The 68,182-nt window shown below is 31.9% G+C and overlaps 7 protein-coding genes across 12 annotated transcripts; 6 read left to right on the top strand and 1 right to left on the bottom strand.

The window, feature by feature from the left end:
* The first annotated feature begins 2,220 nt into the window (after nucleotides 1–2,220).
* Nucleotides 2,221–11,605, top strand: LOC123269717. The gene is made up of 3 exons (XM_044735552.1): nucleotides 2,221–3,615; nucleotides 3,685–3,762; nucleotides 11,046–11,605. Exons 1-3 carry the CDS (start codon nucleotides 3,366–3,368, stop codon nucleotides 11,603–11,605), a joined length of 888 nt encoding a protein of 295 aa, XP_044591487.1. The 5' UTR covers nucleotides 2,221–3,365.
* A 6,542-nt stretch (nucleotides 11,606–18,147) lies between these two features.
* On the top strand, nucleotides 18,148–22,898 carry LOC123269321 (DNA-binding protein HEXBP-like). The gene is made up of 2 exons (XM_044734930.1): nucleotides 18,148–19,017; nucleotides 22,736–22,898. Exons 1-2 carry the CDS (start codon nucleotides 18,633–18,635, stop codon nucleotides 22,753–22,755), a joined length of 405 nt encoding a protein of 134 aa, XP_044590865.1. The 5' UTR covers nucleotides 18,148–18,632; the 3' UTR covers nucleotides 22,756–22,898.
* Nucleotides 22,899–26,441: 3,543 nt separating this feature from the next.
* On the top strand, nucleotides 26,442–28,439 carry LOC123269716. The gene has a single exon (XM_044735551.1). The coding sequence runs from the start codon at nucleotides 26,442–26,444 to the stop codon at nucleotides 28,437–28,439; it is 1,998 nt and encodes a 665-aa protein (XP_044591486.1).
* An 87-nt stretch (nucleotides 28,440–28,526) lies between these two features.
* Nucleotides 28,527–29,051, top strand: LOC123269715 (ATP-dependent DNA helicase PIF6-like). Its single transcript, XM_044735550.1, has one exon. It carries the CDS (start codon nucleotides 28,527–28,529, stop codon nucleotides 29,049–29,051), a length of 525 nt encoding a protein of 174 aa, XP_044591485.1.
* A 21,833-nt stretch (nucleotides 29,052–50,884) lies between these two features.
* LOC123268452 ((Lyso)-N-acylphosphatidylethanolamine lipase) lies at nucleotides 50,885–55,682 on the top strand. 2 transcript variants are annotated; one of them, XM_044733505.1, is made up of 7 exons: nucleotides 50,885–51,191; nucleotides 52,467–52,543; nucleotides 52,937–53,143; nucleotides 53,631–53,960; nucleotides 54,048–54,165; nucleotides 54,247–54,433; nucleotides 55,178–55,682. In XM_044733505.1, the coding sequence occupies exons 1-7, from the start codon at nucleotides 51,154–51,156 to the stop codon at nucleotides 55,451–55,453; spliced, it is 1,233 nt and encodes a 410-aa protein (XP_044589440.1). In that variant the 5' UTR covers nucleotides 50,885–51,153; the 3' UTR covers nucleotides 55,454–55,682. The 2 variants fall into 2 exon arrangements, with proteins under 2 accessions (XP_044589440.1, XP_044589441.1); XM_044733506.1 differs by lacking the exon at nucleotides 50,885–51,191 and adding an exon at nucleotides 51,349–51,501.
* On the bottom strand, nucleotides 55,119–59,866 carry LOC123268453. Of its 3 annotated transcripts, none has more exons than XM_044733508.1 (5): nucleotides 59,791–59,866; nucleotides 58,409–58,608; nucleotides 57,659–58,304; nucleotides 56,095–56,416; nucleotides 55,119–55,449 (listed from the first exon to the last, which is right to left on the bottom strand). In XM_044733508.1, the coding sequence occupies exons 2-4, from the start codon at nucleotides 58,555–58,557 to the stop codon at nucleotides 56,099–56,101; spliced, it is 1,113 nt and encodes a 370-aa protein (XP_044589443.1). In that variant the 5' UTR covers nucleotides 58,558–58,608; nucleotides 59,791–59,866; the 3' UTR covers nucleotides 55,119–55,449; nucleotides 56,095–56,098. The 3 variants fall into 3 exon arrangements, with proteins under 3 accessions (XP_044589443.1, XP_044589442.1, XP_044589444.1); XM_044733507.1 differs by lacking the exon at nucleotides 59,791–59,866 and adding an exon at nucleotides 59,203–59,460; XM_044733509.1 differs by lacking the exon at nucleotides 59,791–59,866 and adding an exon at nucleotides 59,210–59,460 and having other exon boundaries at nucleotides 58,409–58,611.
* Nucleotides 59,582–65,533, top strand: LOC123268454 (putative nuclease HARBI1). Of its 3 annotated transcripts, XM_044733510.1 has the most exons (6): nucleotides 59,600–60,442; nucleotides 60,812–61,204; nucleotides 63,245–63,295; nucleotides 63,952–64,250; nucleotides 64,682–64,863; nucleotides 64,941–65,533. In XM_044733510.1, the coding sequence occupies exons 4-6, from the start codon at nucleotides 63,959–63,961 to the stop codon at nucleotides 65,253–65,255; spliced, it is 789 nt and encodes a 262-aa protein (XP_044589445.1). In that variant the 5' UTR covers nucleotides 59,600–60,442; nucleotides 60,812–61,204; nucleotides 63,245–63,295; nucleotides 63,952–63,958; the 3' UTR covers nucleotides 65,256–65,533. The 3 variants fall into 3 exon arrangements, with proteins under 3 accessions (XP_044589448.1, XP_044589445.1, XP_044589447.1); XM_044733512.1 differs by lacking the exons at nucleotides 59,600–60,442; nucleotides 60,812–61,204 and adding an exon at nucleotides 61,756–63,160; XM_044733513.1 differs by lacking the exons at nucleotides 63,245–63,295; nucleotides 63,952–64,250; nucleotides 64,682–64,863; nucleotides 64,941–65,533 and adding an exon at nucleotides 62,214–63,232 and having other exon boundaries at nucleotides 59,582–60,442; nucleotides 60,812–60,821.
* The last annotated feature ends 2,649 nt before the right edge of the window (nucleotides 65,534–68,182 follow it).

The raw sequence follows: 68,182 nt of genomic DNA, 5'->3' as shown, positions 1-68,182 counted from the left end.
ATACTCGGTGTCCCAGAAACCGGGGAGCATGAGAAGGAAAGATCGGGTCGTGAGAAGTTGAGAAAGGCTGAAAAATTAATACTGAGAAACAATTATTAACAATTAACAATTCAATTATTTATTTAATATAAACAATTTAATTTTAACAAAATTCCTTAATAATATTACCCTTAAAATTAACTTATCAATTACTTAATTGTGAGGACCTCTCACCTACGCAGGCACTTGCCAAAACTTACAACTAAATATCCTTAAATTCTTTCAACTATAGATCATTACGCATCTAGATTCCTAAATTCTAAATTTAATCATGGACCATTACGCATCTAGATTCCTAATTTCTAAATTTAATCATAGACCATTACGCATCTAGATTCTTAATTTCTTAAACCCTCGTCCAACTGACGGAATAACAAACAACATATTTTACCCAATAAAAACTTCTTAATTATTCAATTATCTGAACTAATTTCACATAAACAACCTCGTCTACCTGACGGAATACCATATAATCTTACTAAATTCCATATAAAATCATCCACCGGACGTTAACTTCATTTCTCAAATTTTCTTAAATAAAATTTTAACCAATTTTCCTTAAATAAATTTAATCTCAGATTAACTAAATTTACCAAATTCACCAAATTTTCTTATCGAATTTATCTAATAAATTATCCTTAAATTCAATCAATTATTTAATAATTGATTTAGCACTTTCTAACTAAACAATTCAATTACATTTATCCACCGGCCTAAATTTAATTTTCCAAAACTTTACAATACTATCATAATCTACTAAATTTTACATAACACTTGTTTACTGCAAATAAATTTTACTACATTACATAATCACTAAATTTTCTGTACTAGTTCACTTACTAAATTTTCTACTAATATTTTCAATTAATAAATTCTACTGAACTCATTACAGGATTTACTAATTTTAATCTTCCTAAACAAAATTCTAAACATCAACTATTCGAATCCTAAGCGTCTCAATACAACTCTTAACTACATACATTCTAGAATGACCTTCACTGACTTAATTACGCATTTTCATTTCTTATTCAAATTTACTTTTCTTTATATCTCGAAAATTATTAACTAAATTAATTTATTATAGCCAGCAGGCCTATAATAAATTACTGATTAAATTATCTACAGTAAATTCACAAATAAACTATTAATCTCATTCTTTTAAAATAAAATATCCAATAACAAAACTAGCTAAATGACCTTGGCGCATGAATTTCTAAAGTACAAAACTTGCTAATATAAAAATGACCGCTCGAGAAATTAATTTTAATTATTTCAGCCTCTTAATTAAATTAATAATCAATTTTGGCCTAAATTAATCGAAAATACCTGGAGACTCAATTATTGTTTTATCCAACGACGACTGATACTCCGGTCCAACTTAGCTGGCTCCGCCGCTTGGCATCTTGTCGTCTCAAACCACTATGTTAGCTTCCGGTCAGGGCTTGTCCAATTCCAAATACCGTAATAAACTCCTCAGTAGTTGTTTTCTATCGTCGGCGTTCAAAACTGCACTCTCTTGACTTATCTAATCTCAACAAGGTCACTGATTCACAAAAGGCAAAAGGCCACTGGCTTCCAGAAGGGAAAAAGCCTCGATGTTTTTCGTGCTCGCTCTTTTATAACCCTCAGCTCAGGCTCTCGAACTTTCCTATTGTTATGCCCCGCTTCATTTTCCGGGAACAGTAGTGGGGACTCTTGATTAGCACGCCCGGTGACAAGTCGAAACTCTTGTCAAAAATCGAAAAGTAAGGGAAAACCCTTACCTACCGTGCGTCAATTATCGGGGTCGATAATGACCCCGGGAAGTTCGATTTTCCCTGTTACAGCTTTTTCGTAAAGGGTAATGAGAAACAAAGACTAAAAGAAAAGAAATATGTCAATAGGTTCATTCGCACGCTTTTTCATATTAAAAAATAGCAGATTATTGATGGAACGATTTTATTAAATTTTTTTAAGTCTATAGCTTCGCTGAAAGTTGACCTTTGAAAATTTTTTGGTATTTTTTTTTTTTTTTTGGAAAATACATTTGAAAACAAAAATTTTCTATATGATACGTTTCCGGAAGATCAATTTTTAAAAAATTCATTCATTGTTGGGTTGGGTAAAAATTTTTAAAAATCCTAAAAACAGTTTTTGGTAGTGTAGGAAAGGACAAAAATTTTTCAGCCGAATAAATCAAAAAGGATCGAGTTCAAAAGTGATCAATTTGACAAATAAAATACCCTGTATTTTCTGTAATTCTCCTAATTTTTTAAAAGAAGTAATTTGTTAAAGACGTCATAATAGATAATGAAAGAACAACAGTTTTGTTTGGAAGTGGTCGTAGATAAAAATTTAAAACTATACAAAAATTTAAGATGTTAATATCTCCTGAAATATTGATGTTAGCAATTTAGTGCTCGGGATCTTTTTTATAGAAAATCAAATTTACTACAAGTTAGTTATTCAAATGTTTTTCGTAGCTCTTCTCAGTGACGAGAAAAGGACAGAAAAACGTAAATTTTATGAAAAAATTGGATTTGGTGGTCCATACTCCCTCGCCAGTGTGAGTTACGATTACGCCACGATGGGTAGTTTTGTGGAACATTCAATTCTAAGTAAAATAACCCATCTTTGATTGAAATAATGCTATGAAATGCTGCTGAGCTGTGAAAATTTAAGGAAACAGCTCGAGTTTTACGTGTATATTTAATGGGATATCTTTTCACACCTTGATCGAGCTTTGAGAAGTTACATTATCCCTAATGTTACTGAACTTATAATAAGTGATGCTCTAATATATGAAATATGTATAGACGTGTTTTCTATTATTTCATCTGCACGTAACATTCCTGATAGTGGTATAATGAGTGTACATAGGATTCGTGTTACTAGACGTTTACGAAAATGATAATCCTATTTAAATACTCACTAGAAATTTAAACAGTGCGCTAGGCGCGCGCCTTAATTTTAACCAATGATAAATCGTGGCCCGGTTTTTGCGAATTTCGACTTATAACTAACTTCAATACTTTTATATATTTTTATTGAGAGGATTATTTTTGGGAATAATTTTTCGGAGTATCCATTATTTTAGTAAATATCAAACAAGTGAATGCACAAAAGATTTGATTACGGGTCTCTGAATTATTACTAAAGCATTACTTGCACGCGCGCGCTTGCGCGCGAATATCATTTCTAGTTAGGTATATATAGCATTAAATTGATGTCTTAAACACAACTGAAGACTCACTTACTCAACATCTTTTTTTATAGGGAGAAAAATTGCAGATCAAGTGAAATTGAAAGTTGAAAATTTTTATAATGATGATGAGTACAGTGCTCCGATGCCAGGTATGAAAGATTTTGTTTCAATTCGAAATGATGATGGTAATCAAGTACCCGTCCAAAAAAGACTTGTCCTGTCTAACTTAAAAGAATTATACCAATGTTTTCGGGAAATAAACGCTGCAGAGAAAATTAGATTTTCGAGATTTGCTTCTCTGCGACCTAAACATTGTGTGTTAGCAGGGGCAAGTGGAACACATACCATCTGTGTCTGTACGATCCATCAAAACGTTAAGTTAATGATGCTTGGTAATTATCAAATTCATTAACAGTTATAAATGTGTGAATTTTTATTTAACTAAATCACAAATGTTTCAGGTGCGAATATTCATTCTCTAACAAGAAATACAGATATATCCATTACACACTATAGTGATTGTTTGAGTTTGATTGTATGTAAATCTCCATCGTTTCTATGTTATTTGGGTAGCCCTGATTAAAATTATTGATTGAATAAAATTGAATTGGATATGATTTCAATTATTTTCAACAAGTTGTATTTCACGATTGATTCAGCTCAGGCAAAAATGAATTTTTCCGAATAGATAAATAGTTTAAAGATTTTAAACCTTTTTAAGTATAAAAAAAAATTAAGAAAAATTCAAATATTTAATTGTGTTCAATGGATTTGAATAGATAAATAGTTCATGAATTTGGATATAATGCGGAATTAAAAAAAAATAGAGAAAAATAAATGATTTTAAATTGTTCTCAATTGCTATCAATGAATAAATAAGCCTTTATATCCGGTTGTACTGTAAATATAAAATTATTGAAATTTATTTGTATTTCTGAATACTTTTGAATTGTTTTCTATGAATAAATGCAACTTAATATCCGATCATACTGTGAATAAAAATTTATTAAAATGTACTCGTAATTTTGAATACTTATCAATTATTTTCTATGAATAAATAAGACTTCATATTTGGTTACTTTTTGAATAAAAAATTATTGAATTTCATTCGCAATTTCCAATGCCTTCGAATAATTTTTAACAGATAATTAATATTTGATATCCAGTCGTACAGAAAATGAAAAATTATTGACATTCATTCATGATTTTGAAAACTTTCCAATTTTTTTTTATAAATAAATACAACGTGATATCCCTGATTAAAATTATTGATTGAAAACAATTGAAAAAATTTTGAATTGATTTTAATTTTTTACATAAAATTGAAAAATATTGACTGAAATTGAGACATTCGAGAATTGAATTTTTTTCAATAATTAGAAGCCAAATAAGAAACTATTCAAAAATTCAGACTTCTTTTAATTTCAATTGCTTTGAATTCCGAGCATCGAATTGAAAATATTCAAAACAATTCAAACCAAAAAAATTGAATCTTTCTCAACATTTACTAGTAAAATTGAAAATTATTGAAAAATGATTAAAATTTTATGGTTCCAATTACTTTGAATACTGAGTGAATATGAATTTTCAGTTCCACGATTTTATGAATAATTCAAACAAATTAAAAAAAACTCGAAGAATTGAATTGTTTTCTATTTCTTCCAACAAGTTAATATATTTTTAATTTGTGATTTTATGAATTATTCAATCGAATTTAAAGAAATTCGATTGATTGTATTGTTTTCTATTTTTCCCAACAAATAAACGGATTATTGAATTTACGATTTTATGACTAATTCAAACAAATTTAAACAAACTCGAAAAGTTGAATTGTTTTCTATTTCTTCCTACAAATTAATATATTATTTAATTTGTGATTTTGTGAATTATTCAATCGATTTTAAAGAAATTCGATTGATTGTATTGTTTTCTAATTTTCCCAACAAATAAATGGATTATTCAATTTAAGATTTTATGAATAATCTAAACGAGTTCAAAACTTCAAATTATTTTCTATTTCTTCCAATAAATAAATAAATTTTTCAATTTACTATTGTACGAATAATTCAAACAAATTTGGACAGATTCAAAACTTCGAATTATTTTTTATTTCTTCCGACAAAGAAATAAATTTTTTAATTTACGATATTATGAAAATTTCAAGCGAATCTAAACAAATTTAAGATATTGAATTGTTTTCTATTTTCCACAATTAATAAACAAGTCATAAATTGAGGGTTCTTTGAATAATTTCAATACATTGGAAGTTCATTTTCAATTTGCTATTAAGGAATGTTTCACTGTATATAAATGTAAAATAATCAAGTAAAGTTAAGTGATAATTACTGTAAGATTTTTTATTTTAGTCTTGTATTATTTATGTAATTAAACACATAAAGAATAAATAAGAAATATAAACTAATTGACAGTAGTGCAATTCCCCGTAGTTCCTGACGACTAGCATTATTTAGATACTATAAGACTAGAAAAAATTCTTCTTCTTAAACTAATTTCAATATGATAAATTGATGGTAAGATAGAGAAAATAAAATTTCGACATTAAGTTTTATTTATTGATAGAAAAAATTGAAATTATTAAAAATTATAAATGAATATTAATAATTTTTTATTCAAAGAGTAATCGGATATCAAGTGTTAATTATTTGTAAAAGAAATTGAAAAACATTCGAAATTGCGAATGAAATTCAATAATTTTTCATTTAAAAAGCAATCAGATATTAAATTCGATTTAGTTATAGAAAACAATTGAAAAGTATTCAAAATCACAAATAAATGTGAGTAATTTTTTATTCACTGTACGACCGGATATCGAATATTAATTATCTATTAAAAATTATTCGAAGGCATAGGAAATCGCAAATGAAATTCAAAAATTTTTTTTCAAGAAGTAATCAGATTTTAAGATTTATTTATTTATAAATAATGATTGGTAAGTTTTCAAAATTACAAGTAAATTTCAATAAATTTTTATTCATAGCATGATCGGATGTAAAGTTGCATTTATTAATAGAAAACAATTCAAAAGTATTCAAAAATACAAATAAATTTCAATTATTTTATATTTACAGTACGAATGCATATCACGTTGTATTTATTTATAAAAAAAAATTGGAAAGTTTTCAAAATCACGAATGAATGTGAATAATTTTTTATTCACTGTACGACCGAATATCAAATATTAATTATCTGTTAAAAATTATTCGAAGCCATTGGAAATTGCGAAGGAAATTCAATAATTTTTTATTTAAAAAGTAACCAAATATGAAGTCTTATTTATTCATAGAAAATAATTGATAAGTATTCAAAATTACGAGTACATTTTAATAAATTTTTATTCACAGTATGATCGGATATTAAGTTGCATTTATTCATAGAAAACAATTCAAAAGTATTCAGAAATACAAATAAATTTCAATAATTTTATATTTACAGTACAACCGGATATAAAGGCTTATTTATTCATTGATAACAATTGAGAACAATTTAAAATCATTTATTTTTCTCTATTTTTTTTTAATTCCGCATTATATCCAAATTCATGAACTATTTATCTATTCAAATCCATTGAACACAATTAAATATTTGAATTTTTCTTAATTTTTTTTTATACTTAAAAAGGTTTAAAATCTTTAAACTATTTATCTATTCGGAAAAATTCATTTTTGCCTGAGCTGAATCAATCGTGAAATACAACTTGTTGAAAATAATTGAAATCATATCCAATTCAATTTTATTCAATCAATAATTTTAATCAGGGATGCATTCGTACTGTAAATATAAAATTATTGAAATTTATTTGTATTTTTGAATACTTTTGAATTGTTTTCTGTGAATAAATGCAAACATACATCCGATCACACTGTGAATAAAAATTTATTGAAATGTACTCGTAATTTTGAATACTTTTCAATTATTTTCTATGAATAAATAAGACTTTATATCTGGTTACTTTTAAATAAAAATTATTGAATTTCCTTCGCAATTTCCAATGGCTTCGAATAATTTTTAACAGATAATTAATATTTGATATTCGGTCGTACAGTGAATAAAAAATTATTCACATTCATTCGTGATTTTGAAAACTTTCCAATTTTTTTTTATAAATAAATACAACGTGATATGCATTCGTACTGTAAATATAAAATAATTGAAATTTATTTGTATTTTTGAATACTTTTGAATTGTTTTCTATTAATAAATGCAACTTTACATCCGATCATGCTATGAATAAAAATTTATTGAAATTTATTTGTAATTTTGAAAACTTACCAATCATTATTTATAAATAAATAAAACTTAAAATCTGATTACTTCTTGAAAAAAAATTTTTGAATTTCATTTGCGATTTCCTATGCCTTCGAATAATTTTTAATAGATAATTAATATTCGATATCCGGTCGTACAGTGAATAAAAAATTACTCACATTTATTTGTGATTTTGAATACTTTTCAATTGTTTTCTATAACTAAATCGAATTTAATATCTGATTGCTTTTTAAATGAAAAATTATTGAATTTCATTCGCAATTTCGAATGTTTTTCAATTTCTTTTTACAAATAATTAACACTTGATATCCGATTACTCTTTGAATAAAAAATTATTAATATTCATTTATAATTTTTAATAATTTCCAATTTTTTTCTATCAATAAATAAAACTTAATGTCGAAATTTTATTTTCTCTATCTTACCATCAATTTATCATATTGAAATTAGTTTAAGAAGAAGAATTTTTTCTAGTCTTATAGTATCTAAATAATGCTAGTCGTCAGGAACTACGGGGAATTGCACTACTGTCAATTAGTTTATATTTATTATTTATTCTTTATGTGTTTAATTACATAAATAATACAAGACTAAAATAAAAAATCTTACAGTAATTATCACTTAACTTTACTTGATTATTTTACATTTATATACAGTGAAACATTCCTTAATAGCAAATTGAAAATGAACTTTTTTTTTTTACTGTACTTCAAAATCATTTGGCTGTATGGTTAAATAGTTTAAATTGTTTTCTTTGTGAGTTAGGGCCTTAATAGACATAGATATCATCTTTTTTTGTATGACGGTTACAGGTAATTTCACTTTTTCAGGTTTACGGTTCCAAATTCTCCATAGATGGTCACATCCTTCCACTTTTTCGGTTTCTAAAATAAGAATTTCCATCCATGCTAAATTATTCTCCGATAAAAATCGAATAATTTGAGCCATTCTTCCGTCTGTCAACCGAATAAATGAATTATTCGTTTTCTTGGCTTAAGTATACAGCTGACCATGATACATTCTCTCTTTGTATAGGCATCGATTATAATAAGAAACAGAGCTTTTCGGAGCTTCTCCAATTACGTCATCTAACAATATCGCGCCATTTACTGACCGTACTGACCTTGATATCTTCTCTCGTTTGGTATCCATAATATTAGTACAAAATTGCCGACATGTTTCGTTACATTCATCGTGTAGTATTATTTGAAAGTTATTGTTACGTAATGTCCTATTTGCCATTTGATTTATTGGACCATTTGGACCAGTAACTTTTTGTTTCAAATTGTAAATATTGTTTTCAAATGCATACGTCGATGTTGCCCATGATGGACCATTTTTCCGTACACTCTGTACCATATGCAATAAAGAATGAACATTAAATGTCATAAATTTAGCCCCATAAAAGTTTTGGCAATCATATACAAATTGGAGTAGATTCATTTCACATCTTAGCAAATCATCTTCAGTTATGCTCACTGAGAGAAGTGTAAAGATACTTGAGACGAATTATTTGTATGAGTCGAGTAAATCTTGCCGTAATATTCCGCTTAATTCGGGAAACTTAGAAGGCCATATTAGTGCTTTGATTGCCAAATTGAAGGGGAATCACGGAAAAAAAGAAAAAGTATCTGAAAAAGACTCGAAAAGCGAAGTTATCTCGGAAGTTGATGATAATGGGTTGGAAAACGGAAGAAATGGGAAAGAAATTAATTTCCAAGGAGATCGAGAAAAAACTGAGGAACCATCGGCTGAAATAATTATTGACAATTATGAAGACAAAGGCAGTTCTGACAATGAAAAAGAAGATGATAAAACCGAAGATGAAGAAGAGCATGATCAAATAAAAGATAATGTTACTAAGAATCAAAATAAATGTCGACTTTTGCGATACCCAGCTGGGAGCGAGAGTGATGAATTATCAGAATGATTTTTTTATTATTGAATTATTTATGTTTAGCTACAACTAATTTATTTTATTCTTTGAATTTATTTCATTTTTTAAAATTAAAAACTATTGAATGTTTGTGCTTGATTATAACCTTAATATTAATTTATGTATCACAGAAAGTTATTAATATAACTTGAAATTTACAATCTATTCCAATGTATTGAAATTATTCAAAGAACCCTCAATTTATGACTTATTTACTAATTGTGGAAAATAGAAAACAATTCAATATCTTAAATTTGTTTAGATTCGCTTGAAATTTTCATAATATCGTAAATTAAAAAATTTATTTCTTTGTCGGAAGAAATAAAAAATAATTCGAAGTTTTGAATCTGTCCAAATTTGTTTGAATTATTCGTACAATAGTAAATTGAAAAATTTATTTATTTATTGGAAGAAATAGAAAATAATTTGAAGTTTTGAATTCGTTTAGATTATTCATAAAATCTTAAATTGAATAATCCATTTATTTGTTGGGAAAATTAGAAAACAATACAACCAATCGAATTTCTTTAAAATCGATTGAATAATTCACAAAATCACAAATTAAATAATATATTAATTTGTTGGAAGAAATAGAAAACAATTCAACTTTTCGAGTTTGTTTAAATTTGTTTGAATTAGTCATAAAATCGTAAATTCAATAATCCGTTTATTTGTTGGGAAAAATAGAAAACAATACAATCAATCGAATTTCTTTAAATTCGATTGAATAATTCATAAAATCACAAATTAAAAATATATTAACTTGTTGGAAGAAATAGAAAACAATTCAATTCTTCGAGTTTTTTTTAATTTGTTTGAATTATTCATAAAATCGTGGAACTGAAAATTCATATTCACTCAGTATTCAAAGTAATTGGAACCATAAAATTTTAATCATTTTTCAATAATTTTCAATTTTACTAGTAAATGTTGAGAAAGATTCAATTTTTTTTGGTTTGAATTGTTTTGAATATTTTTCAATTCGATGCTCGGAATTCAAAGCAATTGAAATTAAAGAAGTCTGAATTTTTTTGAATAGTTTCTTATTTGGCTTCTAATTATTGAAAAAAATTCAATTCTCGAATGTCTCAATTTCAGTCAATATTTTTCAATTTTATGTAAAAAATTAAAATCAATTCAAAATTTTTTCAATTGTTTTCAATCAATAATTTTAATCAGGGAGATGTGAAAACTGTCCAGGGGTAGATGAGTTGAGTAACCTTTTACTGACATATTTTGAAAATCACGAAATTGAGAATATTACATATAAGTATTGGATATCTAAACCGAGAAGCAGTTTAGAAACTATTATTAAGCCTATAGAAGAATTTGTTGAAGATTTTTGTACTGAATTGAAAACTCTTCTACCTCACTCATTTATTGCTAAAGAACAAGCAAAATTTTTGAAAACATTGAGAGAAACATTAGAACCAAATGAATTTATCATTATTTGTGATTTTGCAGAAAATTACGCGTTCGTAGTGCAAAACGCGGCATCTGGTTTTCACTGGAACAATAATCAAGCAACAATTTTCCCAGTAGTGATTTATTATAAAGTAAATGGCGAACTTGAACACAAAAGTTTAGTAATTATTTCAGATTGTAATAATCATGATGCCGTTGCCGTACATGTTTTTATCAAATTAATAACTGACTATGTGAAAAGTCTTCCTGAACGTTGTAACAAAATTTATTATTTTTCTGACGGGGCTCCTCAACAATTTAAAAACTTTAAAAACTTCGTAAATTTATACTATCACGAAGAGGATTTCGACATTCCTGCTGAATGGCATTTCTTTGCGACAGCCCATGGCAAAGGTCCATGTGATGGTATTGGTGGTACCATTAAACGATATGCAGCAAGAGCAAGTCTCCAACTTGCGGTTGACAAACAAATAACAATGCCTGAAGAACTCTTTGAATGGACTTCTGATCCGGACAACTTGCCAAACATCATAACTAAGTTTTCCCCAGAAGAGGATTATAAAACAGCAGTAAATGATTTAAATGAAAGATTTTTAAAAATAAAACCGATCACAGGAACTCAACAATTACACTGTATAATTCCAGACAAAAATGGTTGTTTGTACATTAAAAACTTTTCAAATTCCAACGAGCATAAAATTTGTAAAATATTTAAACGCCAGAGACGTAATTAATAAATTGTTGAATAATTTTTCAGTCATTGAAAATTTACTTTATTAATCATTAATCCTAGTCAAAAAAATAGAAAATTAATATAATAAATAGAGATTATAATACCTCAGAACCATTAAATAACATTTTTATTGTTATATAAATAGTATTTATGAAAAAAAAATTTTCATTTTTTAAAATTAAACAAAATTTTTTTTTAAATAAATAAAAAAAATATAAAAAAAAATCGGCCCTGCTCGGGATTAGCGGGGATAGTTGTCAAATAAATTGAAGTTTTTTTTGAGAAAAAAAAAAAAAAAGAAAATGGCGGACTTCGAAAAAATGACGATTGTACTTAAAAAAACCGATTATTTTATATAATTGATCATGTTAAATTTTTTTCGTATATTTTTTCGAAAAGTTCATTCAAAAACAAAAATTTTTTAAAAAAAAAGGTACCCAAAAGTTAATTTCTAAAAAAGTTATGGCTATTTGAAAATAAAAAAGCCATTTTTTTTGAAAAATTCATAACTTTTTTGAGGTTGGACAAAAAAATTTGAAAAAATTCTCAAAAATGTTTTCCAAAGGGTAGAAAAGGATGGAAAAGTTTCAGCAAAATCTAAAGGGGTCGGGTTCAAAAGTGGTCGATTTGGCGTGGAATGCCCCATATATATATATATATATATATATATATATATATATATATATATATATATATATATATATATATATATATATATATATTGTGACATGGGAAAAATTCCCCATGTCAAAAGACTAGTTTGGCTATTTGTTTTATTTTAATTTTCTTTATCATTATTAATTATTTTGGCTCAGCTGAAGGAATGCGAAGATTCGACGCGACTGTGTCGCCCCAAGCGGCCTCCTGATCAGAGTGTGAAGCTCGAGGTAAGGCTCATACCCGAAACCGCGCTGAATTTGAAAAGTATGCAGGAATGTGTGTGACTATTGTAGAGAGTATGTGAGAGTAAGAGCGAAATTAAGTTCAAGCGATCAGACGAACCCGCGAATTTAAGAAAGCCATCAACGACCAGCGTGACATCTGGAGGAGGACCACGGCGAGAGCGAAGCAAAATTTGAAACCGACGAATGACGACGGCGTTTGAGCAACTAACAAGGAAACTCTCTCCGGTGTCCCCCTCCGATTTTGATGAAACTGAGATATGTTATTCTCCGTCGAAATCTAAGAGACACGTATTTTTTTTTTATCTGCGGAAAAACATTTCTAGGGGGTGAAACTACCCCTCAAAGTTTAGCCTCCAAAGGGGTGTTTTTCAAGTTTCGCATACTTGCAGTTTAAATAATCGAATGGGACCAATTGCATAATTTTCAGGGTGGAAAATCATGAAAAATGCTTTTGGTTTTATAATAAAACAATGGATAGAACAAAAGTTATGAGGGTTGAAAATCACAAAACTTTTATAAAAAAAAAACTATTTTCTGCCCTCCAGGCGGAAAGTGGCAACTTTCGGCCCGCTGCGCTAAACGAAATTGCCGCTTTCCGCCTCTGTCGGACAGAAAAATAGTATACAAACCTATGGCAGGAAAATAATAAATATCTCAGATCACATATATGTCGACCTCGGCTTCGCCTCGGGCAACATATATGTGTTCTGAGACATTTCTCATTTTCTTGCCACAGGTGTGTAATATACTATTGATGGATTTCAATGAAACCAACGGCAATCGGAAGAGGAAAAAAAAGTAGAGAATACGTCTTTCGGGGTTTTTCCGAAAAATTAAGTTTAGGGGGTGAACATCCCTTAAGCATATCTACATTGACCACCAAGAAAATATCGTTTTTTATATTAATTCCGATATGAATTCATCAATAATAATTTGTTCGTACATTTCTAGCATTTAGAAAATAATAATAATATTATATCTTAATATTTTACTTACTTGTTTACTTCTCATCCCAAACTTTATTTTGTGTATCGGGACATCAAATATTATAAATGTCATGTAATGTGAATCTGTTTTGGAAAAAAAGAAAAAAGAAAAAATGCTTACAATATATGCTTTACTATAATCAAATTAAATTTAAAAATAATTTACAAATGATTTTTTACAAAAATATTTAATATTTCTGATGTTTATGAAATTTAATACTTAAATTCATCATTTTGTCATATGCAGATCTATTCAATATATGTTTTGCAATCGTGATGTTCATGAAAAAAATGTTGAAAACACAACGACTTTTTGCACCATGAACAGCGGATAATTGCTATATTTTGACAACCAGGAACCTCACAATGAGAATTGCATGATCCGTGAAATGCAAAATCCACAGGATTTTCGAACTCATCTGGTTTTACTTCTGTGTAGCCACTTTTGTACCACGAGTACTTGAATAAATTTATGTACCGAGGAGATGACAATTGGATATGTGTAAGTGATTGTAATTTTATAATGTTATTTCGTAAATGCAAGTTTATGTCCAAATTCATCAAAACTGTACGATCCGAAAAATATCGAACAAAATTTTTCCATACTCGGAATGCCAAAACATCAAGCGGTTGAATTTTCCCAGTTGTACCTTTTGGTAAGATCATTACTTCAGTATCTTTATTTGTTGGTTTAACGCTTTGTACAACTTGAGGACAATGCCCAGTCCATGAGTCAATTAGTAATAAAGATTTTGGGCCCACATTTGGAAAAACACCCTCTCCAACCAAATTTTGAAACGATCGGAAAATTAAAACATATGAACTATTTGTATCAACAATAACTTATGCGCAAACCAGAAAAAAAAATAAAGAATAATTCGTACCTAATGTAAGTTTTCCTGATTTTGATGCTTCTATGTATACATTATGAGGTCTAAAAAGTGTTGTTTCAACTATTGGTCCAAATTTACCACTTGGTTCTTTTAGAACCAAAAAAAGTGGGGATAAAAGCTTTCCATCAGCGGATACAGTTGGTTGAACTGTGTAACTATGAGTAGTAGAAGTAACAGATTGTACAAGACATTCTACTTGCTTCTCTTCTTCAACAGCTAAAGTTCGACCGGAATGCATTTCCAACTGAAAACCACTTTGATCTGAATTATATACGTTTGCTAATTTATAAATTTTAATTTTTTGTTTTACATTATTGACGAATTCCTCAGCTTGCTGTTTTAATGATTTACTATCTTCAATGGTTTTGGACGTGATAAACTTATTTATTTTTCTTGATACGATGCGATGTGCTCTTTTAAATGACGCGATCCACTTTGTTGATGCTTTAAAACGGAAATCTTCCGCACCAATTTCTTTTTGAGCTTGTAAGGCCCATCTTTTTATGTCACAATCATGTACGATTAAACCTGCATCTATAGCTGCTTTGAAATTTTGTAATGTATATTCATAAATTCTTGCTAATTTTTCCTTATAAGTCCCTCCCTGATTTAAAGTATGAGCCCATCTTCGTAACTGTCGCACAGATTGTACCTTTCTAAATTTTTGTCTAACACTGTCTAAACTTAAATTTCTTTTTTTGCCACTACGCCAGTACTCGACGGCTTTCAATTTATATTCATAAGATAAATCTTCAACATCCTTAGTGCATTCGTCGATAGGTGTTTCTTGATCAACTAGTGCATTTGCCCACTCTTTATCTTCCACGACTTCCATCGTCCAATCTTTATACGGTTCTTGGAAATGCAAAGAACTTTCTTCGACCATTTCGACTCCGGAGTATTCGTTCATAGCATTGAGTAAAATATTTTCAAAACTTTCTTTGATTTGTATTTCTTCGTCATTTACTGGCGATTCTGGAATGTTCATGACTTGAAATGTTGTTAAGAGTAGTCTTATAACATTTATAGGATTGACTTTCATTTTGCTCTATGTACTAAAATAAAGATTTTCGTACAATTTTAAATTATTCACTTATTAAAAAAAAAAAAAAAAAACACGATTATAATATTGAATTATAAAAGATGAAGTACATCGCAGTAACTAAACTAATCTCGAAATGATACATTTATTTATACTATGTTGTTTTTCACATTACTGACTCATATATACTAAAAATATAATTATCTCTTTTTTTGTATGAGATAACGATGAATGATTATTATGATTATAATAAATCATTATAAGCATTTTTTTTTTTTTTTTTTTTTTTTTTCCAAAGCAGATTCACATTAAATGACATTTGTAATATTTGATGTCCCGATACACAAAATAAAGTTTGGGATGCGAAGTAAACAAGTAAGTAAAATATTAAGATATAATATTATTATTATTTTCTAAATGCTAGAAATGTACGAAAAAATTATTATTGATGAATTCATATCAAAATTAATATAAAAAACGATATTTTCTTGGTGGTCACTGTAGATATGCTTAAGGGATCTTCACCCCCTAAACTTAATTTTTCGGAAAAACCCCGAAAGACGTATTCTCTACTTTTTTTTCCTCTTCCGATTGCCGTTGGTTTCGTTGAAATCCATCGAATAGTTTTTTTTTTATAAAAGTTTTGTGATTTTCAACCCTCATAACTTTTGTTCTATCCATTGTTTTATTATAAAACCAAAAGCATTTTTCATGATTTTCCACCCTGAAAATTATGCAATTGGTCCCATTCGATTATTTAAACTGCAAGTATGCGAAACTTGAAAAACACCCCTTTGGAGGCTAACTTTTGAGGGGTAGTTTCACCCCCTAGAAATGTTTTTCCGCAGATAAAAAAAAATACGTGTCTCTTAGATTTCGGCGGAGAATAACATATCTCAGTTTCATCAAAATCGGAGGGGGACACCGGAGAGAGTTTCCTTGTAAGTAATTTGAATATCGATTAATTGCTTACGTTATCGTAGTATTAATTATAAGTCATTTAAATTATTATCTGTGAGCCACCGACGTATCAATATTATTGTTGATTCTTTTAGTTAGTTGTTCGTTCATTCGGCGAAGATTTAACTGTTATTATAGTAATTTTTGGAAAATTATTAATAATTCTTGGCGACTGTTAAAATAAATTGTTGACTGGACATTCGGCGATTACTGTTTTTTTTGTTTTCTTTTCCCGAGCTTATTTAGATTTAAGCATTTTACGTTTCGCCGTTCATTCGAATTTTAAATCTCTTCGTCATCGACCCGCCGCCCGACGACAAATGACAACGACTTCGAATCGTGGAACGGTAAGTTCCTGGCGCCCAACTACCTTCGAAACCCAGGTAACCCAATTTAGGTGGTGCTCTCTGGCCCTGTCGACGCCAGTGCCGGTGAAAAGACCATATTAATATATATATATATATACAGAGTGTCCCAGAAGTAACGGACGCCATTGTAGCATCTGATAAACAAAATAATTCTGAGACGAAAAGTCCTTAGCCATTTTTTAATCAGACGCATATATAATTAATTATTAATTAAAATAACGTCCTTTTATGCGTTAGAGAGAGAGCACTAGTATCAAGTCAAGTGTGTTCCAACGAAGACGCTTGCACGTGTGAATGTGTAAGTAAATATGTGTGACTACGTTAGCTATAGAAACTAGTTAGTCATACAGTTAGTTATGTCTTTGTTTGGCACATACTTTACTGGACACTGGCGCTCTCTCTCTAACAAATAAAGAGACGTTATTTTTAATTAATAATTAATTATCTATACGGTTAATTGAAAAATGGCTAAGGACTTTTCGTCTCAGAATTATTTTTTTCATCAGATGCTACAATGGCGTCCGTGACTTTTGGGACACCCTGTATATATATATATATATATATATATATATGTCGGAGATGAGAATAGCTGGGTTCTTCCCAAGGGATGGGAAAATCCTAAGCACTTTTAGTTTATAGCTAGAAAATAAAACTTAGAATTTTAATTTTTACGACTTAATCCGCTAAGGAAATTTTAGTTAAACTTTCCTTAAGTCTATTATGACGGTAGGCTCGGGTTCGAAAGATCACATCTGCGGGTCTAACGTAGCCACGGTCAAGGGACAGCAATACCCAAGTGTACATCTTCGGAATGTACAATTGCAAAACGTAGCTTGTACATTTTTTCAGAATAATTACCTGAAGGAGCTACGGATTGAAAAATAAGTTTTGAGAAGAGTCAGTTCTCTCTGAACAGTGAGCGATAACTGATTGCTGTCCTTCTGACCGTGGATTCGTTCTCTTATCCAAGTCTGTCGTCATTTTATTATTTCTAACGTTTAACATTAACGATATCTTATTTGTTAATATTGTTCATATTGCTAGTTCAGTGTATTAAATAAATTATAATTGTTAATAATTAAATAATAATATTAAATTATACTTTTAGTGTAGTGACTAGATAACATTGTGTGTGTATGTGTGTGTGTGTGCTACGCTTAAGTAAAACATTGTTACAAGAAACTATAATTGTGTATTAATAAAGTTGTACGATATTTGTGTCATCTAGATATTGTGATTAAATAATAAAATGTCTCAAGATAATAATAATAGTATGCGCCCTTCTCAACCCAACGCTAATCCGACATCAGAAGTGGGATCGACGCCGAGTATATCAATGCAAGAGCATATGGCTATTTTACGTGAGCTGATTCAATCAATTGCCCAAAACCTGACACAAATTCCAGGAAGTTTACACTACCACGTTTTAACCCAGAAACCTCTGGCTCTGATCCGGCTGCATGGAGTTCAGCTGTTAGCATTATGATGGAAGAAAATCCATTGCAAGGCAGTGCACTATTTTCCGCGCTTAGTAGCGCCTTAGAGGGTTCCGCTGCACAGTGGTTGACTCAAATTATGGTTGGAGGAACTATTACTTGGTCTCGATTCAAGGAACTTTTTATTTCCCGTTTTGGTGGAAGAGAAACCGCAGCTTCTGCCCTTATGAAGATTTTTAACGAACAACCGTTAAAAGACGAGACAACTGGAGCTTTTGGGATTCGTTTACGCTCTCTTCTCAAGGCGAGGTGGGAAAATTTGAGTATGGCGGAGATTATCAACGGCGCTGTTCTCTATCGATTAACATCGCAAGATCACCGGGTCGAACGCACAGCGCTTACGAGTGAGGTAAAACGGAAGACCAATTTCTTAATGAAATGAGGGCTTACTCGTACGCAAAGAAGCGACCGTTGCAATCGTCCGAGAACTCGTCAAGTTCAGACCCGAAACGCTTCAAGCCAACGGAGACACGGATTAAATGTCTTTTCTGCGGTATTTCTGGTCACAAAATATCTGAATGTCGCAAGAAGTCATTTCTGGACAAGAGGAAAAATTCTCATAGTCCAGAAGGAAGTCGACCATCCACCGCGATAAAAGTAACCTGCTTTAAGTGCCATAAAGAGGGTCATATTGCACCAAACTGTCCGTCAAGGAAGAACAACAGCAACAGCGGCAACAACAGTGGAAATCAGCACTCGAGCACCGAACGCCGAGTGGACTTTTGCACCGTGGATGTTCCAGTGGGTACAATGACCCATATGGGTGAGTCGTTTCCATTTTGCTTTGATTCAGGAGCTGAGTGCTCACTAATTAAAGAATCGGTTGCCAATAAATTTTCTGGAAAACATATCAATGATATAGTTTTAATGAGAAGTATCGGAGATAATTGTGTAAAATGTACATTACAAATTTTATCTACTGTTCGTATAAATAACTTTACATTGGAGATAGTCTTTCATGTAATTCCCGATAATTATTTAAAACATAATATAATGATTGGTCGTGAAATTCTAGGTCAGGGTTTCGAAGTAAATATTACGCAAAATCATTTTACCATTTGCAAGGCTAAAGTAGTCAATACATGCGAAACAGTTCCTAGTGAGATTAACTTCAACAAAGTAGACACTGACGTCACGGGTAATGATAAAACTAGATTAATTTCCGTTTTAGAAAATTTTAAAGATTCTTTTATCACGGGTTTTCCCCGAACCGAAGTTACTACAGGTCAATTAGAAATACGTCTCATAGACCCTAATATTACCGTTCAGAGAAGACCGTATCGACTTAGCGTTGAAGAGCGGGAAATTGTCCGTGAAAGAATCGAAGAATTACTTAAAGCAAAAATTATAAGAACCTAGTAATTCACCGTTTTCTAGCCCTATATTACTCGTTAAGAAGAAAGATGGTTCAGATAGACTTTGTGTAGATTACCGAGAGTTAAATAAAAATACCGTTGCAGATAGATTTCCTTTACCCTTAATTTCAGATCAGATCGCGAGATTACGGGATGCTAAATATTTTATAAGCTTAGATATGGCTAGCGGCTTTCACCAAATCGGTATCCACCCAAATTCTACTGAATTCACTGCTTTTGTTACTCCCGATGGTCAATATGAATATCTAAAAATGCCATTTGGATTGAAAAATGCACCGTCTGTTTTTCAAAGAGAAATTCTCAAAGCTCTGGGTGATTTAGCTTACTCTTGGGTTGTAGTTTACTTAGATGATGTGCTTATTATTGCGAGTTCGATAGAGCAGGCGTTGGAACGGTTGGAAACCCTTCTAAACGTTCTGGTTAAAACTGGATTTTCATTTAACTTTGCTAAATGTTCATTCCTTAAAACATCAATCTCTTACCTGGGTTATGAAGTCACTAATGGTAACATAAGACCCAATCCGCGTAAAATACAAGCTTTAAATTCTTTACCTGCACCAACTACTGTTACACAATTAAGACAATTTATCGGTTTAGCTTCTTATTTCCGTAAATTCATCCCAAAGTTTTCTCAAATTATGAAACCTTTATACTCTCTTACCTCAGGAAACAAAAACATAGATTGGCAAGATAAACACGAAACCCTACGACAAAAAATAATTACCATCTTAACAAATGAGCCAGTGTTGATAATCTTCGACCCTAATTATCCGATTGAACTACACACCGATGCTAGCTCTGACGGTTACGGGGCTATATTAATGTTAAAAGTAGAAGGTAACAATAGAGTTGTAGAATACTATAGTAAAAGGACTAGCTCAGCCGAATCCAGGTATCATTCGTACGAGCTGGAAACCTTAGCCGTAGTAAACTCAATTAAGCACTTTCGGCATTATTTACATGGTCGAGAATTTACAGTTGTTACTGACTGCAATTCTTTAAAAGCGTCTCAAAATAAAATCAATTTAAATGACCGGGTTCATAGATGGTGGGCTTTTCTACAATCCTTCACTTTTGAAATTGTTTACAGAGAAGGGAAACGAATGTCACATGTTGACTTCTTTTCTCGTAACCCAATTGACATCACTCGTAAACCTTTTGATAAAATTGAAGAGAAGGTAATTAATTTTACGGAAATATCGGAAGATTGGTTACTAGCAGAGCAACGTCGTGATCCTCAAATTTCAGAAATCGTTTCTAAATTACAAGACGATGAAATCGCGGAAGACATTTTAAAGACGTACGAATTAAGATCCGGTACCCTTTATCGGAAAATTCAAAGAAATGGGAAAACCCTTTGTCTACCCATTATTCCTCGAGGTTTTCGATGGTCTGTTATTAATCACGTACATCAATCGATCATGCATTTAGGTTGGGATAAAACTCTTGAAAAACTGTACGAATATTATTGGTTTGAAGGGATGGCGAAATACGTTCGGAAATTTGTAGAAAACTGTCATACTTGTCAAGTTTCTAAATCCAATTCAGGCAAGGTACAAGCCGAATTACATCCATTACCTAAAACCAGTATACCCTGGCATACTGTTCATATGGATATTACGGGCAAGCTAAGTGGTAAGAATGACTCAAAAGAGTACGTTATTGTACTCATTGACGCATTTACAAAATACGTATACCTGTACCATACCCGTAATATAGATTCTCTTAGTACAATCAAAGCACTTAAATCAGCTATATTTATTTTTGGTAGTCCTTGTCGAGTAATCGCTGACCAAGGGAGATGCTTTACCGGTAAGGATTTCCAAAATTATTGTAAAAGTCAAGATATTAAATTACATTTAATAGCTACGGGATCTTGTAGAGCAAATGGTCAGGTAGAGCGCGTTATGGGTACTTTAAAGAACATGTTCACTGCAGTAGAAACTACCGGACGGTCATGGCAAGAAGCAATAGGCGAAATACAGTTGGCTCTGAATTGCACTACCAATCGTGTCACCAAATCAAGTCCCTTAGAATTATTAATTGGTAAGGTGGCAAGACCTTACGGATTTTTAGCGCATGAAAATACCGAAGTTAGAGAAGTAGATATCTCCAATGTAAGGCAACAAGCTATAAGTAATATCGAAAGTAATGCTCTCTATGATAAAAATAGATTTGATAAAACTAAGGCTAAAGTAGTTAAGTTTAGCATTGGTGATTTCGTATTATTGAAAAACGAAGAAAGAAATCAGACTAAGTTAGATCCGAAATTTAGGGGTCCATTTGTAATAGCGAAGGTTTTAGAAGGAGACAGATATATTTTAAATTCAGTTAAAGGCAAAAGAACGTATAAATACAGTCACGATAAATTAAGAAAAATGCCGCAGAGTTGTGTTCCTAGCGAGTTGGATCTTAGTGATCCTGAGGACGAAAATGACTCAATAAATGTAGAAAGCTCTGAAGAACATGGACAGTAATTTGAACCAAATAAACCTATACCACTTGTCCAGTATGACAGTGGAGTCTAAAGCAATTTAGATGTGTTTCCTTTACACCACTTGTCCAGTGTGGCAGTGGAGTCTAAAGCAATTTAGATGTGTTTCCTTTACACCACTTGTCCAGTATGACAGTGGAGTCTAAAGCAATTTAGATGTGTTTCCTTTACACCACTTGTCCAGTGTGGCAGTGGAGTCTAAAGCAATTTAGATGTGTTTCCTTTACACCACTTGTCCAGTATGACAGTGGAGTCTAAAGCAATTTAGATGTGTTTCCTTTACACCACTTGTCCAGTGTGACAGTGGAGTCTAAAGCAATTTAGATGTGATTCCTTTACACCACTTGCCCAGTGTGGCAGTGGAGTCTAAAGTAATTTAGATGTGTTTATCCTGTCATTTGCAAAGAATAAAATTTAAAGAGAATCTACAGCTTGCGAAACACAACTGGCATTAGCGATTACACAATTTAAAGTTCTTTAAAATATTTTATAAACTCTACTATTCTTCGTTGTTCGGTTGGATCCCTGAATCGGCAGATTATTCAAAGTAGATCATTCATTATTTGAAGTTGTTAATTTAAATCTAACGTTAAGCAAAAACCAAATTTTAGATGCACCCGAGGACGTGTGATCGTCAGGATGGCCGTGTCGGAGATGAGAATAGCTGGGTTCTTCCCAAGGGATGGGAAAATCCTAAGCACTTTTAGTTTATAGCTAGAAAATAAAACTTAGAATTTTAATTTTTACGACTTAATCCGCTAAGGAAATTTTAGTTAAACTTTCGTTAAGTCTATTATGACGGTAGGCTCGGGTTCGAAAGATCACATCTGCGGGTCTAACGTAGCCACGGTCAAGGGACAGCAATACCCAAGTGTACATCTTCGGAATGTACAATTGCAAAACGTAGCTTGTACATTTTTTCAGAATAATTACCTGAAGGAGCTACGGATTGAAAAATAAGTTTTGAGAAGAGTCAGTTCTCTCTGAACAGTGAGCGATAACTGATTGCTGTCCTTCTGACCGTGGATTCGTTCTCTTATCCAAGTCTGTCGTCATTTTATTATTTCTAACGTTTAACATTAACGATATCTTATTTGTTAATATTGTTCATATTGCTAGTTCAGTGTATTAAATAAATTATAATTGTTAATAATTAAATAATAATATTAAATTATACTTTTAGTGTAGTGACTAGATAACATTGTGTGTGTATGTGTGTGTGTGTGCTACGCTTAAGTAAAACATTGTTACAAGAAACTATAATTGTGTATTAATAAAGTTGTACGATATTTGTGTCATCTAGATATTGTGATTAAATAATAAAATGTCTCAAGATAATAATAATAGTATGCGCCCTTCTCAACCCAACGCTAATCCGACATATATATATATATATATATATATACATATATATATATATATATATATATATATATATATATATATATATATATATCTTCTATATATATATAAGCGAAATACCACTCACTCACTCATCACGAGATCTCCGAAAATATTCGCCCGATTGACTTGAAATTTAGCATAGTTACTCCATTCGTGATGTAGACGCTCACTAAGAACGGATTATACGCAATTCCTAGCCAAAATAGATTTTTCGTCTACCATCACGTATGCTACCCCCCCCTCTCATTCTTCCCCTCCCCTCCCGTGCCTTCTTCCCCCTTCCCTATATCTCTCTCTCTTTTTTTTTTTAGAAAATGTCATTTTGATTCGCCAATCTAAGAAACCATCAAGTGGTACTCATCAATTATAGAGCTCCCCCCCCCCCCCCCCGCAACCGTCTACGCTAATCAACCGTTGCCATGGTTACCGTTGCCATGGTTACCGTTGCCATGGTTATCGTTGCCATGGTTACCGTTACTATAACAACTGTTAAAATAGATAAATTGTGATAACCAATTCGGTTGTAAACTGAATTCAGAAGAATGATTAGAATAAAAGTAGAAAGTTACTAAATATTAATATTCTATACAATTATTATTCAACAGTATTATTCTATACAGTGTTAGGCAAATACATCGATTTTTATCGATTGATTGTTGGGACAGTAGGAATTCATAATCATACTTTTTTTAAGAAAGAATAGCTAAATCATTAATAACTGAAATAGCTAATATGTATTGGAATGATAATGAAGGATGAACTCCATTATATCATAAAACAGATAAATATAACATAAATATTAATGTTGATATTGTTAAATGATTATATTGATTTTAATGGTTAAAATTAAAATGGTAAATTGTGTTTGATGTATCTTCTCTAAAATTTCACAACAATATCGTTAAATTATTATAAAAAAAGGTAGATTTAAGATAATTATTAATAAAATGGATAATAATAAATATATTTTTTTGAGGAGGTTATAATTGAGGATGGTTTTACTTGTATCACTGTAGAGTGTTTTACAAGGGAGGGTGGGGAATTATTGTCTCTCCACTTTTTTCTCCGCAATATAGTCTCTCAACCCCGTCATTATAACTCTCAACCACTTTTTCGTCCCCACTCCCCTGCATGTCGGGATTTTTTCTTACATGCCCGACACACATGTGCTGCGACTGTGGCCGACTTACGCGTTATAATCAGTACCTGCATTTGCATTACGGTCTTAAATAGTATGGAGGTACTTCTATAATGACATTTTACCTCCATAACTATACGGGAAAACCACAGAAAACCCGACCGGTACAGAGGCTGGCAATGAAACGCACATATTCTTAGTTTATAATCATTGAAAAATATTGGTGCGCGCCGGAATCGAACCCTGGTCCCACTCTTTCGAAATGCAGGTACCGAGCCGATTAGGCAATTGCCAACCTTAAATATATTTTTTAATACCACTTAATTTGTGATGAATTTCTTAATAATAACGATTAAAAATATTCATTTTTATATTTATAAGCATAAATAAATTTATTCATTAACTTATCGATGTTAATTTTGGGTAAAATTTATATAATAACATTGTTGTTTATATTCCCAATTAATATGTGATTAATTTCATAATCTTGATCACTAAAATTCATATTTTATAAAAAAAATGGTGCTAAGATAAGAAATAATAATCTGAATTACCAATCTTAATAACTTATAACTTATATAATTTAAAATTCAGAGGCAAGTGTACCACAGAATAGGTATCCTTATGGCTGAACCTCATCAGAATCCTTCTTTTCTTCAGTTGTACTTTCTTGGGGATGATAAACGTGAGAGTGAAATCCGTTGTGGAATTACTCCTGGTGTTAAACCCGAATTAGTTAGCCAACTACAGAAGTCGCTTCATAAAAATAATAAATATATTTTGGATTTCAAGGCCGCTATCGATTCAGTTCCTAAAAACCAAAAAGAGTTCAAAGTTGTAATTAATGCCGATAGAAAACCGCAAGGTCAGCACAAGAGTCGTTTCAATGTTCCTCAAACTAATGAAGTAGCAGTTGTTATTTTTGGTCAGGCTTTCGAAAAAAGAGATATAATTCTTTACAGTATAGACAATAAATTAATACGGATTAGTGAAACGCATCGTGCATACGATGCTCTCCAGTACCCTTTGATGTTTTTCCGTGGAGAGGATGGTTATTACATAAACATACCTAAACGTGACGCAAAGACTAGGTCCCCTCTCAAGAAGACTGTCTCTGCTTCTGAGTTCTACAGTTATAGGTTAATGGAGCGTGTTAGTGAAATATGTCATTTAGTACTCTTTCGTAATCTCTTTAATCAGTTTTTAGTTGACATGTATGCTAAGATTGAAACTGAAAGGCTCAATTGGATTCGTAATAATCAAACAAAACTTAGGAGTGAGGAATATATCCACCTAAAAGACGCTATAGTAAAAAGAGATGGACAGTTTTCAGAACTTGGTAGAATGGTTGTATTGCCGTCTTCGTTCACCGGTGGACCCCGCTACATGCATGAACAAACTCAAGACGCTATGACGTACGTACGGCATTTCGGACGTCCAGATTTATTCATTACATTCACTTACAATCCTAAATGGTCAGAAATTGAAGATTTTTTGAGACAAGGACAAAAATCTTATGATCGACACGATATCATTGCGAGGGTATTTTGTTTGAAAGTTAAGCACATGATGAATCTTCTGACAAAAGGTTGTATCTTTGGCAATGTAAGGTGTAACATGTATACTGTGGAATGGCAGAAGCGTGGACTTCCACATGTTCATATTCTTCTTTGGTTGGAAGAAAAATAAGACCTGACTCTATTGACGAAGTTATAAGAGCTGAATTACCTGACCCCGATCAGGATCAAACACTTCATGAAATTATTAAATCAATAATGATTCATGGCCCGTGTGGAGATTTCAATTTCAGTTCACCTTGCATGCTGGCTGGTGTTTGCACTAAACGATACCCAAGGCCTTTCTTAAAAGAAACTCAAACAGGTGAAGATGGATATCCTAAGTATCGAAGGCGGTCTCCGGAAGACGGTGGAATAGCAATAAAAATTAATGGAAATGATATTGATAATCGATGGGTGGTACCATTTAATCCTGTTTTGTCACGTACTTTCAAAGCTCATATCAATATTGAGTATTGCAATTCAGTTAAATCTATCAGATACATCTGCAAGTACGTAAATAAGGGTTCTGGTCAGGCAGCGTTTACCGTTGAAAATTTAGATGAGGTTTCTAGGTATGAAGCAGGACGATACATAAGCAGTTCTGAAGCAGTCTGGCGTATTTTCGGTTTTCACATTCATGAGAGATATCCTCTTGTTGTTCATCTAGAAAATGGTCAAAGAGTTTATTTCACAGAAGAGAACATTGTTTATAAAATCGCGAATCCAAAGAAAACAACGCTTATAGGTTTTTTCGATCTCTGTAAAGTAGATGGTTTTGCGCGAATTCTTTTGTATAGTGAAGTTCCAGGTTATTACGTTTGGAGAAACAATGAATTTATTAGGAGGAAAAAAGGAAAAGTTGTGACAGGTTTTCCAGAAATTAAAAAAGATCATGTGTTAGGTAGAGTGTATACTGTCTATCCCGGTAATGCTGAATACTACTATTTACGCCTTCTCCTACATGAGATTCGTGGTCCTACTTCATTCAATGATTTAAAAACTGTAGAAGGGGTAGAGCATCCGACTTTTCAAGCAACTTGCAGAGCACTTGGATTATTGGAAGACGATATTAACTGGGATCGTACTTTAGAGGAAGCTTCTATTTTTTATTCTCCTTATAAAATTAGAGAGTTATTCGCGATTATGTTGGTTTTTTGTCAAGTGGGAGATCCGATAAAATTATGGACAAAGTACCGGGAAAGTTTGGCAGAAGATATCAAAAGACAAATGGAAAGAGAGAGTAGAGATGTTGAACTGATCGTTGATATCGTTTACAACCAGTGTCTTATCCTTCTTGAAGATATTGTTACATCAATGTCAGGTAAGTCATTGTTAGAATTTGGGCTTCCAGAACCATTAAGAGAGCAAAGCAACGTTATTAACAACCGTCAGTACATGAATGAATTGGCTTATGATGTTTCTCAGTTGATCGAAGCAGTTTCTGTAGGGGTTTCGAAATTAAATGACGATCAGAAACAAGTTTATGATGAAGTCTTGAACAATATTGATTCTAATTCAGGGAAGTTATTTTTTCTTGATGCTCCTGGTGGAACTGGGAAAACTTTCTTGATCAATCTTCTGCTTGCTAAAATTAGAAGTAGAAAAAATATTGCTGTTGCTGTTGCTTCGTCAGGGATTGCAGCTACGTTAATTGATGGAGGCAAGACGGCGCACTCAGCTTTTAAACTACCTCTCAACTTGAATCATTCCGATAATCCCATTTGTAATATCTCAAAGCAAAGTGACATGGCGCATGTACTCAGAGAAACAAAAATTATAGTGTGGGATGAGTGTACTATGGCCCACAAGAAAGGTGTTGAGGCCTTTAATCAGACACTTCAAGACATTAGAGAGAATAATCGACTTATGGGTGGGTTGACTATTCTTTTAGCTGGTGACTTCAGACAAACTTTACCTGTTGTACCACGAGGGACACGTGCAGATGAAATTAAAGCCTGCCTAAAATCTTCAATTTTATGGCCTAATATAAAAGTCCTATCGTTGAAAGTTAATATGAGGGTATGTCTTCAAAATGACTTGAGAGCGAAAGAGTTTTCAGAATTATTGATTGACATAGGTAACGGAAATCTCCCAGAAGAAGAAGGAAAAATAACCATTCCAAGTAACCTTTGTGAAACTGTGGGAGAGTTGATTACTTTGATTAATAGAATATACCCGAATATTCAACGTGGTGCATTAGATAGTTTATCATAGTTAAAAGAAAGAGCTATTCTGACTCCAACAAATGAATCAGCTGATAGGATTAATACCTTACTGCTAGAACAACAAACAACTGAACATATGAAGTATGAGTCTGTGGATACAGTCATAGAAGTAGAGGAAACTGTTCATTATCCTGTTGAGTTTCTGCATACACTTAACCCGCCAGGCATACCACCTCATATTCTTCATCTAAAGATTGGTACACCGATAATGTTGTTGCGTAACTTGAATCCTCCCAAATTGTGTAATGGCACCAGACTACAGGTAAAAACTCTACGGAAAAATTTAATTGAAGCGACCATTTTTACAGGAAAGTATGAGGGCGAAAATGTATTCATTCCAAGAATACCTTTGATTCCATCAGATTATCATTTTGAATTTAAGCGTTTGCAGTTTCCAGTTAGAGTTTGCTTCGCGATGACTATTAATAAAGCTCAAGGGCAGAGTTTAAAATTAGCTGGTGTAGATTTGCAAAGTGACTGTTTTTCCCATGGTCAATTTTATGTAGCATGTTCAAGAGTAAGTTCCTATGAAGATCTCATCATTCTTCAACCAGAGAAGCGAACGAAAAATGTTGTATATAAAGAAGTTTTAAACATGTAAGTACATTATTTTAGATTTTATATATTTTTAACAATTATTATAAGTAATCATATGATAATAATATGTACTTAAATGTAATAATTGAAAGAAATAAATTAATGTGATAAAAAATAAAAATTTCGTTGATATTTATAAAAATTGCCATACATAAAAAATAAAGAACATCAAAGTGAAATTTACTAAAAAATATAACTCAATGGATTTAAAAAATTAAAAAAAAATTTTTTTTTTTAAATAAAAAGTTTTCAGAATATATCTTTATTTTCATGTTGGTAATTTTTACATGGTTTAGGCCTACTGGGGACTCGCCATGTAAAATAATGGGAACGAATCTCACTACACAGTACCTCATGGGTGATGCGGAAATCTGTATAATGACAGATTTACTGACTAACTGACCCATTGATTGATTGATTGTTAATAATAAAATACTTTTCTCATATATTTAATACTCGCTAACATCGGTCATCACAAACAATCACTTTTCTCTAATTCAAAATTTATATTCATTATCTTTTTTAAATTAATCATTTTGTTTATATTTTTCGTCTCGGTTACACTATAAAATTTTATTGTATGCCCAGCGAAGCGGGCAGGTATGAGCTTGTATATATATATATCCGAACAAAAACAGTTTCACTGTAAAAAATTGCGCCAAGTCCACGTTCATAAAACTCATCTCAATAACATTTGCACTTTACAAAAAAAATTAGGCTCGTTTTAATAATTTTCATTCTCTACAAAAAGATGTGAAATACAAAAAAATACCAAGAAACCGAAATAATGTTGAAAAAATTTTTAAAAAATTTGTTGAAAATTAAAAAATAAAAAAAAAAATTTTTATCGTACTTGGCGCGCGTCATTGAGTACCCCAAATTTTTTCGGAAGAATTTCAACTCAAGAAAAATCGATTTCGCTTGTATATATATAATCATATTATATATTTATATAGATTTCATGAGTCAAGGATACTGAACTCATTGAAAACATTGCTTAGTGTATTAATTATCAGTTTTAGTGAAAAAACCCGCTCTTAAAATTTTTTTAGATCTTTAGTGAGAACAACTGTCAATATGGTGGTGTGTTCAAGAAATCTGAAATTATATAAAATTTTTGGATTCATTTTTTTTCAGCTTCGTCATTAACCTTTAATGAAGAACCTTATGCAATATTAAAGTTTGATATTGCTTCGTTGAATTGTAATTAACACATTTTGATTGGCACTCACACCGCATTTTCCCAATTTAGTCGGCCATATGTTTTATTTTTTAGTAAACACAATTCTCACAATGCAACCGACCCAACGTATGCATGCGTATCGACTTATATGTAGTTTGCATAACTGCGTATGACATGTCAATTTTACCTAACTTTTGTAAAACTTATTATGAAATAACATAGGTTGACTTACTTATAAATTTCTCAGCATTAAAAGGATGTTTATTTATCCTGAAAAAATATGGGGTACTCAATGACGCGCGCCAAGTACGATAAAATTTTTTTTTTTTTATTTTTTAATTTTCGACAAATTTTTTAAAAATTTTTTCAACATTATTTCGGTTTTTTGGTATTTTTTTGTATTTCACATCTTTTTGTAGAGAATGAAAATTATTAAAACGAGCCTAATTTTTTTTGTAAAGTGCAAATGTTATTGAGATGAGTTTTATGAACGTGGACTTGGCACAATTTTTTACAGTGAAACTGTTTTTGTTCGGATTTCAGTATTTTTTGTAATTATAATAAAAATTGACAATTTTAATTTAATACATTTCCGGTGGCAAACTATCCCCTTTAAGCTATAGTTCATGTAAAAGTTATTCTTGCGCCGCCTGGCGTGTGTAATTGCAAGCTGTCAAATATCTTTTTTTCACTGTAGTTTCCCATCTATTATAAGATTAGCATGCATCCTTATATTATTTAGTCTCTGGCCGTCCGCTTTTTACATAAGAAAAAAGGGGAAGACGTCTATTACCTGTAAACCAATGAGTAAGATTACCGGTGACTTAGATCCCGATTACCTAGATTTCCATAACCCAGAATGCGATTACCCAAATTATCAATGACGTAGAATTCCTATGGAGTAGATTACCGATTACCTAGAATCCCGATTACTTAGAATCTGATTGCCTAGAAATTTTATTGGATATAATTCCGATTACACTGAAATCCGATTGCCTATAATTCTGATAACTTACAATCCCTGTGGCATAGATTTCTTATGCCTTGACAAAAAAAAGTTAATTTGAATAGATGGCAGGAGATTATTTTATTCAATTTATATATTATTTTATTTAATATTTGTATTCACTAGCACCTGATAAATATTATTGTGATAAATAATCAACTTTATTTAATTATTTTGACCACTTGTGACTCCGTCGTCCCCTTTCCAATTCGCTGGAAGTTTTTTTTATTCTTTTCTACCCTATAAAAGATTTTTTTTACTCGACGGGCAGAAAGCGTCAACTTTCGGCCCGCTGCGCTAAACGAAGTTGCCCCTTTCTGCCTTCGTCGAGCAAAAAAATAGTATATACTCCACGGGAAGTAACAGAAATCCTCAGACCACATGTTTGTTGACCTCGGCTTCGCCTCGGCCAAATTACATGTGATCTGAGACATTTCTTATTTTACTTCACTAGGTGTGTAATATACTATTTAATTAAATAAAACAAATCGACTCTAACAAATAAATTAATATAATTGTTGAATTATAAATTTTTAGATAATTGATTTTAAAGAACATTTTATTTCTTTAATTAGAATAAAATTGCAAGTGTCAATCAACTATGCCAGTGTCAATAACTGGGTCTTTTACCTTAATTGTGTCAAAAAAATAAAATAAAATTCTTGTTTTCAATGTCTTGCGTAAAGAATTTTTTAACATATCCAGAGAAAATATGTACATATATCCGTAGTATAAATAATATATTTGGAGATTAAGAAAAGAAACTCATGGAATTCATAGGGTACACTATACAGAAGATTTCTAGACCCATAATCGATAAATCAACCCCATGGACACCGAGTAACAGCCCCATAAAAGGCGTTTTTTGACTAAAATTTTACTTTAAAAAATTCCATTCTCGGTGTCCACTGGAGATTAAGAAAGAAAACTCGTGGAAATCACAGAGTACACTATACAAAAGATTTCCAGTTCTATAATCGATCAATCAACCCCATGGATACCGAGTAACAGTCCCATAGAAGGCGTTTTTCGACTTATTTGTCAAAAATTTGTCACTAAAAAATTCAGTCCTTGGTGTCCAATGGAGAGTAAGGAACAAAATTCATGGAAATCATAGAGTAGACTCTACAAAAAATTTCTAGACCTATATTTCATCGATCCATGCCCTGGACACTGAGTAATAGCCCTACAAGAGGCAAAATTCTACCTATTTGACAGGAAGTTGATGTATAAAAATTAATTTCTCGGTGTCCACAAAAAATTAAGAAAGAAAACTTATAAAAATTTTCGAGTAGACTCTATAAAAAATTTCCAGACCCGTAATTGATCGATCAACCCCATGAACACCGAGTATCAGCCCCATCAGTGACGTTTTTTGACTTATTTGTCAGAATTTCGACTTTAAAAAATTCAATTCTCGGTGTTAGGTAAAGTACGAACTAGGTCGCGAGTTAAATAACAGCATTATTTACTATATTTTTTGTTAAAAAACTATTTATTTTACAGAAGCTTTCCTAACTATTTTTGCGGTGTGTGTGTGTGTGTGTGTGTGTGTGTGTGTGTGTGTGTGTGTGTGTATGAACGTAAACCTCTCATAACTTTTAAACGGCTCGACCGATTTAAACGGGATTGATAGCAATCGAAAGAGTTTCATTGCCTCTAGATATTTTATACTATTTAAAGTATTTCGGGCCAATAGATTTTGAGTAATCTCGAAAATAAAATTTTCAGAAAATGTTTTTTTTGAAATAAATTTTAATCTGCTGAATCAATCTTTTCAAAAACTAATCAGCTCTCAAGCTTAAAAAACTGCGTCGATCGCCATCAACGCGATCAAAATCGGTCGATTCGTATGTGAGGTATCGTGAACAAAATATTTGGGAAAAATTGTTTTTTTTTTTTCTTACGTAACTCCGACATTTATTCCTGGATCGTTTTTGATTCAACGAGGAGATTTGTAGAGCTTAAAAAAAATCACTTCAATCGCCGCCAATAACGTCAAAATCGGTTGAATGGTTCGAGAGATATTTAATTTTAAAAAATTAAAAAAATATTTTTTTAACACATCTTTGAAATTTCACGTCCGATTGTTTGGTTAGTGATAAATAATCTTTTTGATCTAGAAAAATTGCATAGAATGCCTTCAATTTTTTTTAAATCGGTTAATTCATTTGTGAGATTTTTATTGGCTTCACCAATCGATTCTAAAAACTGATTGATTCTTAAGCTTGGAAACCCGCGTTGATCGCCTGGACAGCTACAGTTTTTTTTCCGTGTATGAGTCTGAAAAATTTTTACAGGGTCTACACTATGAGCGTGTTCAGCCGAACTTACAAGTAAACTTAATAAGATATGTATAGTGTAGTAGATATATATATATATATATATATATAGCATATATATATATATATATATATATATATATATATATATATATATATATATATATATATATATATATATATATATATATATATATATATGTATAGCCGGGAATGCTTTGACTATACTTAGGCTAACTAAGTTTACTCAGAACAAGCTCTACACTGAGAAAAAAGTATTTTGCTACAAAGGATATTTTTTTAATAATCAAAATACTTGGTATTGTGCTACTAAAAATACGTGGTATTTTGATTATCACAATAAGTATACTGATTATCACAATACCTAGGTATACTGATTATCAGTATACTGATGTTTTTTTTTTTTTTTTTCTTATAGAGGAGGTAAAATACGTTTACGTATGCCAGGACTTGGTGTTGTTGCCAGGACTAGGTGTTGGTGCCTGGGTATGTCGGACTCAGAAGACAATATTATTTTGCAACAATACCGACTAAACATCCTCCTCTCTCGTTTCCCTATAGATGTTACAGGGAAGACTGGATCAGGACCGCGTTAGCATTACTTCAATCCAGTCCATGTTGTGCCTCACGACACCTACTTCTTGTTATTACTGGTTTCTAATCCCTATCTGCGATTTTTTCTTTCAAGAGACGCTGCGCGTAGGCTACTACAGCTGTCCAGTTTTCTTCTTTTTTGATCATGCAGGTTACCAAGCTCTCAGGGGAGAGCGCGGTGCCCATTGTTTCTTCGGTGCAGATTCTATCGTCCTTCCATCGATCACACTCGAGAAACGTGTGCTCGGCGTTGTCAATTTTGTCTGGACAGTATTTGCACGTTGGTGTGCTGTGCAAACCCATCTTGAATAGATAGGCATTGAACTGCCCATGTCCCGTCAGTAGCTGGGTCAGAAAGAAGTCGGTGTCCCCGTGCTTCCGAGAAAGCCAGACGTTGATGTTTGGGATCAGTCGCGCTGTCCATCTGCCTGTCTCTCCCGACGTCCATCGGTCCTGCCACTCTTGCTGCGTTTCCGTTTTTATCCTCGTTCTTGCCTCCTTCATGTTTTCGCCACCGATTTTAGCGTCGTAGAGTCTTGCTCTCTCGAACGCTAATAGGTCGATGGGCGCAGCTCCCGCAATGACCAATACAGCCGCATCGGAAACCGTGCGGTAGGCGCAGGCAACTCTAAGAGCGCCTCGCCGCTGCACTGCTGCCATTTTCCGCCGATAGGTTTTCTGCTTTAATATATCTGCCCATATTTCCGCTCCATAAAGCAGTACCGAATGGACTGCTTCCAGAAGGACTCTCCTATTTTTGGTTCTTGGTCCCATAGTATTCGTCATAATTCTTGCTAGGCTAGACACCATCTTGCTGGCTTTCTGGCATGCACTATCGAGGTGTTCGCGGAAAGATAGTTTCTCGTCTATCATTACCCCCAGATAGCGCAGGGCCCTTGTTGACGTTAGCGTTATTCCTCCCATGTCCACAGCAAATGGTTTTGGGAACCATTTTTGGCGAGTCAGAACGACCATCTCGGTTTTGTGTTTTGCGAGTTTCAGGTGGTGTTTATCGAGCCAAGTCTCGACAGCATCAATGGTTTCCCGAATGAGTAGTTCGGCCTCCTCTACGCTGTCTACTATTATCGTGGCCGCGACGTCGTCTGCAAAGCCCGTTAGCTCCACTTGCTTTGGCAACGGGATTTCCAGAAGCTCGTCGTAGTCCGCGTTCCATAGATCGGGCCCCATTATTGAGCCTTGCGGCACGCCAGCCATTGTGGCGTATTCTTGTGGACCTTCCGTGGTTTCTGCTATCAGCTTTCTCTCGTCAAGGTAGTTGTCGACTAGTGCCAGATTCTCCGGCTCCACGTCAAATCTGTGCTCCAGGGCGTCCAAAATATCTCTCCAATTTGCGCTGTTAAAGGCATTTCTAATGTCTAGCGTGAGGACAAGATACACCTTGCGGGCTTTGAGGCTACCAGTCCATGCTTCTCTCGCTGTCGCTACGACTTTCTGGATCGCGCCGACTGTTGAACGTCCTTTCCGGAAGCCGTGTTGGTTTGTGGCAAAACCTCCAGCACGGTCTATGTCGTTACGAAGTCTCCCTTGTATGAGCTTCTCGAGCAGTTTTCCAGCAATGTCCAGCATACAGAGTGGTCTAAACGACGAAGGTGTTATGGGGGTTCCCTTACCTTTGTCTAAGAGAACCAATCTCTGCCGTTTCCAGACCACGGGAAACGTGCCAGTTGCCAAGCATGCGTTGTAGGTGTTCAGGAGTATGTCTGGGTATTCCAGGGCTACAGTTTTGATCACTGATGCCGGGATGCCATCAGGTCCAGGTGCCTTTCCTGTTTTGAGTGACTTGGCCACGTCTTGTAATTCCTTAGTTGTGAAGGGTGTTACTTCGCTGTTCTTAGTGTAGTGTTTCTTCTCCCGCGGCGGGTGTTTGGGGAAAAGCTCCGCTACGATGCTATCCATTAAGGCTGGAGACTTCGGCGCCTCTGGTGAAACCTTTCCAAGTCGTTTGGCGACAATTTGGTAGGCTTTACCCCAGAGGTCATTGTCGAGATCGTTGCAGATCTCTTTCTACAGTTTCGCTTTACTTGCTTTAATGGCTCGGTTTAGCGTCTTTTTGGCCTGCTTGTACTCTTTTAAATACAAGTCCTGGCTTGGGGAGCGTTTCGTAGCTCTCTTTGCTCGGCGACGTAGCTGATGGCATATTTTGCGAAGTTCTGCTATGTCTGCTGACCACCAGTACGCCGGCCTGTGGAAGCTCTGGTTTTTCAGCCGCGGCATAGAGGCGTCACATGCGGCAGTAATTTCCTTCATCGTGTTTAGCACTGCCTTTTCCGTCTCGCTGCAGGTATTCGGTGTCGGGTTGTTCTGGAGGATAGACCAGCTTCGTGCGAGTGAAGCTTGCAATGCCTCTGGATCAAGCTTCCTGACATTCCACTTTCGCTTAGAAAGGTCGTGTTGTGAAACCGGAGCAAATGCCAATCCAACGCTGAATGTCACAAACTGGTGATCACTGCCACTGTATTCTTCGGATACTGTCCAGTCTTCAATCATGTTGGCAGTCCTTGGAGTCGCCAATGAGATGTCGAGGATGGATTCTTGGTACCCTGGTCTTCTAAAGGTCGTGGTGCTCCCGGTGTTCAGCACTATGAGGTCGTGTCTAGCCACGACGTCAGCGACCTCGTTTCCTCTGGTGTCGGAGAAAGCAGCGCCCCACTCAGCCGATTTAGCGTTGAAGTCTCCGGCTACGATAACTTCGCCGTCGAACTTAGTGACCGCATCTTCTATATTTGCGAGTTTCTGTCGGAACACACTAATCCCTTCGTTAGGTGAGAGATAGACGCTCATGAAGTAGGTTGTCGGGGTTTGAATCCAGACAAAACCTGCTCCACCTCCGCTGATGTTGACGGTAACGTTCTTTGTGTTCACAATCCAAATTGCTGCCGCGCCCGTTTCGTCTGCGAACCATGTTTTACCTTCGATGTTTAGATATTGCTCGCAGATAAAGCAGACGTCAATTTTATCTTCGAAAACACGCTGGCGCAGCAGGTTTTGCGCCAAGGCGCACCTATTCAGGTTGCCTTGTAGTATGCGTGTCATTTCTGACCTTTCGTGGCTTCTGCAAGTGCTTTGCAGAATGCCTTACACGCTCCAGTGCCAGAAATATGGCATAGACTATCCTGGGCATCTTTGTCCGAAGCACAAAGGAAGCATTTTAACTTCTCCGTGCAGTTTACGGCCTTGTGGTTCTCTCCGCCACATTTGTAGCAGCACCTGCTTCTGTCTGGTCCCGCACACTGACGTGTTTGGTGTCTATAACCAAGACATTTAAAACAATGTGTTACTTTTACTACTGGGCGTATACAACAGTTTACCAAACCGATCCGTATACGGGCCTTGTCAAGGGCCTTAATCGCACTGGGCTCGTCTAGTTCGCAGAAGGCTGCCTGATTACCTCGTGGTGTGGGTTTTGTCAAATTTACCCGTTTGACCTCCAGGTTGTCAGTGAATTCACGTTTGAGTGCTTCACGGACTTCGCTCTCGGTAGAGATTTCATCTAAGTCGAGGATCTCGAGATTACTCAAAATCTATTGGCCCGAAATACTTTAAATAGTATAAAATATCTAGAGGCAATGAAACTCTTTCGATTGCTATCAATCCCGTTTAAATCGGTCGAGCCGTTTAAAAGTTATGAGAGGTTTACGTTCATACACACACACACACACACACACACACACACACACACACACACACACACACACCGCAAAAATAGTTAGGAAAGCTTCTGTAAAATAAATAGTTTTTTAACAAAAAATATAGTAAATAATGCTGTTATTTAACTCGCGACCTAGTTCGTACTTTACCTAACACCGAGAATTGAATTTTTTAAAGTCGAAATTCTGACAAATAAGTCAAAAAACGTCACTGATGGGGCTGATACTCGGTGTTCATGGGGTTGATCGATCAATTACGGGTCTGGAAATTTTTTATAGAGTCTACTCGAAAATTTTTATAAGTTTTCTTTCTTAATTTTTTGTGGACACCGAGAAATTAATTTTTATACATCAACTTCCTGTCAAATAGGTAGAATTTTGCCTCTTGTAGGGCTATTACTCAGTGTCCAGGGCATGGATCGATGAAATATAGGTCTAGAAATTTTTTGTAGAGTCTACTCTATGATTTCCATGAATTTTGTTCCTTACTCTCCATTGGACACCAAGGACTGAATTTTTTAGTGACAAATTTTTGACAAATAAGTCGAAAAACGCCTTCTATGGGACTGTTACTCGGTATCCATGGGGTTGATTGATCGATTATAGAACTGGAAATCTTTTGTATAGTGTACTCTGTGATTTCCACGAGTTTTCTTTCTTAATCTCCAGTGGACACCGAGAATGGAATTTTTTAAAGTAAAATTTTAGTCAAAAAACGCCTTTTATGGGGCTGTTACTCGGTGTCCATGGGGTTGATTTATCGATTATGGGTCTAGAAATCTTCTGTATAGTGTACCCTATGAATTCCATGAGTTTCTTTTCTTAATCTCCAAATATATTATTTATACTACGGATATATGTACATATTTTCTCTGGATATGTTAAAAAATTCTTTACGCAAGACATTGAAAACAAGAATTTTATTTTATTTTTTTGACACAATTAAGGTAAAAGACCCAGTTATTGACACTGGCATAGTTGATTGACACTTGCAATTTTATTCTAATTAAAGAAATAAAATGTTCTTTAAAATCAATTATCTAAAAATTTATAATTCAACAATTATATTAATTTATTTGTTAGAGTCGATTTGTTTTATTTAATTAAATAGTATATTACACACCTAGTGAAGTAAAATAAGAAATGTCTCAGATCACATGTAATTTGGCCGAGGCGAAGCCGAGGTCAACAAACATGTGGTCTGAGGATTTCTTATTTACTTCCCGTGGAGTATATAATATTTTTTTGCTCGACGAAGGCAGAAAGGGGCAACTTCGTTTAGCGCAGCGGGCCGAAAGTTGACGCTTTCTGCCCGTCGAGTAAAAAAAATCTTTTATAGGGTAGAAAAGAATAAAAAAAACTTCCAGCGAATTGGAAAGGGGACGACGGAGTCACAAGTGGTCAAAATAATTAAATAAAGTTGATTATTTATCACAATAATATTTATCAGGTGCTAGTGAATACAAATATTAAATAAAATAATATATAAATTGAATAAAATAATCTCCTGCCATCTATTCAAATTAACTTTTTTTTGTCAAGGCATAAGAAATCTATGCCACAGGGATTGTAAGTTATCAGAATTATAGGCAATCGGATTTCAGTGTAATCGGAATTATATCCAATAAAATTTCTAGGCAATCAGATTCTAAGTAATCGGGATTCTAGGTAATCGGTAATCTACTCCATAGGAATTCTACGTCATTGATAATTTGGGTAATCGCATTCTGGGTTATGGAAATCTAGGTAATCGGGATCTAAGTCACCGGATCTAAGTCACCGGTAATCTTACTCATTGGTTTACAGGTAATAGACGTCTTCCCGAAAAAAGTTATAAAATCTAAAAATCTGGGTCGCTATAGTTTGTGCTGATTATTTTTAATAATTTTAAATAGAAATTATAAAGATAATTGATAATAATCAAGTAATACGCGTAATAAAAAGCATGAACTACTATTATAAAATATTATATAGAAAAAAAATCAAAATAAATTTGAAAAAAAATTTGTAACCTCAAAAAACCGTTCTGCTTACGGTATATACACACTCGGTAGTCTGGCTTGAGAACGGAACTTGGCGCCAGACTCTATCGAGTCTGTTGATTTTTTCATTTTTCTATTTTATATCTTTTTGTAAAGAAAAAAAAAATTTTTTTTTTCCTTAATAGTCTTATAAACGTGGACTTGGCGCGATTTTTTTACAGTGAAACTGTTTTTGTTCGGATTATAATTACTATTATTGTTGTTGTTATTATGATTACCAATATTATTTATTGTTATTATGATATTGTTGTTAGTAAATGACATAATGTATCAAACGCATAGTTTATTACTTTCAGTATTATAATTACTATTATTGTTGTTGTTATTATGATTACCAATATTATTTATTGTTATTATGATATTGTTGTTAGTAAATGACACGATGTATCAAACGCATAGTTATGTTACGTATTATCAAGAGATTAAGATTATTTAAAACCCGCTCAATTGAATGACAGTGCCATCTACAGGCAACAACCATGAGATTATAGAATGTACACTATCTTCAATGAAAATTCCCCAGACACTGAACATGTTATGTATTGTTATGCTTCCATCTAGTGGATGTTATTTTTATTTATTGAAAACTTTACTTACTGTAGTTCTTTCGCCCGGGAGTATTAAAATACTCGGTTTCAGTGCGGGAAAGGAATCATTTTAAATAAAAGAATTCTATTTAGACGTTATTTAATTTTGATCAAAATTATTTAGTTGGTTTCAATTTATTATTCAAGTTGACAAAATATTAAAAGCTTCAAAATATAAAATTGAGGTTTACAATGACGTGATCTTAGCAATCTAAACTCTCGGTGAGAAGTGTCGTTACATAGTTTTTCCGAAGAGCTTCAAACTCCGTTCTTCTCCCACCATAACTTCCATACATACTTCCACTCTAAGGAATACATAAGCACACACATTTTCTACTACATTTAAATGATCCTTATATACTAACATGTATTTTCTCTATATCTATATATATTTATTTCAGCCTATCGGCCTGAAAGTTAGACTTCACTAATATACACTTTTAGCAATACAGTCATTATGTTTATTTAACTATTTTTATTAATTTAACAGACCCTTTTAAAATCTATTTATAATAAAATAAACTTATAATTAACTTGAAATTAAATTACAATAAAAATTATAATAAACTATAACATGAAAATATATATATTATATTGTTTATAATATGTTGGATTAATGTTTGAGTTTGACTAATTAATAACTTGAATTAAATATTATTTCTATTATTTTACAATCGGATTTTCTAATAAAATTATAAGTCAATTTAATTATTATCATGTATAAAAGAATAGACATTATCGTTTAATTATAAATTAAATAATAATTATTAATTATAAATTAAATACAAGATAATAATTATTAATTATTTTAACTTAATTTTGCTCAACTTCAATATTATATAAAGTTAGATTTTAATAGTAAATGTTATTTAACAATCTTATTTTTGTTTAGTTACATATGGTTTTTTATTATTCTTTGTTACTTTTAGAACAAGGGTTTATTGAGTTTCACACGTGTCTTTTACGACTTTTCCTCATAGGGTTTTAAATTCCATGTGGCGAGAAATAGTCCTTGAATTACTCAAGTACCTTTTATGGGTTCTGAAAATTCGGTTACAATGTCCTTTTGTACCGAAATATGTTTTTCCCTTATTTTATTTTATTTTCTTTTGTAAATAAAACAGAGCAGTTAACCAAAAGATGTTTATTACAACTGGTAAGTGTAAAAGCATGAAATAAATGATTTGAATATTTACTTCGAATATAAAATTTAACTGATTTTAATCATTTAATATTTACTAATTTGAATATTTCGTTTGAATTCACGCTCTCATAATAGATAGCGCTCTAATAACAGGTAGCGTCACCTGCTGGATCCACTAGGTGCATCATACTGGTTTATCCCAAGAAAGTAGAACTCGAACAACGTTTAGTCTGTTGTGTATTTAGACTGGTTAATAAATATTATGTAAGGAATATCATCGTTTCAAACTTCGCTCAATTAACAAGTAGTGCCACCTACAGGCAACAATCATCAAGAAGTTTGTAGTATCTGTACATTGCTCGAACAGAATTACTCAGATCTTGATAAGCTGACTTCCGAAGAAAGCAAAATCACACAATTCTAGCTCTTTTAGGGCCAGTTTTTCAAATCAAGATAAAATTTTATCCAGGATAAAATTATGATGCCAGTATATTTATATATATGAAATATATAGATATATTTTATCATTAGATAAAATTTTATCCTAGATTGAAAAACTGGCCCTTAAATATTGACTCTAGTTAATAAATACAACTAAATGAAAAGAAAGTATATTTAGAAAAATACGAATGAAAAGTTATTTAATAATTAATTCTAGGGATTTTATATTAAAAAAAATATTTTAACATTTTTTGTTTTTAAAAAAATTTTTAATTCAAAGTTTGTATTTTTCCCGCGGAAATTGAATGTTTATAAAGTTTTAATATAAATCATTTAAAGTATCACTTTTCGTACAATATCTAGCAGCATTGATAAAATTTTATATCAATAAGCCGCGAATACTTTTTAGCTCAGATTGATAAACTAAATGATCAGTTGTAAGCTTTTAATTTCACATATATTTTGAAAAATTTTTTACATTTTTGTAGTTGTGATAGTTGTAAATTTGAATTTAATACTTTAATACTTAATAATTAAAAAACAATATCAATGTTAATAATGATAAACCATATTATCAATTTATTTTTACCATTATAAATATTTTTAGTATTATCCATATTGTCATTGTTAATATTGTCGTTATTATAATTATTATTATTTTCATTATTATTTAGTGTTAATATCATATTGTTGTTAGTAAATATCACAATTCGTAAACTTATAAATAATATTCGTATTATATAAGAAATATCATCGTTTCAAACTTCGCTTAATTAACAAGTAGTGCCACCTACAGGCTACAATCATCAAGACGTTTGTAGTATCTGTACAGTGCTCGAACAGAATTACTCAGATTTTGATCAGCTAACTTTTCCGAAGAAAGCAAAATCAAACAATTCTAGCTCTTTTAAGTATTGACTCTAGGTAATAAATGCAATTGAATTAAAAGACAATATATTTAGAAAAATATATATGGAAAGTTATCTAATAATTAATTCTAGGGATTTTATATTAAAAAAAAATTTTAACATTATTTGTTATTAAAAAAATTTTCAATTCAAAGTTTGTATTTTTCCCGCAAAAATTGAATGTTTATAAAGTTTCAATATAAATCAATGAAAGTATCACTTATCGTACAATATCTAGCAGCATCAATAAAATTTTATATAAATAAGCCGCAAATACTCTTTGGCTTAGATTAAGAAACTTAATTATCAATTGGAACTTTAATTTTACATAAATTTTTGCATTCTTTTGTAATTGAGATAATTGTAAATTCAAATCTAATCCTCAATACTCAATAATTTGAAAACAATAATAAAAATAATAATAATATTAATAATAATAAATATCGTTGTTATTATATTTATCAATTTATCATTAACATTATAATTATTTATCATTTTTTATATTATTATTATTATTATTATGTTATTAAATGCTCAGGGGGGTTGTCCCCGAAGTCTGACTCTCCGAGGGCCCAGCCTGAGCTCCATCCATTACTGCTGGACCACTCCGCACAACAAGGCGGTTAGCGGCCACAGCAGGCCAAAGTCATTTCCCTAAGTAGACGGAGGGAACCTAATATTACAGCCTTCTGCATCCTGACAGCCAAGAACTCAGATTTTGACGTACAAGCTGGAACTTTGGCAAGTGAGGATACAAAAGACTGTTTCATCCCTCCAAGGACGCCAACGATTAGGACGACTAGTTTGACACGGTAACCTGGGTAAAGTTTGCCAATTTCAAATAGGAGATCCTGATATATTTTTTTTTGTGCTCTTCTTTGGCTGAGATGTTATGTTCAGCCGGGGCCGAGAACTCAATGACATAAATGTCACGAGTGGCCTTGTCGAAGAGCACAATATCAGGTTTGTTGTGATCGATCCGCCGGGTTGTTGCAAATGGCATGTTCCAGTAAATTTTGCAACTGTCATTCTCAACAACCTGGGGAATATCTCCTGGTAGATAAGGCAGCACTGGTGTCATATCCATACCGTAGTAATGACGAAGATAGTAGTACAGTACTCTCAGGGCAGCGTTGTGACGCTGGATATATGCACCTCTCGCCAGCACAGGACATGCCGACAAAAGGTGCATGAGCGTCTCCGGGTGTTGTTTACACATCCTACATGACGTGTCCAGAAGCTGCATCTGGAGTACCTTGCTACGGTATTCTAGAGTGTTAATGACACCATCGTGGCAGGCAAATATGAACCCTTCAGTCTCGGACATCAGGCCAGCTGACTTTAAGAAGGAAAAGGTCAGCTGGGTGGACAAGCCATGATCACGCACGTGTTTGAAGTACACGCTGTGCATGGACTTGTCCATCAGTTCGCCTAGGAGTTGTTTTTCCTCGGCGTTCCTGATGACGCTCTTAAATTCTTCCTTTCGGAGTTCCATAAGAGCGTTTATCTCTCCAAGACCAAGGGTTCTTGCTGCATATATAGCTGCCTTATACAAGAACGACCCCTTATGCGCATTTTCATGTTTATGTACGATTTGCATAAGGAAGTCATCCTCGTCTGCAGTGAAATTGACAACCTCGAATGTTAAGCCCAGAACCAAACGATCATGCAGCCGCTCTAAACTCTGCAGACCTCTCCCACCGATGGACCGGGAGAGGTATAATCTGGCGACTGATGAATTGGGGTGCATGCTCCGATTCATATTGATAACCTTACGGGTTTTGATGTCGAGATCTCGTAAATCCTTTCGGGCCCATTTCAGCACACCGAACGCGTTCGCCAGAGCTGCATTGTACGCCGAATGCATTCCACCGTTTCGGGATTGACCCCCAGGCACTTGAGGAGGTATAAAAACAACTCATGAGGAGTTGAGTCAAATGCCTTGCGATAGTCAATCCAGGCCATTGACAGGTTGCGTTGATAGTAGATCGCATCTTGTATGACACATCGATCAACTATCAGGTTCTCTTTGCAACCTGACAGGCCTCTTTTGTTGCCACGCTGTTCATATATCTGTTGCCATGTAGGTCCTATCTCCTGCAAGATACGGTTATTCAAAATTTTTGTAAAAATTTTATAAACCGCATTCAGGCAGGTGATAGGCCTGTAATTCTTTGGGTCAGACAAGTCACCTTTTTTGGGTATCAGTACGGTTCGCCCTTCTACGAGCCAGTCTGGAATCGGTTCGTCAGCTCTAATGTAGGATGTAAATATACGGGCCAAATGGAGGTGGGTAGAAGTAAACTTCTTTCACCAGAAGACATTAATGCCATCTGGTCCCGGGGCAGCCCAATTTCTGCTGCCATCTAGAGCTAAACGAACTTCATTTACACTGACTGCAGGGCTCTCTTCATCAGCATTCTGTCGACGGTGTTTCCGACAAAATGCTTTGAAGTCATGCAGAGCTGGAGTGTTGGCGTTTACGTTTGGTTGATCTCCATACAACTCAGTCCAAAAGGCTTCCACCCGCTCAGGTGCTGGATAATTCCCGGTAACAACAGTCTTTGGTGTCAGAAAGCGTGAAGGGCTAGATCGAAACAACGAATTGTCGACCAGCCGTTTCAGCCTTTTCTCTAGTGACTTTTTGGCAGTCACTAGAGCTCGCAATTTATTAAGCGACTCTTCCTTGATGACAAGAAGAGTACTTTTATTCAATGTGTGATGACGCCACCGAAGTTCAGCAGCAATGCGACGTACTCGGGGCGTGTATGCTCGTTGAGTTGTTTCGAACTCAATCACACATTGGATGCGAGAGACATGTTTCCGGGATCTGTCAATTTTGTCGCCAAGTTGTGCGATGCGCTGTCTCAACCTTGCCTCGATTGAGAGACGATGTCTCTCTCTCGGAAAAGCCGAAACTGCTGCACCATACACAATCTGGTTCACAGCGAGCAGAGTGGAATCCTTCTGGATCTGTGTAAGGAGATCTTCATTGACCGTGTCAAGTTGTTGTTGGGAGTAAGTTATCTTTTTAGATATACTTACTTGCCGTCCTATAAAGGGATTGTTGTTATCCAAGGAGGAACGGCGTCGCTCTTGGTGTAATTTCGCCGGAAAGGAAAGTCTATCAGACTGCCTTCTATCCGGCACAAGCGATCGTCTGTTACGCCGGAGATGAGCGGCATAGTTACGCAGGTGTTTCGGCGTAAAATGTGCTAGCTCCGGATGTATGTCACTCCAAAGAGTGTGCATCCGGGCTATGTAACCGATCATCCCCGGCTTGCTGCGCTGGTAACACGCCAAGAGATCGACTCGCAGTTCCTCCGTCCACTTAAAGTTAGTCCTTAAAGCGCCAGTGTCATCATCATTTATCGGGTCCGGTGTGCTCCTCCCACCTGATTATTATTATTATTATTATTATTATTATTATTATTATTATTATTATTATTATTATTATTATTATTATTATTATTATTATTATTATTATGTTATTAAATGCTCAGGGGGGTTGTCCCCGAAGTCCGACTCTCCGAGGGCCCAGCCTGAGCTCCATCCATTACTGCTGGACCACTCCGCACAACAAGGCGATTAGCGGCCACAGCAGGCCAAAGTCATTTCCCTAAGTAGACGGAGGGAACCTAATATTACAGCCTTCTGCATCCTGACAGCCAAGAACTCAGATTTTGACGTGCAAGCTGGAACTTTGGCAAGTGAGGATACAAAAGACTGTTTCATCCCTCCAAGGACGCCAACGATTAGGACGACTAGTTTGACACGGTAACCTGGGTAAAGTTTGCCAATTTCAAATAGGAGATCCTGATATATTTTTCTTTTGTGCTCTTCTTTGGCTGAGATGTTGTGTTCAGCCGGGGCCGAGAACTCAATGACATAAATGTCACGAGTGGCCTTGTCGAAGAGCACAATATCAGGTTTGTTGTGATCGATGATAAGAGTTCAATTGAACTTAATGTTGATGTTTATTTAGAAATCGGAGAGATGGAGTGAATAGTTACAGCTCTCGGGGAGAAGTGAAGTCACAAAGTCTCAACTCTGACTGCTCAGCTTCACGTTTCCCCACTATGGTTACACGTATACACCTATACTATTGCTAGAACTACCCTTATACATAGTGCGTAATATACTATCTTACATGTACTTATATAAACTTATTTATATATAACACTTATTATTTGCGGCTGCGGCCGGCTTACATATTCATGTACCTGTATTTACCTGGCTTTAAATTCAGCACAGCGACCTAGGGAAACCGCAGAAAACCTGGTCGAGGTACAGACAGTAATAATAATATAATATCAGATCGTTGTTAACAATGATTATCCTTATCATTATTTATTATTATTTAATTAACATATATTCATTAGAATAAATTAACGTGTTATAATTTTAAAAGGCTTTTAAGGTATTATCTGCTCAATAAATTATATCAGATGCGGAATTTACTTTAATATTTGCTAATCATTTCTAAATTCAATTTAATACCATTTACTATTCAATTATTCCAATATGTTGTTGTGAATCCGAAAGGATTTATCACAACGCTCTCTGTATATTAATATAGAATTACATATGAGCAGATAGCTGCAATAAATAATAGCGGGAAAAACCCAGTAAGATTTAAAATATATGTATTTTTATTTGTAATAGAATCAGTAAGAAAAATAAGAATCTCTAAAATATTGTAAACCTTTTCTATTTTAAGTTCTATTGTTAAGTATGGGAATTTTTCTATCATAAATTTTAGGGTATAGACGAATTATAATTACCGAAAATTCCCAAGGCAAGGTTCACGAAACTTTTAGTACAGTCCTTTTAGTCTAGACATGCCGGAAAAAAATTACTATGTTAAAATAAGTTACGTTAAAGGTAATGGTCACTTAGAATAAAATACTGAACGTTTTGGAATATTCTTTACGACTCTGAGAAAACCCAGAGAATCCTTATTTTATTAATTTTTATTGTCATAATCTTTTGAGAAGCTTATTTTCCAAAACGTTCACTAAAAAAGGGATTACTCGAGTAACCAACACTAGGTCATAAAATCCAGACATCCGGGCAGGGTGCAAATTACCTGAGAACGTCAAGGGTCATCGTGACGTCATTACTGCATGGTCCCATTTTTACGAACTTGAGAAGGGATGCTAGCTGAAAACGAGAGTTGTAGAGGCGCGCGCAACTACCCTCACTACCCTCTAGGACTCTCCCACTCCAAAAGCACGAAGATCTCAACCAAGGGAGTCCAAAACCAAGGAACAGGAGGACACTTAAATAAAAAAAAAGCAATACCTTAGCACGCCACGCGAATATTTACTTCTACCAAAATTATTGTCGGTACTTTTATTTTGTAACCTATTGAATAATAAATAATAGATTCGCGCGCAAAGCAAATCTAAATTAAACTAAAATAACCAGAGTGTTTTAAATTTATTAAACGTATATTGTTCGATTTAACCTATTCAAATTTAAACCTATTCTCCCGCTTTTATCAATTTACAGCGAGTTGAACGCCCTACCGCGTTCCCACGGGCGAATTAAAAGAACAAAATAAATTTACTATAGCCAATTTGAGGCTATACAACAATGTAATTAAATTTGTCTAAAACCATTGTGACATTAAATCCATACATACATACACATGTTGTAGCGTCTAAATACTCATTTATTTATGTTATTTAGTTACTTAAAATAAAGTGGATAAATAAATTATTATTTATTTATTTTGTTGTTAAATTCAGTTGTAGTGCCTTGTTTTTTAGAGAACAAGAGACCGTTGAGTTTCCACACGTGTCTTTTATGGCTTTTCTTTTAAGGACTTGAAGTTGTCATGTGGCAAGGACACGTTCTGTGATTAATTTCCCATTCAGTGCATCAATTGAAGAATTAAGAACGCATGATTCACATATGAAAGATGTTGCAAAGTGCATTGAGAAGAGGCCAAAACTGGAATGTCGCGGCGTAAAAGGACCATCAGCATTATCATCTCTGCCGAATTTCGATATGGTTTGGAGTTTTCCGTTCGACAGTATGCATACGTGGGATTTAGGAGTAACAAAATTTTTGTGGGAATTGATACTAAAAGGCTTAAACAAAGACGAAAGATTAAGACTAGATGAAATGATAAATAATCTCAAACCACCTCGCACAGTTGGGACTCTTCCGAAAGCGTTTACTGACTTCAATAATTTTAAGGCTAAGGATTTTAATGCTTTATTATTATTTTATAGTATACCTATTGGATTGGATATATTTTGTGATGACATAATTTATCTTCTTGCACTGTTGTCAAAAAGTTTATTCATTTTATCACAGCACGAAATATCTGAAGATGAATTGAATGAGTGTGAAGAGATGTTGATAATATTTGTTGGTAGTTTTCAAAAATTTTTTGGGGAATCGAAAATGAGGTTTAACGTCCATTTATTGTTACATGCAGTTGATTCAGTACGTAAGAGTGGTCCAGTATGGGCCAATTATACATATCCTCATGAAGGTAATATTCATTTTTTAAAAATGCTTGTAAATGGTGCCAAAGGTGTTGATCTTCAAATAATTAAAAAATCAATAAATATTACCAAATTTAAATCAGAATTTCACGATAATAATAGAATTACTAATGAAAAAGTAAATATTTACTGTAAAAATCTTTTTTCTAATTCTAAAGAACCATTGATAGGAAATATGCATAATGGTGTTCTTTATAATGAATCTGACAATGTGAAATTTAATTCTACCTCAAATAGAAAATATTACGATAAATGCGTTTATAATAAGATTTTCTATAGTACAATGTTTTATAATAAAACTAATAAGTGGGATGATAGTTATATACAACTAAAATCTGGTGAATTTGCTCGAATCCTACAAATATTTTCGAGTGAAAATGACAATTTAATAAGTATTAAAGTAATAGATGCCAAGCAATTAAATATAAACGGTCTTGTAATGACTCACGTTTGGAAAATTGAAGCAAAACAAAATACAGTTTTTACAATATCTTTAGAAAATGTACTTCGTAAAGTTATTTATATTAAAGGCGAAAATTTTGATTTTATAACTGTACAGCCTAGTAACTATCACAATAACTGAAAGAATAAAAATTTTAAATTGTATATATAATTTTGTATGTTCAATTAATTTATGTAAATAATTTAACGTTAATTTGATTTTTCACTTTGCTACTAATCGAAAGAACTGTAATTAAAATTTGTTATAATTGAGTAATGTATAATTAAAATTTAATGAGCAATTTACATTTATTATAATTGTATAATTTATGATTAAAATATTATTTTATGTTTTTCTTATACTTATGTTAAAATTTTTTTAAAAAATGTATGTAAAATAAAAGATCTTCATTATAAATTTTATATTTGTACTTACTAGCAATAATATTTCTACTTTAATTCCACTTTTGTTATTTAAACATATTTCTGACATCAATTTTTATAGAATATGTTCAACACTTAAATTATTTTTAATTAATATTATTATAAATGATATAGATGAACAATTAAGATTAAGTTATTCTTGGTTTTTTTTTTAATTTCTATTTCAAATTTTTCAATCGCTTTAAAATATGAGATATTCAAAAACTTTTTTAAATTTAGATCATTTATAATTTGAATTCATGAGATACACAGAGAAAAATAGAAATCGTGGAATTAGCAGTCGATATAGAAGAATATTTCAAAATTGGTAAAAAATTTTTTTTTTCAGTCGTTACCAACGAGTCGGATAGAATCGAATTGAAACAAATAGAAAAACTGGCGTTTCAAAAGTTGGATTGAATCGAATAGAGACGAATAGAAAGTTCTATTCGATTCTATTCGATCCCGATTGTTGGGATATGAATCGGCAAGCCAGACAAAAACAGAATAACGCCACCTTTTATTTTTCTTGTGTGGTTCTACTATATTTTAATCAGCTGATTCTCCCAGTTTGATATCATATATATAGTCATAGTCGTACATTTATTATGTCGGAGTTATTGTGTGACTTCGTCATCGAAATCAATGGACTTGCCACTAAGTTAATTATAGCCGTTTACAATTAGCAGTCTACATTTGTAAAATAAACAAGACAGTATGTTATGATACGATGTATTACATATAAGTTATAAGACAGTTCAAATATTGTGCATTATTGAGTTAATGTTATCGCCATTAAACGAAAATATAACTTCTGTAATATATGTTTACAATTATATGAACTAATGGCAGACAATGAAATAGTAGAAATTAATCCCCGAAGGTCAGTTATATTTTAATTACTTAATCTTTATTTATAAGTACTAATTCCGTTTTTTTGGTTAAGTAAGTTTAAGCATATATTTTTCAAAGTCAATTATGTTACGTGTAAATTTAAACTATATTCCGGTATTAAACGCAATTATTTAATCCCTTTACTTTTTGTACTATTGTTCTATTTTGAAACTTGGCAGTTCGCGAATAACAAGGAAATGTTGCACCATTTGACGTAAAGTATCTAGAAAGAATTATACTGTAATTGTTTTTGCTGTTGACAAGTGATGAAAAATTAATTATTTGCTGAACGAATAACTGTAAGTAAACTATTTATGCAAGTTCATTCTATCAATGAACTCCAATTGCGCATAAACATTTTTTCATCATCTTAAGATTAAACAACAAGATTAAGCGTCAAAAAAATCTTATTGTCTGTGATTACAAAGTTAATCAAAGCTCAACATAATATTAATTTTCAAATATTATTTAAAAAACAAAAATAGTATATTACACACCTAGGGAAGTAAAGTAAGAAATGTCTCAGATTACATGTAATTGTTGGCCGAGGCGAAGCCGAGGTCAACAAACATGTGATCTGAGGCTTTCTTATTTACTTCCTGTGGAGTGTATACTATTTTTTTGCTCGACGAAGGCAGAAAGGGGCAACTTCGTTTAGCGCAGTGGGCCGAAAGTTGACGCTTTCTGCCCGTCGAACAAAAAAAAATTATTAAATCATGAAACAATGTAATAAAAATAAAAATTGTAATATCTATCTACAACGTTTTCATTACTTTTATTTGTCCATTTTATTTTTCAATCAAGAATTGATAAATATTCTTTATCTTAAAATACATTTCTTAACAAGTGAGATAAAATATAAGTTTTCTTTGTTTCAGATCTATTCAATTTTTAAAGGAGAATTTTTTTTAATTATTCTAGGAAACTGTTTGAACTGTTCGATTTCAGTTGAAACAACTATTCAAATTAAATAATTATTCTAAAATGAATTTTCCGTCACTTATTAAAATTACATCATTTCTTAGTAAAGGCAATTTTTGCGATAATCGAAAAATATCATTGAATTACGTTTATTAAAGCTTGAAATTTTTAGTTATGTTCTTTAACATGAATATCAATTTACGTAACTCATTTAATGAATTTTATTATTTTAAAATTATATTCGTTTAAAACTAACTCAAAAACAATGAACAAATTTTTTTCTAATATTAAATTCTAATTATTTTATTTCATGAATGCTGACAATTGATTTAAATATTTTCAGTTGGATTTGGGATTGGTTCAGCTGGTCAGGAAATTCTGCAACAATGTTGAGAGCAGCTGAAAAAAAAATACTTTCACGTAATCAAATTTTATTTAATAATAAATTACTTCAAATTCAAATCAAATAAAATAAAATAGTCATTGTTAATAAAAGTAAATACCGCAACTCGTAATTTGTGCATTCCTATTTTTGTAAAAAATATTGATTCTCATTTACATTTTTTTTATTTTTTACTAAATTTCTTTTTAAAAATGCTTTTAAATCGTATGGGTTCATCTTAATAATAAAGAAAAATCAGAAAAAAATTGTAAATACTATCCCTGATAAAAAAAAGTATTAAGACAAAGAAAAAAATATTGAAAAGTATTGGTTTTCTAGTCAATCCAATACTTTTTTCTTTGTTCCAATACTTTTTTTTTATTCAGGGATGCTGCATTAAAACACAAAAACAAAATTTTTTTTCTTTTCAGATTTAAAAAGTGCTTACCGAGGACTGTACGTCGACATTGGTGCTAATGTTGGTACAGCAGATAAAATTTGGACGATTTCACTCAATGAACAATCTCCTAAAACCCCTATTGTACTTCTTCATGGATTAGGAGCTGGAGTAGCGCTATGGTGCCTTAATCTTGATAGCCTTTCACAAGATAGACCAGTTTATGCAATAGATCTTTTAGGTATATTCATAATTACTTTATTAAATTTTATTAAATATTGTATCAGATCAACGTAATAATATACGATCAAATTTAATTGTAAAACCTCAATGTGACGCATGAATAAAATTCTTCATTTTAAATAGATAATAAACATAACTCCAATTATAAAAATCGCAAATTTACATATGGCTGTTGAGTGTATAAGTTCTGTTCATGATGAGTGGTAGGCAAGCCATTGAAAAAGTGTAAAAAAAATAGAAGCTAAGATAAATGATAAAGTTCATATCATAATGATGTTACTAACGTTACAAACAATTATTGCATTTTCATTTCGAATTTATATTTATTATCTACTTAAAATAAAGAATTACAATCATATTTTACTAATGGGTTACATAATTAAGTCCAATTTATACCCTGCGAAGCAGACGTGTATCAGCTAATATTAATATAAATTAGAACTTTATATTTAACGAAATTTTTAATTCTTATTTTGGTTTTATAGGATTCGGAAGAAGTAGTCGACCAAATTTTAGTAACGAGGCGCTAAAAGCTGAAACTCAACTAGTACGCTCAGTTGAAGAATGGAGAAGAGAAATGGAGTTAGATAAATTTGTTTTATTAGGACATTCTATGGGTGGTTTCCTCGCTGCCTCGTATGCAATACAATATCCGAATCGAGTACAACATCTTATTCTTGCTGATCCCTGGGGATTTCCAAAAAAACCAACCGATGCACACACGAGATACAATATACCTTTTTGGGTAAAAGCTATTGCGTTTATGGTGCAACCTCTCAATCCTCTGTGGGCAGTGCGATTTGCTGGTCCTTTTGGTAAAATTTTGTTACTAAATTTTCTATCATAAATTAAATACCCTAGCTGCATTTAATAATTTTTTTCTTTTTTCATTAAATTCTAAGGTCAGTGGCTTATAGAAACTACACGGCCAGACATTGTAAAAAAATATGTTCCAGTTCTTAAAGATGACGCAAATTCAATTTTCCAATATCTTCATCAGTGTAACACCCAAACACCCTCGTAGGTGAATTTTAATTCTTTTAATCTTGTTTCGTTTGAATATTTTTCTGACAAAAATTATTTTATGTTGACTAACTATAGCGGTGAAAGTGCATTTCATGCAATGATGGAAGGTTTCGGTTGGGCAAAAAATCCTATGATCGAACGAATTCATTTAATAGATGATGAAGTACCGATAACAATGATTTATGGTAGTCGATCTTGGGTAGACAATTCTGCAGGAGAAGCAATTAGACAAAAGCGAGAAAAGTCTTATGTAAATATTCAGGTAAAAATAACATTCATAACTCAACTTTATAATTGGTAATTTTAAGCAGATAAAAAATTTAATTTTCGATAATCGTGTGGAAGCAGGATCCAAGATATTTTTATATGTAATAATTATATTTTAATTTTTTTTCAAACATTCACATATTTGTTGGTTGAAAGTTCATTAAAAATAGAACTTTATTTTTTTAATTTTAAAAAAATAAAAAAAAACTGACTTTTTTTTTAAATTATTTGTTTTATACGTAAATCACGAAAAAATAAACTAGAAATCGGTAGACATCTTTGGACACGTTTTAGTAATGATTTTCTGTCGACATAAAACTTTTTAATATTAAAAGCTCTAAAAGTAATTGAAAAATTTATTTTTACAAATTTTCATGATTATTGCTTTCAATCATTTTACGTTTATGGAAAAAAGTTAAAAATTTCAATAGTAAAGCTTTTTTATACTCAAAAATATTCTCCATCTTTTTATTCTACAGCTATTTGAATGTATATAAATTTTCTTACCAATAAATTGCAATCCACATAAATTTATTATCACTAGAAAATCGAGCACGCTTCTGTTAAAATGGTTATTATCGACAGTTTAATTAATTTTTACAAATTTTATTCATTAATATTTAACCGTTGCCAAAGTGGTTACCATAGCAACGAAAAGCGACAACGATGAAAACGTCACATCAACTTTTTAATGAAGGATACTTTATTTTCAAAAAATAAATAAAATAATTTTTGACAGGTCATATCAGGTGCTGGTCATCATGTTTACGCCGATAAAAGTGAAATTTTCAACAAACACGTTCTTGAAGCGTGTGAGTTGAGTGACAACATACCCAAACTCACATCACAACATGTCAAACAGTCTTCAAAAATTTTTCCTCGAAAACTTGCTCCATTACCAATTGACTCCACAGATTCAAAATCCGAAAATGAAGATGACAGTCAGGACGAAACATTGCCAGGTCAAACATCAACTAATTTAGAACCTAAGACAATTCGCCCGAAAACAACCTAACAAAAAAAAAATTTATATTTTTTTTATAGAATCAATTTTTTTTTTTTTTATTAATTAATATTACCTTAACCAATATTGATCAGAATAATTATAATTATACTATGTTATTTGTATATTATTATTATTATTTATTCTCTTATCAAACGAAAATTGAATAAGGATTTTTCGTTTTTAAATAACGTAATTGATTATACAAAGTAATTAATAAATCTAATTTGTTTACAAATCAGTTTACACACATGTTACTTTTACAAATTAATAAGACTTTAAATTAATTGGATACGATGCATAGTATTAGTTATTGCACTTTTTTCTTAACATTGAACTATTCGAACTTGTTTTTAATTCATTTATACTTAACAAAAATATTTTGTACAAAGGAAATTAAACAAATATGGTCTGTTGATTGAATTTTATAGTTTCCACATTTCTCAATTAAACAATTAAATCATTTTAAGAACTTTTAGACGACTTTATAAAAGAATTTATCTATGATGACACTAAAAAGATAGAACATTTGGAGAGAAAACAATGTTTCTTTTATTCACATTGAATAATTTAAAATAAAAATAAAAATGAGCATCATCATCATAATTATTAATGGAGAAAAAACAAGTAATGCATAAGAAATAGGAACTTACGCATTTAATGTAATTCTTTTTCACTGGTATCATCGAAGCTATCAAAATTGAAGTATTCATTATCGTCAACTTGATCCTCTTCTGTATTCTCGTGAAAATCAATATCATCTTCATTGTAAGGATCCAAATTTAATTTTTTTGAGCGTTTTTCTTCAACACGTCTTTTTATTAAGAAATCATTAAAAGCTTGAATTTCTTCCTCTGTTCGTATTGTTTGAATACTTGATGGATTAAATGTATATACTTTTTCGGGTATATCGGTTGTTACATTTTCTAGCCTATTCTTTATTGCGTCTTTACTTTTATTTAGTGATTGCTTTATCTAAACAATAAAAATGAATAAATATTGGCTTTAATTCACATTTTATATAATAAAAAGCTCCGCTATCGCGAAGTATACTTAAATTATTATTGACATAATGAGGATTTCATCATAGATTAAGATACGTTTACGTAAAAATTTTTAAATTCGAAAATCAAAAGATGTTGAACCATTCAATAAAAGAAATTAAAGTAATAACAAGAAGCATCAAATAAACAAGTTAATATAAAGATTGCACCACATAAAATGCAATATACATATACACTAGGAATTTAAATTGCGCGCGCTTTAATCCTAACCAATAAGGAATCAGTAATCATTCTTTCGAGATTTTCGATACTAAACTAACTTCAGTTCAATCATCAATTTTATATAATAGGACTACTCACAAAAATTAAGAGAGCAAAAAAAAATCAAATTTTTTGGGGGTTTTTTAACAGACTTGAAGAAAAATGGTCGTACAGCAAATAAAAAAAAAGCAAATTATAGCTCCAAGTGTCTAGTTTTTGGATCTGAGTTTCAAAATTTTTTTTTTAAGTAATATCAAGAAAACGACCGAGAAAAAAATTTTCGAAATTTTTTTGGTTTTTCTTTTTAGTCTACGGATTTGGAAAAAATTTTTTCAACTTAACCTCTATATGGACCAGATAACTTATTTATTCAGCTTCAATTGGTTTTTTTGAAAACCTTGATACGACCATTTCTCGCTGAGATATCGGTGTTTGAATGGAAAAGGATAATTTTGTCTATGATTATCAATATCTCAGCAACCAATAATCGCACAGAAAATTCAAGATGGGTTTTAAAAACTTAAATAAATTCTCTACAAGGATTAGATATTAAATTTTTGAAAAAAAAATTTTTTTCAATCATTACATGAATTTGAAATAGCAACCAACAAAAGGCTTTTCGTAGTTTTTTGGAAAATCAAGCGCCTAATCAACAAGATCGCCAAAAACACTGATGTTAAGTTTGAAAAAGAATTTTTTTCAAAAAATTTCGAATTTTTTTTTAATTTAGCAAGTCACTGATGCAAAATTGAGAGAAAAATGAAAAAAAAAAAAATTTTGATTTTTTTTCTCGCTCCCTTAATTTTTGTGAGAAGTGTACCTTTAGATAAAGTTGAAATCAAAATGTCCTAAAATTTATTTTGAAAAAATTCTTAAAAATAAACCATTGAAATTTTATGTTTACAAAATTGAACTTTCGAATCTTGATAATAAAAACTAAATCAATACTTGCCTGAGTCATGATAATTCCTTGATTTAAGCCGAGTACATCAGATCGCATCGGTGGTAAGTCTACATCATACATTTCGTCATAACAGATTTCATCGCCAACATTTTCTTCATAACTATTTACATAAGAACTATCAATATTCAAGATTTTTTCACGAACTTCATCAGATAATTTGGTAAATAATGACAATTCAGGCGTAGGAGCTGTACGTACAGTTCGTACATAATCTTCACCATAGTCAGCATTCTCAAATACTTTTTCAAGCTGAGCCATAACTGTCCGTTGTTTATCTCTGACAAATTTTATTGGAGGAACGACACCAATAATTTTTAACTGAGATAGTTCGTGTCGTAATTTGTATGCAGTTCCATTTAATATGTCAGTTATTTGATCTAAATTACCTGTATTATATGAATACCATAGCACTCTTACTATTTGAAAATCATTGGATATTTTTACTTGAGTAATTTCAATTCCAAGTCCTACTACATCTGCTGCTACTTCTCCAGTAGTCATTATATCTGTTATGTACTTCATAAAAAGTTTATTTAAAACTTTTACTCGTCGAGTGACATGTGGACTCACTAATTTTTGCGCAGAGCTTGGAAGTGATGAAGCTATTTTTTCACTTTTCTCAGGATACCATTTTCTAGAAAATTTTTAATGATGATTGAAGTGTTAAAAATTTTTTTAACATTTTTCAATAACTTAACGGTTTGAATTTAAAAATATTTAGTATGTTATTCGACCTACCTTTTTGGTAATTCATTGGAAACTATTTTTCTCATGAATTTACCTTCTCTACGGGCGTAATTAAATGCTTTATTATTAACAGCAGTCGCATGAATATATCGATGAACACAGTAGCTCATTCGCGTAATATTCCTGCACATCAATGGCATTTTTACTTCGATTTTTGTACAGTAAAAATGCTATTGCTTCTCAATGATTTTCTGCAAAATAAAGAATAATTACATCGAGATGATTCTTTATCATTTTTGGTTTTATTCATCCACGTTCATGAGTTACCACATGTAAATAAAAATTTAAAAATTTTTTTCAAAGGATCAAAAAAATCCTGAATTTTTCAATAAACCAGAATATTTAAAAATATTTCAAGACATTTGAATAAATTAAAAAAATTTACAAATTAACTCAAAGTATTTTTAATGTTACTGGACGCTTAAGAAAATATTGAAAATGTTTAGGAAATTTCTGGAAAAGAATTCAACTCCCAAAAAATTATCAATGTCAGTTTCGTAACGAAAAAAAAATTATCCATACTCAACTAAGGAAATCGAAAATTGCATATGAAAAAAAAAAAAAAAATAATCATTACTATTATTGGAAACCTTGTCTGTTGTTTTCAATATTTTATTATGATAACCAAATCACAGATGAGTAATGAGTAAGGTTACTTCAAGTTACTGAACATTTTATGATGAAAAAAAAATTGGATTTAATACAGTTAGTTTATAATTTAGCATTAAATTTATATGTAATTTTGACAATCGTACATTTGAAATTAAACTTTTGAATAAACTTACTAAAATAATTTTAAAAAGGCTGAATGTCAACATGCGTTTGTGGAGACTAAAATATAAACTCTGTTTTTTTTTACTCTCATACAACAGATGCGACAAAATATTTCTAATAAAAGCAAATTGCCGCCATCTTTATAAAAGTATAATCGCTGTTTAAGCCCGTAAATCTCTTTTTTTATCCAGGAAAATTCAAATAAAAAAAAGCTCACTCAGCTGCCGCAATGAGAGTAGATTTCTCAAAATAACAAAAAAACTTACAGGATTTATAAAATGAATATAATAGTTAATTTTCATTAGATACTCATAGAATAGTAGGTAATTTTAGGTCTAGGAGGATGGAGTTACATGAAAATTGAACCTTATTTCACGAGCTTTCAAATGCAATTTATAGAAATTCGATAAGTTATTGCATTAAAAAGTTATTTCGAGAAGAATCTCCGAAAATTAGGCTCATCTTCAAACTTGACCTCAAGAATCGTCCAAGGAATAACTATGATGAGTTTCATTAGGATTTATTAAGAATTTATATGGAAGCGTCGTGATAAGCCGCGTCATATCGTATAATATAAAAGTATATATTTATATACATACATAAACTTCCTAACCATGTTTATTTACTGAATCAGCTGAACGAGCTAAGCCGAAAAATAGCAAAACTTTTTCAAAAATTCCATCATAAAGACAAATGTAATAGATTTTTACGAAATCTCTAAAATTAAAGGCCAGTTTTTGAAGGATAAAATTTTATACGAGATAAAAGTACTGTCAATATAATAAAAAAAATAAATAATTCAGCACAGTGATATTGCCTACGAGTAGTTCTCCCTGAACTCAGTCACTTATTTTGAATTAAAATAAATAAACATTAGCCACATGTCACAGAAATATTAACCTCCGTGACAACTTGCTGATTGTGAATAAATAAAATAAAATTAAATAATATTATTATAATTATTTCTTCTTTCACAATGAAGTATATTGTACGCGATTTATTATCATAGTTTATGAAGAACATTATTAATTTCGTTTTATATTCCGACGATGATTCGGATAATAATAACGATGATGATAATAATTTTGATATAATAGAACGACTAAGGCCAATCCCAATATTTCGTGTCCGTCATAATTATTTTGAAATCCTGAGTGAAAAACAATTTATAGACCGATTTCGGTTTTCCAAAAACTCTACGCTGCTTTTGCTACATCGATTAATTAGACATTTTGAATTATTTACAGAGAGGTAAACTATTAACATTATATTTTATTATTTTTCTGCCCTCCAGGCGGAAAGTGGCAACTTTCGGCCCGCTGCGCTAAACGAAATTGCCGCTTTCCGCCTCTGTCGGACAGAAAAATAGTATACAAACCTATGGCAGGAAAATAATAAATATCTCAGATCACATATATGTCGACCTCGGCTTCGCCTCGGGCAACATATATGTGTTCTGAGACATTTCTCATTTTCTTGCCACAGGTGTGTAATATACTATTTATATTTATTACTATGATTTATAGTTATTTTAGACTCAGATCAAGTATGGAAACTAGAATTATAATTATTATTAACAATAATCAAACATCACGAATAAAAAAGCAAATTCTTTTTCAGAAATAATGCAGTCCCTGGCGGATTCGTGGTCACGGTAAAATGATCGTGAAACGACGGTGAATATACCGTGAATTCACAGTGTCGACAAATGATCGTCGAATGACCGTCACTTGACTATCGAACGGCCGTCATTTGACAGTGAACGACGAGTATCATTGTGAAAGTTTTTCACTGTTACTTTATGATTTTTATTCTGTATAGTTATCATACTTCACTCTTCGAAAAACCAAATTTTTACTTGACTTCTCCGATTTTTTACCTAAGTAAAAATCGTAGATCATCGATCGATCGTCTGTCATTTGACAGTCATTCGAAAACATATAAATTGTCAAAAAACCGTAACTCGGTGGTAGATGCACAGTAGTCTGTGAGTGAAACGAGCGTATAATGTCGGTAAGTCAGGAATTTTTTACTAGTCAACAATGAAAAAGTGCTGATTATATTTTTTTTTTATTTTCATTTCATTAAAAATACTCAAAGTGTATAAAAAGATAGGTAAATGAGAAATTTTCAGTAAATAATCAGGATGAAAAATTTGAAAAAAATATTAAATTATTGTAATTTCGTTTATTTCAAAGTAAAATCATAAAAAATTAATCAGATTACAGGCAATCAACAGAGATCCATCATTTCAATACTTTTCAGAAGAGTTTATGGCTTACAAGTGTTGAATTTTTTTCATAGTCTTAAATGAGAAACCATAATACTTTTTGATTATGAAAAATATAATAATCAATATTGTTTTTTTTTTAGAGACGAAAACTTTAATTTCAAAATTACGGAAAAATTGTTTGTTATCAAGAAAAATTATTATGAGATATTTTTTTTTCAACAATTTCTTTTTCAGATCTTTTTTTATACAGTTAATAATTTCACCGTAATTTCGAAATCAAGATTTTCGTAATCATCAAAAATTTGAATCATTTATTACGATTATTATTTTGAAGTCATGGAAAAAATATAACTTTATTTAAGCTATTTTTATCTGTGCAATGAAAAAAAAATGACTTGGTTTGACACCTTATGATGTGACTGAATCAAACATTTCGTGCAGTGTCTTAGATAGCCTAGCTGGTAGAGTCTTGGGCGCGCGACCAAATGAATGGGGTTCGAGTCTCCATCTCGACGTTCATAAATATTTATTTTTATTTTATTTTCCGTGACAGTAGCGTAAAATCACCGTATTTCGACAGTATATTGAGCGTACAGTGTCGGTCATAACGTCGTAGATTCACTTGCGTATGCACCGTAAATATTCAATAAATTTATAGTAGACATCGTTCACAACGGTATCCGATGCTGACTGACAGATCACTCGGTAAGAACGAACTTTATACGGTGAAACGACTGTGAAACAACCGTCATTCGACCGTGCTTTCACCGTGTCGCCGAAACCGCCAGGGTTCGTCCTATGACACAACTACTAGTTACACTGCGCTTTTGTGCTACTGGAAATTTTTACATAACGATAGGAGACTTTGTTGGGATTTCTAAAAGCACAGTTTTTAAAATAATTCACAGCCTTTGCCGAACAATAGCTTCATGGCGGCATGAATTTATCTATTTTCCAAGAACTCCAAGAGAGTTGTTGGAAAATCAAGTTCAATTTTATCAAACGGCTCGATTTATCCAAGTTATTGGTTGTATTGATTGTAAACACGTTAAAGTTGGGTCTTTTGGTGGCAATGATGCTGAAATTTACCGGAATAGAAAAGGATCTTTTTCTATTAACGTGCAAGTTATATGTAATGCCCACTTGGAAATTATTGACATCGTAGCAAGGTGGCCAGGCTCAACTCATGATGCAACAATTTTTCTCAACTCCAGAATTCGTGATCTTTTTGAAAATAATCCATTTGGCGATGCTTTGCTTCTGGGTGATTCTGGATATCAAATTCATCTTATTTGTTAACTCCACTTCAAAATCTGCAGAGTGCTGCAGAACAACTATATAACGAATCTCAGATCAGAACTAGAAATTTTATAGAGCGAACATTCGGTGTTTGGTCTAGACAATTTGCGGTATCAAATGGAATGAGAATTAGGAAAAGTGATCGAGTTTTGAGAGTAATTGTAGCTACTGCTGTTTTATATAACATGCTGAGACGAGAAAAGCATCGAGCCCAATTAATAATTCTGGTCGAAGAATATCAAGTTGTTCCAGAAGTGCAAAATCCCGTAATTGGAAACGTTAACTTGCGACGAATTTTCATTGATGAATATTTTGAGGGGTATAAAAATATATATTATGCTAATACATAAACATAATCCTCTAAATTAAAATACATGAAAGTCTTGAAGTTAGTCAAAGGTCGAAACTCGCAAAAAACGGGCCACGATTCATTACTGGTAAAAATTTAGGCGCGCGCGTAGCGCGCTATTCAAATTTCTAGTCCATTTGAAATTTAATGAATAAATTTTTTTTAATTGCAGTTCAATTGGCAGAGATTGAAAATAATTTTATATTATTTCAATTACTTTATGGTAAGCTATTTTTGAATTATTTTATTTCTATTTTGTGTGTCTAAACATCTGACGTTCAATTAAAAAAAGAACAATCATTCATGTTGATTATTTTTGTTATTCATTGATTAATATACAAATTCGATAAGCAAGTTTTAACAACAAATTTACAAATAAATACATATTAAAATTATACTATCTGTCGAAATCAACGATCCAAAAAACGTTTGATAAGTAAAGAAGAAATTATAAATATCACATCAGAAACTCGGTAATAATTTAGTCGTTGTGCCTAACCTTTCTCTCAATTATCAATTATTATTGTTTTCAATTAAATTTTTATATAGAAATTTTTTTCTCACCTGAATTAAATAATTTAATTTATTATAAAAAATATATTCGTAATAAATTACGATAAATAGATTAAACTCAAGACTGACTTTTATATGTATTTCGCTTAAATGTAGTTTTTAATCTTTTGGCTTTTTTGAAAAAATAAAAAAAAAAATTCTCGGGCTGTATACAGTTTTAATTGTTTAACGTATTCGACTTTGATGAGTTTTTTTGAATAACAAGAAATAATTAAAAAAATTGTGGATTTTTTGTTCACTTTACTTTACGAAGTAACGAAAGAAGTAATTTATTTTACTAATTGAATTACGTAATTTTTTTTTAAGAATAAACATGGATAATTTAAAAAAACGAGAGGTAAACATCAATCGAACGACGAGAATGTGCTCAGACGAAAAACTATTATTAGTTCAGTTAGTTGATGCAAAAAAAACTGTCGTTGAGTGTAAGACAACTGATAAAGTTTCATTAAAAACAAAACTTGAGGCCTGGAATCAAATAAGTACCGAATTAAAAAAATCATTTCCTTTTCGATCTGCTGAAAGCCTGCAATTAGCTTGGAAAAATATGAAAACTGCAGCTAAGAAATATTCTAAAAAGTTGAAAGAACAAAGCATGGGAACCGGTGAATACACTTAAATATTAGTTTTAACTTCTTTCTATTTCCTTATCAATAACGGATAAATCGATCTACAGCCGATATGACATCATACCTAATAACCCTGTTTAAAATTTCTAATAGGATCCCATCATAAGCGACAAAAGCCACTTAGAAACCCATAAATTTTATTGGTTTCTAAGTGGCTTTTGTCGCTTTTGATGGGATCTTATTGGAGATTTTCAACAGGGAATTACATTCATATAATCACCGAAATCGAAAATGCATTGGCCTTCGTGTTTTACAACAATTATGAATAAATAAGTTAATTTATTATCAAAATAATTAATTTTAAGCTAATACACTGGAAAAGTTTTTGATTATTGATGTATATTGAACAGTAATAGAGTAAAAAAATTGAATCAAACAATATTTTATACATTTTTTCTTTCTTACAGGTGGAGGAGGGAAAATTATCTCAAGTGATCCAGTTTTTGATGCTGCTTTAAATGTTATGCATCATCTTACTGTGGAAGGATTACACAATGAATTCGATAATGATACTGAGTCTACAATTAATGATATTATTTATGACAATGACAAAGAAAACGATTGTGGATCCGAAAGTAATGTATTTGAGGTAAATATATACTATCATTTTGTCTATTCAAGTATGTATAGAGTTTTAAAACATACAAATCTGTATTTATTTTTTAGTATTTGGCGAGGAATAATCAAATCAATGATTGGAAAAAAGGAGGCCCGTCTAATTTAAAGTCAGCTATAAGTGCTCCGTTGAAAGTTAAAAATGGAACTCAAAATAAGCCAAACAGTAAATTTTCTGATGAAGAAATTTGTTTAAAACCTGAGGATGAACTTGCTTTACTATTATTACAAAAGGCGCATGAAAAACACAGATATGAGATTGAGTTATTGAAGTTGCAAATTAAAAAAGAATTTTTATTAATTCAAAAAATTAAAGGAAATAATATTGATTATCAGAGCGACGAAGATGATGAAGATCAAGTATAAATAATATTTCCAAAATTATTTTGCCTCACAGTATTTTCTTCATTAATTGTAATAACTGGACGTGGGAAAACTTGAAATTATATACTTTTATTTATAATGTTATCTTTATTAAGTTCATGTTGAAAAAAAAGTTGCAATGTTGATATTTTGCATATGAATAAAATTTTTGAATTTTGTAGTTCAACTGAATAGAAATTAATGGTCGTTTCTTCGCTGTCGATTTCATCGTTCAACTCTGTCATTACCTCTTATTGCCTATGACCTAATGTTTTTTGAATACATTATTATTTTGATTATTATTGGTATTTTCATCAAATTATGAAAATACGTTGTATTTATTATATATAAAACATTATTTATTGGCCTGGCTTTAACAAATCATTTTGTCTCCTTGATATCTACAACAGATTACTAGCGATTGAATGTTTGGTACAAGTATTAGATGAAAAATTTTGTTGAATTCGGACCCACTTGTTCAAAATTTTCTTATTCTTATCAAAACCAAAGCATCTAATCCAATCAATAATTAGTTTAATATTATCTGACGTATAAGTAGTTGAAAGGGTATTCATAAATTAAGCCATAGTTTTTAATACTTCTAACAGCAGTAACTCCAAAAACTACTTAACTTACAAATTAATAAAACTTCCTTCCTAAACATGCGACAAAACTCAACTAGTTTATCGAATTAGTAATCATATCATCGAGGACATTTTATTTTTCAATGGAATACTAAATTGGGTGTGCTTTTTGCGTTTAACATATATTTATTATTAATTTATAATTGTATTATTACTATAAAATAATTTAATTGACACAATAAGAGGTTATTATTATTTTTATGATATATTTATTTATTTTTATTTAAATAAATGACCAAATTTATGGAAAACTAACTGAGAGCAAATCACGTCGCTGAATTATTTATTTTTTTTTATTATATTGGCAGTACTTTCATCTCGGATAAAATTTTATCCCGGATTGAAAAACTAGGTAGTTTCAGACGAATAGCGAAAATACCATTTTATTATAAAACTTATAATAAAATAGAAAGTAATAGTTTATTTTTTATCAAACATTATTCGTAAATTGAATAGTTTTCTTTTGTTATTCTTTTTTATGCTTCATAACAGAATTATAATATGTCAGTACAGTTAACGGTTAGAATGACAATTATAAAGGTATAAAATAAACAAACAATTGATAGGATTGAAAATAAAGCTGCAACTTCACTTCGCGGACAGAAAATCGTCATTTTCAATGCAGGTTATATGAAAAATAAATTTTATTAACTCTGTGAGATATTTTCTCATCGCAATAGTAAAGTAGGGGGGTCAGAATTTAAAAAATCGGGTCTGATCGGTACAGTTCGGAGGTTCCCGTAAGAGTGCATTTGTGTTTAGATGTATTACACCGGCAAACAAAAAAAAAAAATTGTCTGTACACCGGGCGCCACCTATCTACAGGCATGTTTTTCGACCCGCTGAATACGAATTTCAAGTCAGTTCAGGCCGTCCAGCCTTCAATTTCAAGTAAATTGCAAAAAACCCTAAAATAGCGAAAATTCGATGTTTTGGCAAGAAAAAAAATTTTGAGATCTAAGGCAAGCATAATTTTCATGTATTTTGGTCTGTTAAATACTAATTTCGATTGTACTTTAATCATAAACCGTTTTAAATCTAAAAAAATTGTAAAAAATCATCAAAAATTGCAAAAATAGAAGAAAATTGGGATTATCTTGGAATAAAAAATTTTGTGGACGCGGATTGACGAAGATTTTCATGTAATTTAATCTGCTTGATCTGATTCTGCATCAAATTTGGCCCATAGTCCCCTCAAACATTCATAAAATTTCAAAAAATCGATAAAATCACAGAAAATTGCTGCTGAAAAAAAGGAAAAAAATCTTTTAAACACAATTAAATAAATTTCTTGTTTTTTTTATTAACAAAATACAAGATTAAAATCTGAAAATGCAAAAAAATTGTAAAACCTATGAAAATGACGTATAAACAGAATTAGAAGAATAATATTCCCAACTTTTAAACTGTTTTCAAATGATCTACGGAGTGGATTTCTCTTTCGTTTGTTATTTTCTTTTGGTATATCTCTTTTGAGTGTCCAGCAATAGTCTGCCATCATGTTGATATTCCAATTTCCTTGATACCTAGTCTCCATTTCACTTATGTCTTGATGAAAACGTTCTCCCTGTTCTTCACTGTACTCCCCAAGATTCTCAGGAAAGTGGTCGATGTGAGAATCTAGGAAGTGTAATTTTAGATTCATTAAGTATCCTAAATTTTTGTAATTTGTCACTAATTCTTCGACTATTGTCCTGTAATTTTCACTTTATTATTTCCTAAAAAGTTATGACACACATTTTTGAAACTTACCCAAGCTGCTCTCTCCGTATCATTCATTTTACCTATAAAATTAGCATCCTGAAGTAGAGTTCTAATTTGGGGTCCATTAAAAATTCCCTCTTTTAATTTGGCATCACTTATCGCCGGAAACTTTTCTCTCAAGTACTGAAAACAATCACCATCCTTGTCCAGAGCTTTGACATATTGTTTTATGAGACCTAGTTTGATGTGAAGTGGCGGTAGCAGATAGTTTGAAGGCTGAATTAATTGTGTTCGTATTACATTATGAGTATATACCGACATTTAATTGCATTCTCGTAGGCCATTCTTTTTTCACATAGTGATTCTTTCTGTCTCTGCTATCCCACAAACATAGATAGCAAGGATATTTTGTGAATCCTGATTGTTGGCCTAAAAGAAGTGTTGCGATTTTAAGATCCCCGCAAATTTGCCATTGGTGTTCTGAATACTTGATCTTACCCGAGAAAAAATGTTTCTATATAATCATATATAATTGTATATAATCATATATGACTATATATGATTACTAGCTCATACTCACCC

The sequence above is a fragment of the Cotesia glomerata genome, linkage group LG7 (assembly GCF_020080835.1).
Source record: "Cotesia glomerata isolate CgM1 linkage group LG7, MPM_Cglom_v2.3, whole genome shotgun sequence".
Taxonomy (NCBI): domain Eukaryota; kingdom Metazoa; phylum Arthropoda; class Insecta; order Hymenoptera; family Braconidae; genus Cotesia; species Cotesia glomerata.
The sequence above is the reverse complement of the archived record's forward strand: the minus strand, read 5'-3'. Positions and strand labels throughout refer to the sequence as shown.

What these genes read in the sequence shown, in the direction of transcription:
- LOC123268454 (XM_044733510.1), top strand. Translation starts at nt 63,959, where the DNA reads ATGGATAATTTAAAAAAACGAGAGGTAAACATCAATCGAACGACGAGA. An exon ending in AGAACAAAGCATGGGAACCG is followed by an intron (nt 64,251 to 64,681) that starts GTGAATACACTT and finishes TCTTTCTTACAG; the next exon opens with GTGGAGGAGGGAAAATTATC. An exon ending in CCGAAAGTAATGTATTTGAG is followed by an intron (nt 64,864 to 64,940) that starts GTAAATATATAC and finishes TTTATTTTTTAG; the next exon opens with TATTTGGCGAGGAATAATCA.
- LOC123269716 (XM_044735551.1), top strand. Translation starts at nt 26,442, where the DNA reads ATGATTCATGGCCCGTGTGGAGATTTCAATTTCAGTTCACCTTGCATG.
- LOC123268452 (XM_044733505.1), top strand. Translation starts at nt 51,154, where the DNA reads ATGGCAGACAATGAAATAGTAGAAATTAATCCCCGAAG. An exon ending in TGAAAAAAAAATACTTTCAC is followed by an intron (nt 52,544 to 52,936) that starts GTAATCAAATTT and finishes TTTTCTTTTCAG; the next exon opens with ATTTAAAAAGTGCTTACCGA. An exon ending in TTATGCAATAGATCTTTTAG is followed by an intron (nt 53,144 to 53,630) that starts GTATATTCATAA and finishes TTGGTTTTATAG; the next exon opens with GATTCGGAAGAAGTAGTCGA.
- LOC123268453 (XM_044733508.1), bottom strand. Translation starts at nt 58,557, where the DNA reads ATGCCATTGATGTGCAGGAATATTACGCGAATGAGCTACTGTGTTCAT. An exon ending in TCCAATGAATTACCAAAAAG is followed by an intron (nt 58,305 to 58,408) that starts GTAGGTCGAATA and finishes AAAATTTTCTAG; the next exon opens with AAAATGGTATCCTGAGAAAA. An exon ending in AAGGAATTATCATGACTCAG is followed by an intron (nt 56,417 to 57,658) that starts GCAAGTATTGAT and finishes TTTATTGTTTAG; the next exon opens with ATAAAGCAATCACTAAATAA.
- LOC123269321 (XM_044734930.1), top strand. Translation starts at nt 18,633, where the DNA reads ATGAGGGCTTACTCGTACGCAAAGAAGCGACCGTTGCAATCGTCCGAG. An exon ending in GGGTACAATGACCCATATGG is followed by an intron (nt 19,018 to 22,735) that starts GTGAGTCGTTTC and finishes ACCAAATTTTAG; the next exon opens with ATGCACCCGAGGACGTGTGA.
- LOC123269715 (XM_044735550.1), top strand. Translation starts at nt 28,527, where the DNA reads ATGAAGTATGAGTCTGTGGATACAGTCATAGAAGTAGAGGAAACTGTT.
- LOC123269717 (XM_044735552.1), top strand. Translation starts at nt 3,366, where the DNA reads ATGCCAGGTATGAAAGATTTTGTTTCAATTCGAAATGATGATGGTAAT. An exon ending in CGTTAAGTTAATGATGCTTG is followed by an intron (nt 3,616 to 3,684) that starts GTAATTATCAAA and finishes CAAATGTTTCAG; the next exon opens with GTGCGAATATTCATTCTCTA. An exon ending in TTGTTTGAGTTTGATTGTAT is followed by an intron (nt 3,763 to 11,045) that starts GTAAATCTCCAT and finishes TAATTATTTCAG; the next exon opens with ATTGTAATAATCATGATGCC.